General features: G+C 35.2%; 2 protein-coding genes across 2 annotated transcripts; both read right to left on the reverse strand.

Annotated features, from left to right (window-relative positions):
* Window positions 1-13,924: 13,924 nt before the first annotated feature.
* LOC127127413 (kinetochore protein SPC24 homolog) lies at window positions 13,925-17,550 on the reverse strand. The gene is made up of 5 exons (XM_051056594.1): window positions 17,180-17,550; window positions 14,875-15,017; window positions 14,674-14,774; window positions 14,398-14,471; window positions 13,925-14,277 (listed from the first exon to the last, which is right to left on the reverse strand). Exons 1-5 carry the CDS (start codon window positions 17,364-17,366, stop codon window positions 14,171-14,173), a joined length of 612 nt encoding a protein of 203 aa, XP_050912551.1. The 5' UTR covers window positions 17,367-17,550; the 3' UTR covers window positions 13,925-14,170.
* A 21,854-nt stretch (window positions 17,551-39,404) lies between these two features.
* On the reverse strand, window positions 39,405-41,521 carry LOC127127414 (protein NODULATION SIGNALING PATHWAY 2). Its single transcript, XM_051056595.1, has one exon. It carries the CDS (start codon window positions 41,332-41,334, stop codon window positions 39,565-39,567), a length of 1,770 nt encoding a protein of 589 aa, XP_050912552.1. The 5' UTR covers window positions 41,335-41,521; the 3' UTR covers window positions 39,405-39,564.
* Window positions 41,522-72,089: the final 30,568 nt, after the last annotated feature.

Below are 72,089 nucleotides of genomic sequence, written 5' to 3' on the forward strand. Positions count from 1 at the left end.
GTCCGTCCGATGGAAACCTGTTGATTCTAACGCTTCTTCGTAAAGGATGTTATAAGAACTTATGTCATTGATTAGGAATTTCATTACTGCCAGATGATTGATAACGAACGCGATAAGCAAAGGTAGATCAGAGTTCGAGATTCCGTCAATCTTTTCCAAATCCAAGAGACCTAACTTTGATCGGTTGTTTTTCTGAAACTATGAACTGGTGCTAAGTAAAAAGAAATCGACAGGTAATAGAGAGTCCGATGCGGTGATACTCCGAATGATGTCGATCGATGATGAGACATGAGGAACTGTATCTGGATCTATATTCTTGAACATATATCTAAAGTTTTTCGCTTATGCTCACTCATTTTTGATGGATACGCGAGAATCAGAAGTCGAATTTCCATGTACGGCACCATTGTTCCGTTCAGGAACCAGAAATATGTGGAGTTACGGAAGTTAGATGGGGGAGAGCTTCCGATGTGACGGAACAGAGGTGTACCTGCAAGGTTAGCACTATAATGCTCAAGTCAGTATAGGAATGTTGAGCGAGTATTCAAATTGTATTTGAAATTTGTTACTTGAAATGATGTCATCCACATATATAAGTGAGCATAATGACTAACTTGCTATCTTTCCAGCATAGAATGCGGAGGATCATTGAATGTGTTGGAGGGATGCATCTCCTACTTCTATGCTATTGAAGGTTCAGTGGTCAGGAGAATATTCCAGAAATTTTAGTGTACATTTGAGTTGGATTTGAGATGTCATGTCTTGTGGTGATCGGCTCAGAAAAAGAACATGTCAGGATCAGATCAATCCGAATAATTCTTTCATTATGGTAGTCTGATCTCTGAATGTGGAACCGGATCATCGAGGATATGACTGTCCCAGAATGCGAAATAAAAAAAATTATATTGACGGTATATAATATTTAATTTCTATAAATATTTCTTCGCTAAATAAAATTAACAGAATTTTCTTTACTTTTAATCAAAATTAAATTACTTAAAATTAATTTTTATCATGACATAATCGAAAACACATTAAAATTAGGATGAGATAGGCATTTCTTGTGTTATAAAGAAGGGAGCAAAGAACATTAACTTGGAAAGCGGTCGCTTCAAATGGAGTTTTAAAAGATGACAAAAACAGTTGTTATCATTTAATGAAGTACTTGAGGAAATCTCTTGTGTCTTCCGTCTTTCGGTTGGTTGTTGAGGAGGGTGGGAGAAGTAATAGAAACTCAAATAACACGCGCATAACTTGACTGGTTTCACTATTCATTTCAAATTATTTTAAAGTGTAAGTTAGTTAATTTTATTGGCAAAAAAATTGAAAGAAAGGATCCAAGGCTATTTAAATTATTGTATTTATAGTTTTATTATTTTTATAATATTATTTAATTAAAAAATAAATAAAATTTTATTACAATAATAAAAGGTTAATGTTAGCATGATGAAGTTGTTTACCGTTGTTTTTAGTAAATCACATCACAGGTTTTAATTTCTTTACAAGATTAATTCAAAAAAATCCTAAGAATATATTGTACAAAAATGTTAAGAAAGTGTGTTCATGCTTGATAACTTCAAATTTGAAAGTAGAACAGTCGGATAAAATCATAAGAAATAAAATGCAGAATTGTTACAAAAGATAAAGTAAATGAAGAAAATCATAAAAGGAAATTGATTAAAATGCTTATATTAAAAGATGAAGCACATATTCAACAGTTCTCATAAATCCTATGATCTTTGTAATTTGGATGTTTGAATTCTATAGAGAACAATAATAAAAAATGTGAACCCTTCTTATAGAGATTAAATCGACTTAAATACAGGTACATTAGTAATCGTCGACAACTGTCAAATCCCTAACACTCGACACGTACACTTTTATGTGGCCCTTCATCCTCCGCATTGCTTCCACGTGTCTTCAACCCTTGAACTGCTGCAAAACTGCTATTGTTGTTGAAAGAACATCTTCAGGTCTCCTAATTGCCTTTGTCGAGAAAATTCCCTATCAAAACTTGTGACTTTGGTGTCGAAAACCTTATTTAGCTATTTATACTTAACCTGAATTTTTATCTCACCAACACTTTTTCCGAACATAATGGGTCAAAAATCTCAGGCTAATAGATGCCCTCCAAAAATGCTACTTTCGATCATGTTTGCAATATGGAAGAAATGTGGCATTTTTAGTACATTATCGACATTGTTCAAAGTTGTCTACATATGTCACCCTCATCATGATCTCTACCACTTAGTCGTCATATCAGCTTACATATGTGTAACCACCACCATGATTACAACTTCCAAGGCTATCGTAGGCGACAAAATTAAATGCTTTAAAAGAAAATCATTTAATTAATTTTAATCCAAAAATTAAAAATGTTAGTGAATTTGTAGAGTGAAACTGAAGAGTATGCTTCTACAACTACACACACACACACACACACACACACACACACACATACACTCATTTTATCATTTTCCCTTTTTGCAAATTCTTATTCTCCAAACCCTAAGAGTTTCCATTTTTATTTGTATTTCCTGCAACTTTTATCACTATTTCTTCTCAAGTTCAAAACAATGACCTTTACTTAAGGCGCTACCAATTAGTCTCAGGTCCCTTCTGATACTGATCTACAAGGACATACCCTCATTAAAAGTTGTACCTATGTTCCATAACCTCAAATGGAGAAAGAGAAAACTGTTATTTAAGCTTCCCAAGTACTAATCCTCTTTTCTCTTACAGGTATTGTTCATGCGTTTCTCGGCCCTTTACCCATATCATCCATGAAACCAAACAAAATGGAAACTTTTTCCCTTTCTCACCATCGACCAAACCTCATGCGTTTGAAGATGAAAGCGTTGAGTTGGGGTTCATGGAACATCCCAATTGTGTGTTTTGATCTTCTCCTTCCACCAACAATGACACTTATCTTATTTGGTCGCATATGGTAGAAAAGAAGAAAGCACAGACCTGGAAAGATCAAGATATTTTTTACTTAATTCAACTATTGAAGACTGGACCCAAGTATAACCCTTACATGCTTATAGCCGCTATCTATTTTTTGGGAGTCTTCAACCAACATTTTCCACTTATCATGTGGAATGGTCACTCCTACTCTTTTCGACATTGCTGCTATTACTGATCTTCGACCAACTGGGAAAATTTTCAACCCCGCTCTTAAACACCAAATCAAACCCAATTTACTTTTGACCATCCTAGCTTCAGCAACTACATAAAATACCATCCTAACAAAACTGAGAAAGTCTATGACTATGAGCACATTGTCTTCCTTACTCTATGGCTATCCTGTTTAATTTTATGTTCTAGCTCCCTCCATATAGCCAAAAAGTTTATACCTCTTGCAACCCAAATTCATGAGAACAAAGATGTTTGTCTTAATAAATTGATCTTAGATTGCCTTTATGAATCTTTAGGCATTACTTCTCGTGACCTCAAGGCACTAACTAGCCTTGAGGAGAACTTCCTAGTCTCTGACCCTATCTGGCTTTCGCATCTTTAGCTTAATGCCACTTTTGAGCCCTCTCTAAAAACGGGTGTTTCCTCTAATATGTAAAGATGATTCGAAGGTATAAGGCTCAATATGTTATCCCCAATTGACACTAATCTTTCTCCTAAAAAGGCTTTTGAAAAGTATTTTTTCATATTCCAAAACTGTAATGAATTTTTCTCCCTATGGCACCATTTTCCAGACAAAACTTTGGGCCAAAGTGGTTCAGAAGACCATTATGAGCCTCTCAACCTGGAAGATAAATTGAAACTTTCGACATTTGGGTAGAATTCTTTAAACCTATTGTCTTGTCGACCAGAATTTCAACTGCAAAAACTGGCTTTGGGCTTGTCGCATACGAAACAAATTTGGTAGCTCGACAATTTGGCTTTAGTCAATTCCTGCCAAAATCTGTTTTCACAAAAGAAGACGAAGTCTGTCTGGCTACTGATACGCCAATTGAGTAATTTTATAAGGAGTGTTTAGACTTTCATGCTAAAAAAGTCATTACTTTGAATCCCTTTAAATTCAAAACCTCTTTCCGTTGCACCAAAGAATTTGAAGATTGGTGGTCTGCCTACCACAATTGTCTTGTTGTGGACACTTCGACTCTACTTTAACATCTAATAGGTGTTTTTTCCTGTTTGCAGAACAAAAAGAAAAAAATTCGAGGTATGCACATCAAAGAGATTTGAACTTTTCAATGTTACTTCAAAACTGTGTATAATCCTTGTCAACTTAGTCGAACTATTTATGATGCAGCTTCTACTTTAAAACAAAAAAATTGTTGAAAAAAATGATCAACTTCATTTTCCTCCTTATATAAAAGACAAATATGATTTTTCTTTAGAATTTCATCTTCCCAAATTCCAACCATTGCCAACTTGTGAATCTGGCTTGGCTTTTCGACCTCCATTTCCAGATTGGTTGCCTTGTGTCATATCCCAATTTTGTCTGGGCATTTTAAAATTTCATAAATTCGATTTTAATTTCAGTTTGCATCATTTACATGCATTTCATCATGAATAACACCTAAAATATCATTCATAACAAATTCTTGAATATACATACAAATTGGTTAAATCATTTCTCAAGTACGTGCAAAATCAGCAGGTAAAAAGTTTTGAAATTAAACTTACAAACATCAGTTTTATTAGCCTACAGTCCGCGTAGCTTAATCTGGTATGCTCGTTATATTTTTCGACGACTTCTTCAGCTTCATTTTAATCCGTTTGAGCCTTTTAACCGGTGAAAATTTATTTCAGAATTAAAAGAAACGCTGTATTTTTTTCAATAAGTATATTTCGTGCTGATAATTTTAGTGCATCCAATTTAATTTTTCGACCAAATTTTCGCTCGACTTTTATTCATTTCTAGTCGTTTTAATTTTATTCTTTCGCCAAAATATTCAGAAAAAATAAATAGAATTTTCCATGTCTTTAGTTTATTTTTAACACATTAATTTAAGGAGTTGTCAATTTTATTTGATTTAGTTAGTTTAAATGGTTTAAATCAATTAAATCATCTAGAAAGGGCATTTTAGATATTTTTAAAGTTAGTTACAATTTGTGTTTCTTTCATTTGATCCCAACCATTAAATCGGAAACAATCAATGGCTCATGCTAGTTATCCACACTTTTCCCTTTTATCCAATCAAAATAATTATTTAAAACGAATAAATAAAAATAAGAAAAAAATGTAAAATCTCTCTCTTCCTCCAAACCTTTCCAACAACTCACCTCTAACGGTAATGAAAAGAAAAGCTGGCAAAGAGGATACGTTCCACTACATATTCTCTCTCTCCAAAAATAACAAAGAGAAGAAAAAAGAAATAAAGAGGGGAGACGGACGGACTCTCCCAGGAAGACACTCACATGCTCTCTGCTACAGAAAAATAAAAAAAGAACAAAAGAAAAAGAAAAGATCTCAAAAAGGAAGAAGGAAATCGGTCTTCTTCTTGAGACCCATTCCAAAACCACATTCCCTCACGCACCGTTCCTCTTCTTCCCTCACACCGGCGACCAAACTCCACAACACCCCGCACCCTCCTCCTTCGAGCTTCCTCCATTACCGACGAAACCCAACCTCTGCGTCCACGCCAACAAACATCGTTCTTCCTCTTCAACTCCGCGACAACTCCGGCCGCCGCCAGAAACCTCCATCATCAACAACACGAAATCACCATATCTCCTTCACTCTCAACACTTTGCGACGCCGCGCAAACCATACATCTCTAACTCATTTCGCAGTTTCACTCCGACGAAATACCGCCACCATCTTCGTCGCGGAACCTCATCGCTTCTCCATACCGCTCTCCTCTTCCAACAACCGTTGCGCTAGCCACCGCTAACAACACCTTCATCCAACCACAACCACCATGCCTCACTACCACGCATATTCGATTTCCACAAACAAACGTTCAATAATAATTTGAACGAAAAAGTGAGTAGAAGGCGTTCATCTTGTTATCCCTCGAAAGAATTGAACGATTGGTGTGCACCACATTGCTCAATCTTTTGTCGTTCTTCTAAAAAATATACCAAACATTTTAAACCCAATTTCTCGCCCCCGTGCGATCAACAACTTAAATCTTTTTAGAAAGAACATTGTTTAATCCTTTCTAACGCGCACAACAAACTAGTGCTTAAGCCTCCGCCGAGAGTAGACAAGCCAACATTTAGCCTTTAGAATGCAATCTAAACAATCGTTCATAAAAGACACCAATGAATTGTAGTCCCCAAACTACGAATGCTTTGATTTCCTTATTGCACTATAAGGATATGTAGGCACAAGATTGCGAGATCTTGGCGAGCACACTAATAAAAAATCTCCCATTTTCCCCCTTCTGAGGTTTCCATCCATCTCTCTTTTCAATATTTTTATCACTCGAAGAAAACAAACAACATTAGCTATCATTCAAATTTCAAATTAAACTAAAAGGTTCCCGTTGAGTACAACGAACGTGAGGGGTGCTAATACCTTCCCCTTACGTAAGTGACTCCCGAACCCGAATATGGTTGCGACGACCATTATTCTATTTTCTAAAGGTTTTATCGATATTTTCCTATTCCTTCATTGGGATAAATAAAGTTCGGTAGCGACTCTGTTCGAACATTTTTTCCCCGCGACCATCGCGAGGAATCATATTCCTTCATTGTGACTGTTTGGAAAACGGTCACTCTAATTGTCATTACTATTTACGACAGTTCATGAACTGTCTTAAAAAGTTATTTGCGACAGCTTTAAACTGTCGTGAATTTTATTTGGTGTTTCTATTTTAACATTATTTGCAGAAGTTTATAATCCATACTAAATTAAATAAAAATAAATAATGTAACTATAAAATTAATTAATAAAAGAGAAATTAAAGCATGGTATATCACTCACCAAGTCATTCACTTCCTAATTTTTCCCATGAAGCCTCATATGTTAACTTAATAACATCATTCTTTATTAAGATGAACGATTGGTAGCAATTGTCACCTCAAAGGCATAAAATTATAGCAACCTTTAATATTTTACTAATAAAATAATATTGTATAAAGCAACTCCAATGGTAACAAGTATATAAGAATAGGAAAAAGTGATGAAATCACAACTTTGAAGTTTGTGAGACACAAGTATATAAGGAAATGAATGAAAATTTTGCATTTATTGTCTCACATTAGTGATTTTTTTACCCAAATACCCCTAATTTAAAAATAAAAAAAACCCTGATTTCAAAAAAAATCTCAATCTACCCCACTTTTAAGAGGAGGCGCCAGACCAATTGGTGCCAGCTCCTAAAGTTAGAGAGGAGGCACCAATGAATTGGCTACATCACATGGTGCTGCCAATCCAATTGGCGCCCATGTGTTATTTTGTAGAGGAGGCGCCAATTGGTCTGGCGCCTCAATGTAAAGTGTAATTTTTTGTGTTATAAATAGAGGTGTTGTGTGAATAATTTTTTCACATCTCATTTCATCATTTTGCAAACATGTTTGGTGTTCGTCGCCGCTATGGAAAGGTGGTTTATTCGAGAGACAAATCTCCGATGTTGATACTCTTCTGGAACATCAGTAGTTTTGATCAACTGAAGAGGGAGCTGGTTTGTTAGTTAGATGGAAAATTAGAAGTATTGAAAGACTCGATAGTATATTTGGTTGGATGCGAGTCAAAACTGATAAGGATGCTAGGAAAATGATGTTTGGACGAGATGACATCAGTTTGATTGTTGTAATCAGTTAGAAATATTCTGTTTTAAGTTTGCTTATGTTGTAGTGATGTTTGTTGTGAACCTTGTTGTAACAAAAAGATGATGATATATAAAAATCCAAGGTTACAAAAATTAAAAGGAGATATTATCTTATGATGCAGATGTTTCTCCTTGATTGGGACAGTTGTTCTTATTATGTCCTGTTCTAATACATGTGATGTTTGGCCGTCCTTTTTTCTTTCTTCGCATCTCGTCGTTGTGCTAAACTATGTCACCTTCATATGGAGGCCAATATTCCCACATTGGTAGCACTGAGAAGCTTTTGTTATACACATTCATGACGGTAATGGCCTTGTAAACATCAGATAGATGGTTGTAAATGTCCTAGCGAGTATGTGCACATGCCGTAATAACATGGTAACAAGGAATACGAAAGGCCTGAAACTTTCCACAGTCGCACCAACTTCTGTTTAGTTTGACGGCATATGATAAATTTGACCTCCCCTCATTGTGGTCCATTGTTTCCTGTACACTGAAATTTTGCCTATGACGGTCAAAGATTGTAACCACGTGTGTGCTAGCTTTGATACTCTCCTTTTTAATCACTTTCATACAACATTCACTGAATATTTGACCCGACATTAACACTGCACTCCATCTTTCACCTCTGGTTGTGAAGGTAGAAGCCGACCTATAATAGGTTCTTCTAACCAAAGTTGTTATTGGTAGATCTCTAATGCCTTTGAATACGCCGTTCATGCATTCCACAAGGTTTATTGTCATGTGGCCCCATCGACAGCCTTTGTCAAATGCCCTTGTCCACTGCTCTATTGGTATGTTATCCATCCATCTTCCTACATCTGCATTAGACAATCTAATTTCAGCACAGTAATATTGAAATGACGATTGAGTTAGAGCATACCCAGTATTTACCACTTTTTTGCAAAGGTTCTTATCTTTGATTGCATGCATGGAGTTTTATGTGATATGTCTAATGCAATAGACATGGGTAGAAGGAGGATCATGCCATTCGTTATCATGGTTATCGTAAGCACTCTCAATGGTGTCATGTCTATCTGAAATCAAACAGAGATGAGCTTGTGGAGCGACATGTGTTCTGAGATGTCGAAGAAAGAAACCCCAACCACCAGTGGTTCCACCTTCAACCAGAGCAAAGGCAATGGGAAAGGCATTGTTGTTGGCGTCTTGTGCAACAGCCATAAGCAAAGTACCCTTGTATTTGTCGTATAATCATGTTCCATCAATTTGAATAATAGATTTACATAATGCAAAATCTTTGATGCACGGTTCAAACGCCAAAAAGAGGCGGTGAAAGATTCTATTTCCAGCAACGTAGGTTCCGTCTGGCGTAACTGCTGGCAACGCCTCCATAATTGCAACAGTTCCTGGTACGTATGTTTTATGAAGCAAGCTTTGGATGAGCACATGGAAGAGTGAAGATACCATAGAAAATTAGTATTAGGATAAGGGATTTAGTTTAGATAACTTTGGTCAATTGTTGACCAAAAAGTCAACACTTGACTAAAAAGTCAACCTTACCAAAATCTTTATTTATTTTTTGTAAATTTTGTATGGATATTTGTAAACTTGGAATTGTATGAACGTAATGGACCTTTGTACGAGAATGGTTCTTTTGATTTGAAATGAAAAGATAACTTTGAATTTCAAATAACATTCTCCACACCAAACCATGTTTGAAATGCCTTGTATGAAACATGCTTTATGAATTTGAATGAAACATGGAGCTTGAATAAATGGGCTAGAAATTCCATTAATGAATTAAGAATGGAAATAATCATGGATGTGAATGAAGTCATGACCTATGAATGCCATAATGGACCAAGAACCAACGGATCATAGGTGTATCATGAACCAATGAATCCACCATAAGTAAATGAATAAATGCATTATGAATTTGAGCCCAAGGGTGTACCATGAGCAATGAATCAAGAAATTTTTTGTATGAACAAAGTCCAATAACCATGTAATCCAAAATGATTGATGGAAAATGATATGATGCAAGACAAAATGATCCCACACTTCTTCTTAAAAAATTAGGGTTCCCATCACCAAATCAATGCATATGACACATGGACACAATTAGGGTTTCATGCACAAGCAATGGTCAATAGGCAAGCCTCAATGAGGAACCTCTTAGACTAGGGTTTCATGCTCAAATAAAGATCAAGAGATGAATGACCATGATGAGCATCCCCAATTAGGTTTTCATAAACAAATCAAACTCATTGGACAAAACACAAGGTCAAAAGATGATCAGACAATCAAAATATGGATCAAGGAACTAGGGTTGCAAGCCACATGATCCTAAGATGACAAAATGAGCAGCAATGCTTCACACAAATGACCCACAAACAGGATGGTAATGACAAATTATAAAGTATTCTCAATCACACTCATAACACAATCACATAAATAATAATGCAAATACAATGCAATGCCACCATCTCCTTCTCAAATGCATGTGATACCAAAATCACTGGGATAAGAGGTATGTTACTGATATTCCCACGTCTTTGGTTCCTCTCTAAACCGTGTCCCTCTCTGGATGTGAGATCGTCATAGTTCCTCTCTGTACCAGACCATCACTGGACTGGAGTCCTACCTATCTTCGAAATAAATAAATGAATGATTATGAACAATACAAACATGTAACATCATCACCATCTCAAAGTCATAATAAAACACAAGTCTCAAAACATTCCAAAAAAGGTTCCACTCTTGAACCAATAATTCACAATTCACAACTCATCACTGTAATCCCTCTTTGGATTACTATACTCAAATCGTCAATAAGGCCTCATTGTAATCCCTCTCTGGATTACTATTCTCAAAAGTATGTTTTCAACTCATCAAAATACTCATTTAACTCACAAATCTCAAAACTCATAATTTTCAAGATATCTCAAAAACTCATAATTTCCCAAAAACTCATATTTTCTCAAAAATTCTCAAAACCCCATAATTACTCAAAATTCTCAAAAACTTAAAAGGGTTTAAAAGTTCCAAATGATAACTCTACTAAGATAATGACAAGCAATCTCCTCAATTTACTCAAAAGTGACTCTAAGGTAACCAAAAGAACTCTTACTCCCGAACTTGAAAAACTCCAAGAAATGGAAATTTGGAAAACACAGAAATGCCCGAAATGCCAAATAAAGTCAAAATCGAGAATCACGCCGAAAACGGTCAATTGCCGCCGCCAAAGCGCGATACGACCCACTTGTGATCCCAGAAAATCGCGTACGAATCGATTTTCCCGACTTTCCTTAAAAATCTGATTTTTTTCAAAAAAAAGGTTTTCCAATTCTGAAGTTTATGTGAAAAAAACGATTTTTCGTAAAATAAGTTTCTCAATAATTTGGGGAAAATGTCAAAACTGATCGATTCAGAAATTTTGGAAAAAAATAACAGAGGTCTCAATATACTCATATGGGAAATCAAACGACCCTAACTGAGTCGTTCAAATCCTGGGGACAGTAATTTCAACTCAACAGAAATCAAAACAACAAAGAAAAACACATAACTCATAATATATTCATCACAGATAGAGATCTTGTGGGTTTTATCCATAATCTCCCAATTAGGATCTCATAGCAACATGTATCAACATTCATAATCATATCATTACAAAAAAGGAAAAATAAGGGAAAACTCATATCATCCCCTAAGACGCTGATAGGAGGGTAAGGAACTCTCATTATTCTGCAAGCCTAAAATCACCCAAGAGTAGAACCTCCCTTCTCCCCCTTACATTAGAATTGCAGTAAGAATGGTTATTCCAACAACTTTTGAGTTTTCTTCTCTAAGACTCTACCCCCCCCCCCCCCCCCCCCCCCTTCCTAGAATTCTCCAAGATCTTTCTGCCTCTTTACAGGTATGCTAGAAAATTCTAAAAATCTAGTTTCTCTCTAACTTTTAGTATTTATATGAGCCTAAATTCACAAATTCATATTTTTTTTACCCAATTAAATCTAAATCTCTCTCGTTCCACCTCATGCTCTCCATTATTCACAAAGATGACTCATTCTCATATTTATTTAATTAAATTATCATTTAGATCAAATAAGTATTTAAATTAAATAAATATTTAACTTAAATAATCATTTAACCATTATTATATATAATTCCTATTATTTTATCTTATTACAAAATATTTAATATGCCTAATTATTTGTAATAATCTCAATAATACAAATTTATTTGTTCTCACATCTCCCCCGGTAATTAATAAATTACCAAAATACTCATACACTCCGCAAACATCAAAATTCAAAAAAAAAAATCAAGCAAACAATTAAATAAAATGCTCAAATAATAAGTTGGGGTGTTACAACACATGTGCTAGAAACATAGATAGATATAAACAGCGTGTTAGAACAAATTCACAAATTTCACAAAATCAACTAATTTTTTGCCCGAGTCTAATATGAAGATATGTCTTCAAAAATAATCCAGACAAAATCCAGAGATTCATCTCCGGACAAACCTGCGATTGTCTCATGGCAGATACGTCATTTCTATCATAACAACCCAAAAATACCTCAACGCATGTTCTTCTATCCTAGCAAAATCACTTACACTACTATCTAATGTACCTAAAATAACTAATGTAGCTTAAACAACAAATTGTAAATAAAAATTAAAAAGGAGATAATTTTTAAAAAAAAACTTATCAAATCAAATTGAATGTATGAGTTATGAGATGCTGGAAAGGATGAGTTAGAACTCCAACAGTAGAAGTTTGCTACAAAGAGAAACATGAATGAGATAGAGAGCTCAAAAGCTTGAGAGGAGAAAGATAATTGTTTTTTGCAGAAAATGGACAAGGAAGTGGAAAAGATAGTCTAGTGCGGGATATGAAACATAAGCGTCCGAAGATGTATCTCCGGACCATCCATTAACTTTTGAATATAAAATGTTTACGGAAATGAATTTCGGACACACTTTTTACGCATACGGAGATGCATCTCTAGATTAATTTTTTATACAAAGAGAGTGTCACTTCAATTTGGTCTAAAAAATAGTTAAAATAGATGTGTTTAAAAATACATCTTCGAATTCTAAAGATAGGCTAGACTTTTCATAGTGGTGTGGGAGCACACATAAGATTGCACTGAAATATTTTTTAATACTAATAAACCGCTGAATATGAACATACATGAATAGGTACCTAAGTTAAGTATCCAAATAAAAAAAATATGGATGTGTAATACTTGAGACTAAATGAAAATTAACTGATTTTTATTGTCTACCATGGTCATTCTTTTGAACATCCTTTGATTGGCCAAGTAATTGTATTCCTTTTTGGAAATTTGTACATCTTTATCTTGTGAAATAGGATTAAAAGTTTGAGATTTTGAATTATTATCAGAATTATTGTTCTTATTTTATATTTGAATCTTGGATCTATATCCTTATTTTATATTTGAATCTTGGATCTATATCCATAAGGTTTTGTTTGGGACTGAGGGGAAGGGAAAACTTCAAAAAGTAATTTTTTTTAAAATATAGAATTTTTTTGAATATTTCAAAAAAAATTGTATAGAATAATAAAATAATATTAACATATTTTTAATTTTTAAAATACTATAATAAAAATTATATTTGAAGAATTTGTCTAAACCGTCCGGAACCCTCAAAATCCTTCCGATACAATTTTTTAATTCCTCCAAATCAAAGGAATTGTGGCTTTTGAATAAAAATAAATTCTCCAAAACTTTCTCCACCTAATTTCTTCTATTCTTTTCATTTGATCCTTTCTTTTTTTTTCAAAATCCTCCCCTTCTTTACTCTAAATTCAGACAATGCATAAAGGAATTTGAGCTTGAAGTGGTAAATTTCCATAGTGTGATTGGTTTTACTGCAACCAAAGATGAGCAAATATTACCCACTAATGTAGCATCCCTAGTTCTCTTAACCTCCTTGTTCATTTATGAAAAACCTGAAGCCTTAATTTTATTGTTTTTTTCTTTTGGAAGTAAAAAATATATATGCACAAGTGTATTAGAAACTATAGATATATAAAATTTAAATTTAATGGATTGGATGATTCATATACACAAGGGTGAAGTACATCATATCATCAAAAGTTTATAAATTCATATCACAAGAATTCAAACTCCAAGCCTTGACAATATTTACTTAGCTAGAATTCAAAACTCTATTGAACAAGCATGGCATTACCATTCAAAACTACAGTCTCTTATATAACAGGTGGAGCCAACTATGAGAAGATTCATAGTACTTAAATTTTCACATGAAATACACACCAACGAAACTTGGTAGTTTACCACTCAATATCAACACTAAGATTTAAATCATCATTCATAAATAAATGAATTGTTGGATTCCTAACATGGCGGCACTCAGAATGAGAAATTACTAATATTGCAAATATCATCCAACAGAGGCATTTTTTACATGCATCAATCACTTATTGTTTTCCAGATGTCGTTGCATACTTCAAGGATCGTCATCTGTGACGTGTCGTATTCAAATTTCTCCACTGCTTTTTTTCCCTTTTCAATAATTACTGTTATTAAGGTTAAGGAACAAGCAATTCTAGTAATTTTCAACGGACTGATGATATCATTTACAGAATACCATAAAAGAAACATAGGGTAATTAAATGGTAAACTCAACAAAAGGATACAGCCTGAAACCTTTGATTGATTATCCGAGTTTGGAACAATACCGGTGACAGAAGCATACATTGAAAGCAGCATCCTGAAACAAAACTGAAGATTACATGTATGTTGTAATTTATATAGGAAATGTTAAAAATCAAGAACTATCTTCAGTTTAAAACAGTTAATTGACTTCACCATTGGAATTGAGAAGGTAGATACGTGATTGAGATATCGAAGCAAAGCAATACATATGTCAGACCAGTTTATAATCACACATTCAATTTTTGCAATGCACATACCCTTCCTTCTGCTTTTCTTGCTCGAGTTTCAGTAACTTCTTTTTCTGCTCTTTGATAGAAATCTGTTGCTGTTCTAGATCATTGAACTCATTGCTAATGGCTGTGTTGATGTAACATAAATGTTAAGATACATCTTTTCAAGAAGATTAGAATCTAAACAGAACATGCAGTTGAAAAACATAAAACAAATCAAGAGACTTATCTAAACTCTTCTTTAAACAAGCGTTCTTTTTCAAGTTCTTCATCCAATTCTCTCTGCAGAAGCTCTAGTTCTGCATCAGCAACAGTCTTGGATCTAGCATCCTCTATTTTCTGCTTGTGGGAATCTATTTTGTTCTGATAACCTGATTCATAAAAGCTTAAGTCAAGTGCAAAATATACAATCAAGAAGACTTACTCATAGTAGATTGCATTAATATGAGCTGCTAGATGAGTTAGAAGGAACTACTTTAGATCAGTGTGATTAACAGCAGATCACGGAAAATAGCATAAAGAAAAAAATATGATATGTGAGATGATAGAGGAAGCCACGTCAGTTGAAATAAATCAATTATAGAAGTAAAAAGTGTGATGTATACAAATAAAAATAAGCTGCATACAGACATGAGTTCTATTTGTTCTGACCCCCATTCTCTAATATAATCATTATTCTCATTGTCAGATAGGAGACATATCTTTCAACTTCTACTTCAGAATCCTCAATAAATTTCTTATAATTCTCATTAGTGTTGGCTTTGCCCACCCTTATAAACAACTTTCCAATTAAGGGCATCATCATAATAAGAAACTTATCGGAGAAACCCTGGAGACTCAAAAGAGATGCCGGTGGACATCTTGAAAGGGAATAGTGGAAGAACTAAAACCACTTGAAAGGTTACAATTTTATTATACATGACTGGAGGGGTTTGCAGCACACAGGTGGTTTGGTTACTCTTCCTTATTACTAAGAAAATTCAAAAATTATCTATTTTCCACTATGTTTGATGTGATCGAAATTGCTAAAGCATTCGCCGTTGTCCTTTTTTTTAAAGGAAAAACTTTTTAATACAAGTCCAAACTGTGTTGATATAACAAACACCAAATGAAAAGTTCAGATTAGAAAGAAAATGGTACAGACTGTACACTGATCCAATATAAAATGCACACCACATTGATATACAACCCAATATCCCTTTACTCTGTTGAAGCTTCTTCCCACTTCCAAGCATTGTTAGACTACAGCATAGTTGCAGCAATCCTTCTAGCGGCCTCATACAATAAAATCTTAATGTTATATTATATGTTCTCCATGTGCAGATCAATACGAATCAAGTTGCTGACATGACAGCATATTGTCCACAAAAGTTCAAATAGTCCACTCTGGCTTAAGATCCGTACACATAGCCACGCCATAATCCGCACCTTCAATTCCTCCATGTTGGCAACAATAAGCTTTCCTCCACAAACCTCTTACATGCTTCACCATCAGCAACCTGTTTTAAACAGGACATAAAACAGGACACCAGTCTGCAATGAAATACACCTTCAATAATGATTCGGTAATTCCATCAGACTACTCCTGCTATTCCACCAAATAACATAGTTCTCACAAAACACAACGCCACCATCTGACTATTGCAAATAACTTTCAAGAAATAGATGTTTTATATCTTCCCCTCCACAACCACTCACACAAACTGTTGCATCCCTCACTATGACCCCTCTCAGTAACAAATCATCCTTTCTAGGAATCTTCTTTAGGAATAGTCTCCAAACAAACACCTAAATCTAGAGGGGTGCATCTTTATGCCATGCTTTCATGTTACTATCACTTGGAGGCTGGAACCTCCATTGTATCATTTCTTACCCCTTTTATAAGCTGATCAACCCTCTCATCTCCAACTCCATTCTCATGTTCCTTCAACAACATTACAAACTTCATTCACCTTAACCTCCTTGTTATTTGCTAATCGCTATGCTATACAATCTCAGAAATCTATTTTTCAAGGTACCATCTCTAAATCATTCGTCCAACCAAAAGAACATATCACTGCCACTTCCCACTACCTTTCTCTTTCTATCTGAACACCAATTATTTTGGAATCCCCATAAGCCCTTCTTTGTTACTTTGATGACCCACTATCAATTAGATTAAATACCGATCTCACGCACTCCATCTTGCTTCCGTATGTAGCCACAAACAGTTTTCCTCACACTTGTTGTCTCTCTACTGAGTCTCCACACCATTTTTCAAGAAGTGCTAAATTAAAAGCTCTCAAAACTTTTTATCCCCAAACCCACTCTAACTCAATGAATCTTTCTACTTATTGCAGAAATGGGATAATGTTACAGTTTTCATAGCAAATTCATCAAGATTGGAAATCAGTGACACAAGAATTGTAAAAAACATGAAAACTTTAGCCCTCATTTTTTCTTACTATCATTCTTTGTGAATTTCAACTATTAATATTCAAAAAACAAGCACAAATCCAAACTGAAAATTGAAAAGGGAAGAAGAGTAGACGACCTTGGAAAGAGGAGGCAGTCTCGTTGAGATCGGAATCGCAGGTTGAAGAAATGGGGAATGTGCGTTGGAGACATTCGGAGAAGACGTTGAGATCACGATCGTTAGGGTCCTCCAAAACCCTAACGACGTCTTTGCTTAAGGAAATTAGTTGATTGGGGTCCATGTTTTCTGGGAAATTAGGAGCCATCAGCAACCCTAACGAAGCCCCGCCTTTTGCTTTTTTGAAAAAAAGTTCCGCTCATTCATGATGTTCACTTGTTTTCCTCATAAGGTGAAAATTTTGAATATTGTAAAATTGAATGTTTAGAAATTATGATTAGAAAAGTGACATGTGTAAAGAAATTACTTTTAAAAATTGGGAGTGTGTGCATATTAGGATGAGTAATGCTAATTTTTTCTCTATTAGATTGATTAATTTCGTGAAGGGTCACTTATAACATTAAATAGTTTTAACTCCCTATAACTTGCATTGGATTTTTCTTTTTAAAATAATCATTTTTTTTATTTTTTTTTAAAATAATCAATTATTCAAAAAAAACTACCAAAATAACTAAGTTTGATAGAGGATGCGCCAAATGAAATAGCGCATCCCCAATGCTTAAAGAGGAGGCGTCAATAGCATTGACGCATGCATTTGACTCCTCATGAGGAGGCGCCAATGCTAGTGGTGCCTACATTGAGCCTCATGAGGAGGCGCCAATATTGGCGCATGCATTTGATTCCTCATGAGGAGGCGCCAATGCTAGTGGCGCCTACATTGAGCCTCATGAGGAGGCGTCAATGCTAGTGGCGCCTAGGTGCACGTGGTTGGTGTATGCGTCAATTCATCTGACGCATACACCCCCTCCTATTTTTATTTTTTTTTTAATTTTTAAAATTTTTCTAATTATTAATATTTAATTTTTATTATTTAATAATTAAGAAATAGTAATGAAAAAATAAATTCATTGAAGATTAATAATTGGTTACATTGGACTGACAATAAACTAATGACCAACCCGATTATAACGTCCCCCGGTTCCATATCCTGGTGCGTTAGTTTGTCTCTGAGGTCTCCCACGATTTTCTTGAAGTGTTTGTGGTCTTTGGGTGCTGACCTGATCGAGCGATGGCTGGTTGGAAGGTCCGGCGGAAGTTCCAGCGGTATTTGACAGATGTGTCATCATTTGCTCTCAATATCTGGAGGGGCTCTGGCTAACGACGCTTCCGTAATGGAGTTCGGTGCCCATGTCATCGTAGTTAGGGCGTTGGGGTTGGGTGAATTAGGGACGGTATAGTTGCCCAAATTGGACCATTGAGTCATTTTGGAAACGAAACAATGGTTCCTGGGGCGTACTATATTTAAATAATGGTTGGGTGTTCATTGGTGGGGGGCTACGATGAAGTGACCCATATGAATTATCTGGGCTGTAGATGGTTATGGTTGCGGGGTTTGGTTCTTGGTTTTGTGTTTGGGTGGGTGGTATGAACGGGGTGCGACGTTGGATGGTTGGTTGTTGGGTGGTTGGCATGAATGGGTTGCGATGTTGGGTGTTTGGTTGTTGTGCGTATGTGGTCAGTTGATGTTGTGTGGTTGGTTGTTGGGTTTGGGTGGGTTCACATTGGTGTTGGGTGGTGAATTATTGTGGGGCATACAATGATGAAGCAAGTTGGCGTGGATTCATCAAATATCGCGGCTCAGATACAAATTGTTGAGTTGTTACCGACCTAAACCATGCCATGTATTGTTGAGTGGGTCTTGCACCTTGGATGACTGGTTCGTTCAAGATGTGTTGTCGTCGATTCCTCCATTGACGACACATGTCTTTTGCAAAGTCTCTCCAGTCAGAATAATCCCAATGTGCATCAACCCTTTTTTTATGCCAATTCCCCAAACACGTGGAAGATTTTGGAATCTATTGTCTCATTCCGAACTGCAGTTTGACCCGGTCACTCTGGTGCATTTCCACCGTAATGAATCGGATAATCGATGTCTTTGTTGTCTAAACTGCAGCATCATCATGGTTCACATCATGATCCAGACCCAGATATGGCCTCCAAATAAACTGTAAAATAATACGAAACAGTTAGATGGAAAATAATTTGAGAAGTATTTTTAAATTAAAATATAGTTGGGTAGGATTATTACATCGTCATGTCCAATGTGGTCCAATAGATTTCGATAGACTACAATAGCATGTTTCGGACACCTGTTGTAGTTCATTCCCCCTACTGACCATCTAAGATAAAAAAGAAGTGAAAAATATTATTTACTGTTAATTATAATAATAAATATAATTAACTAAATGGTGAATGGTAAAGTGTTAGACTTACTTGGTTGCAAACGGAAACACGAATGGGCGCTCATTTATCGGGGCGAGCGACGACATTCTTGACCACCCCCAAGCTTGAAGCAAATACACATATGAAAAAAAGTACAGGTATTCTTTTTTGCAGTTCTACACATTGCATTATATAGATGGGCCAACACAGTTGAACCCCAACTATAAGTGTTTACCTTATTAGTGTTGCGTAATAAAGGTAAACACATTATATTTACAGAATTACCTGTACTTTCTGGAAACAAAAAATTACCAAATAAAATCATAATATAACACCGAGCTTTTATTATTTTCTCATACTCGGTTGAATCGCCGGACAATACTATACTGGCATAATATTGTTTTAGGTATTTTAAATTTATACCTTGCCCCCTTGCTTGACCGGATGTGTCTCCCTCAGTTTCGTCGTCTAACAAAAGGGCATCCAATAATTCATTGCAGATATTGTTGTCTTGGTTAACTCGACCATTCACTGCCTTTCCGTCTATACGAAGACCCAAAAACATGTACATGTCCTCAAGTGTGACGGTACACCACCAATCGGAAGGTGAAATGTGTGGGTCTCGGGTCTCCACCTCTCCAATAAAGCCAGAATGAACTTGTAGTCCACCGAGTACGAAACAATGTTTAGTAGATTTCAAAAATCCACATCCTCTAATATATGGTTCTATTAAAGTATCGTGGGGTACATATTCAAGTACACGACATCTAAACCGCTTTGGATCCTAATAAAAAAAAGGTAAGAAAATACCATTAGAAGAAGAAATACATACTGAATAAACAAACATCTATAAGAAGTAAGAAAAACATAGAAAGTAAAAAGAGAGAGATAACAAAGGTATAAGACTAAAAACATAAAAAGTAAAAAGAGAGAGATAACATACAAATGCCGAGATATTCTCGAGTGTGCCTCCGTGTTCGTCGCCCATAGTCAACAAAGACATGATTTGATTTTGCAAAGCTTGAGTGTGGTAGATGAAAGAAGTGTGGTAGAAGAATATAATTGAGTATTTATGAAGATGATTTGATATTGTTGATATGAGAGGCTACTTATAGATGAATGAGTGAGTAGGTTTGCAACCTTGCTTGAATGTGATTGGTTGCATGGAATGGCAAAAGGAGACAAGGAAATGACAAACTTCAGAAAGCATGTGAGAGAAAGCATGTGAGGAATCTCTTCTAGGCACGTGTGAAGAAACCACATGCAAGGGAAGAGGCGCCCTTCCTCTTGGCGCCTTAGTGTAGGGAAATGGGAAAGGGCATTCTTCCTAGTGGCGTCTAAGACCATTTTTTGTGAAGAGGCGCCCAACCCTTTGGCGTCCCAATTACTTTATGGCGCCTAGGTGGGAATCTTAGGGCTCGGGGTTCAGAGATTCTTTGATTCCCTGGCGCATGTGTGTTCTTGTCACTCTTTTCTCTGCATGGTTGATTCTTTCTACTGCATGCATGGTCAAGTCTGTACAGACAATGACCAAGTTATCAATGCAACGACCAAGTTAGCAATGACCAAAATATTTATGTTGTACAGATGAACAATGTAACACCCTTCTACCCCAAACGACATAATTAAATAGATTATCAGAGTACAACATGTAGAAGAGTTTACATTTCTTACAACATAACACTTTTATCATATCACAACATAAAACATATTATTTATTAAAATAAAAACTTCGCAGCGGACAACAACACAATTATAATCTTTCAACATATAACAATTCATAATAATGTTTCATTATCGTCTCAGCAAACATCTCAACATGATAGTCATCATAAACAACGTAATAATAATCAATTCTCTATCGAATCCCATAACCCCGGTGTCACATGACCAGAGCATTTGACTCGACTCTGTAGAATAACTCTACACTTATTCTTCAAACCTCAACAATAGCTACTCCTCTTTATCTGCACATTGCTCATCATAGATGAACATAAACACATGCAGAAGGGGTGAGAATTACATTATTAAATAATAATATAACGACAGAAATATAAACATAATATAATTCCCCTATGCCAACACAGCTCATCATAATCATCATAATCAACATACTCATGAACATCAGCAAAACAACATATCAAATGCAATGCACACACCCATGCATGACTCAACACGACTCGGTATACCCATTTTGTGACCACTACAGGATCACCACTCCCAGATTCACCACCATAGAATCTGAGTTCCCCGCAAGGAACCAAGCCTCTCAACAAGCCCGGAGTCAACATCATCATTGGAACTCAGTCCGTTCATCACTAGGCATCGGCCTTTCATAAATGCATGCACACCAAACATGCATCATCATCAACATAGCAACAACAGCATCATATAGTCATGTTATCATCATCATTAATAGCATGACATACAACTCAACAAAACAACAACAACATTACAACAATATCATATCGTTACATAACACATTTATAACTAAACACGAAAATTCAACATCTCATCATCATAAACACCTCATACACCATCATATAATCACTATTAATTGTTATAATACAATTACAGCGACTTACTAAGAGTCTCGCAACTCAACGCACTCAAAAACTCACCAACATCAACTTCTGCACAGCACAGTTCGCGCCGCGCAGCAGGGTTCGCGCCGCGAACGGTGCGTTACAGAACTCCTCTGGATTCTGCCCAGTTCGCGCCGCGAACTGGGCTTCGCGCCGCGAATCGCGCGCGAACAGAAGCCCTCTGCTACAGAACCCAACGCAGCTTTGCTTCTCTACTCGCTATAATTCATACCCCACGGCTAACAACCCAATATCAACATTTAACAGTCATATATACACAACATACTTCGATTATAATGCCTATAACTCAACCAGACTCACAGATCGGAGAATTTCCATCAAAACCCCAACTTTCCCAATCTCCCTAAAATCCCCAAATTCATCAACAATCCAACATATATCATGAATTTGCTCGCATATTATCATTTAATAAGGTTCAGACCCCTTACCTCTTTGGATTGAAGGAAGCTCTGAGCAATCTTTGGCCTTTTCCTCTTCCTTCTCTTTCTCTTCAGCGGTTCCTCTCTTTCTCTGACTCTGAGGCAAAATACGTGACAAAACTTCTGAGTTCTCACTTTGGCCTCTTATATCCAATTCCACTTTTACCCTTCCACTCTTCATATTCCATTTATTTTATTTATTTAATTAATATTAAAATAAATAACATCAATAATAATATTTCCCAATATTATTTAATAATTCCTTTTTCCTTCCAATAATCTTATTAAAATAATATTTAAATTAATCCAAAATATTCGGGGTGTTACAACTCTCCCCCACTTTAGAAGTTTTCGTCCTCGAAAACATACCTCAAGCAAATAGAGCCGGATACGACTCCTTCATCTGATCTTCACGCTCCCAAGTCAAGCTCTCACCAGCTGGACCTTCCCAAACAACTTTCACTAGAGCAATCTTCTTACCTCTCAGGGTCTTCTCTTCTCGGTCATCTATCCGAATTGGCAACACCTCAACGGTCAAATTATCTCTCACCTGGATATCATCCAACTGAACAACATGCGAAGGATCCGCAATATATTTTCTCAACTGAGATACATGAAACACATCATGCAGATTAGAAAGCGACGGCGGTAAAGCTATCCGATACGCCACTTCCCCAACCCTCTTCAAAATCTGATACGGACCCACGAACCTCGGAGTAAGCTTTCTAGACTTTAAAGCTCTACCCACACCTGTCGTCGGAGTAACTCTCAAGAACACATGATCTCCCTCTTGGAACTCAAGTGCCTTTCTCCTCTTATCATGATAACTCTTCTGACGACTCTGAGAAATCTTCATCTTCTCCTGAATCATCTTAACCCTTTCAGTCGTCTGTTGCACAATCTCAGGTCCGAGTACAACACTCTCACCTGACTCATACCAACACAATGGAGTTCTACACCTCCTACCATACAATGCTTCATATGGAGCCATACCGATACTAGCATGAAAACTATTATTATAAGTAAACTCCACCAACGGCAAATAACTATCCCAAGAACCACTCTGCTCCAACACACAAGCTCTCAACAAATCCTCCAAGGATTGGATAGTTCTTTCAGTCTGACCGTCAGTCTGAGGATGATAAGCTGAACTCAACCTCAACTTAGTCCCCAACGCTTTCTGCAAACTTTCCCAAAATCTAGAAGTAAATCTGGGATCTCTATCAGACACAATACTGGATGGAATACCATGCAGCCTCACTATCTCCTCAATATACAACTCTGCCAACTTCTCTAAAGAGTGATTAATCTTCATCGGCAAGAAATGCGCCGACTTAGTCAATCGATCCACAATCACCCAATTAGAATCATTACCTTTCACCGTCCTCGGCAGTCCCGTCACAAAATCCATGGAAATGCTATCCCACTTCCATTCAGGAATCTTCAAAGGTTGCATCATACCTGTCGGTTTCTGATGTTCAATCTTTGACTTCTGACAAGTCAAACAGGCATACACAAACTTAGCAACATCTCTTTTCATACCAGCCCACCAAAACAATTTCTTCAAATCTTGATACATTTTAGTTGCACCTGGATGGATACTCAATCCACTCCTATGGCCCTCTTCAAGAATACTCTTTTTCAATTCCGACACCTCAGGAACACAAACTCTACCTTTAAATCGTAGGATGCCATTCTCATCAATCTCAAAATTACCACCATTACCCTGGTTAACCATAGTAATATGATCAACTAGAGCGACATCAACTTGCTGACCATTCCGAATATCTTCAAAAATTCCACTAGTCAACTTCAGCATACCCAACTTTACGCTATCAGCGGAAACTTCACAACCCAAACTCATATCACGGAACTGTTCAATTAACTCAAGCTCCCGAACCATCATCATAGACATATGTAGAGACTTTCTACTCAGTGCATCTGCAACTACATTAGCCTTACCGGGATGATAACTCAATTCAAAGTCAAAATCCTTCAGTAATTCTAACCACCTTCTCTGCCTCATATTTAACTCTTTCTGATCAAACAGATACTTCAGACTCTTGTGATCACTGAACACTTCGAATCTGGAACCAAACAGATAATGCCTCCACATTTTCAACACAAATACAACAGCTGCAAGTTCTAGGTCATGCGTAGGATAATTCCTCTCATGAACTTTCAACTGTCTAGAAGCATAAGCTACAACTTTACCATTCTGCATCAAAACACCACCAAGACCCATCAAAGAAGCATCACAATAAACAACGAAGGACTCACCAGGATTAGGCAAGATCAACACTGGAGCACTGGTCAACCGCCTCTTCAACTCAACAAAACTCGCTTCACAAGCTGCATCCCACACATACACTTGACCCTTCTTAGTCAACTGCGTCAACGGCAATGCCAACTTAGAGAAGCCCTCAATAAATCTGCGATAATAACCAGCTAACCCCAGAAAACTACGTATCTCAGTAGCAGACTTCGGAGTCTCCCACTGTGATACAGCATCAACTTTAGCAGGATCAACAGAAATCCCACCACCCGAAATCACATGGCCAAGGAAACTCACTTCCTTCAACCAGAACTCACATTTAGATAACTTTGCATATAATTTCTTTTCTCTTAACACCTGCAGAACAATTCTCAGATGTCCTGCATGCTCTTCTTCCGTCTTAGAATATATCAATATATCATCTATGAACACCACAACAAAATTATCAAGGTACGGATGAAATATACGATTCATATATTCCATAAACACACCTGGAGCATTAGACACACCGAACGGCATCACAGTGTATTCATAATGACCATACCTCGTACGGAAAGCAGTCTTCGCAATATCCCCTGACTTCACTCGGATCTGATGATAACCCGACCGCAAATCAATCTTACTGAAAACATGAGCTCCAACCAACTGGTCCATCAAATCATCAATCCTCGGCAATGGATACCGATTCTTGATAGTCACCTTATTCAACTGCCGATAATCGACACACAACCTCATCGTACCTTCTTTCTTCTTCACTAACAATACTGGTGCACCCCAAGGAGAAACACTTGGACGCACAAACTTCTTCTCCAGCAATTCCTCAAGTTGCTTCTTCAGTTCAACTAATTCAGTTGCCGACATTCTATAAGGAGACATCGACACTGGACTCGTACCTGGTACTAAGTCAATGGCAAATTCGACTTCACGTTCTGGAGGTAAATCACTTACATCCTCCGGAAACACATCCTGAAATTCACAGACAACAGGCAAATCTACACTCACTACTTTCTTATCCGCTTGCAGAGACGCAAATAAAGCGAATACCTGAGCTTCATCTTTCACAAAATCCCCCACCTGCCTAGCAGATAGAAATCTTGCCTCATCATTCTCACCAACTTCAGAAAACCGCACCGTCTTCCTATAGCAGTTGATAAACACGCCATAGAATTCTAGCCAATTCATTCCCAGAATAATGTCAATTTGGTGCAAGGGTAAGCACACCAAATCAACCACGAACTCTCTCTCAAAGATCGTCAAATGACAACCTCGACAGACAACAGAAGTCTTCACAGAACCATTAGCAGGAGTATCTATCACCATACTTCCGCCTAGGGACGACATAATCACACCAATCCTGGTCGCACACTCATACGAAATGAACGAATGAGTAGCACCAGTGTCAACAATAGCAAGCAATTCAACATTATTAATCAAGCAAGTACCTTTAATCAGATTATCTTCTTTAGGAGTTTCAGCCCCACTCAGAGCAAACACCCTACCAGTAGTATGAGCTGCAGTAGCCGCCTTCTTCGGTTTCGAGCACTGCGAACTGATATGGCCTTTCTCGCCACAATTAAAACACGTCGGACCAGCATCCTTACATTCAGTAACTCTATGACCAGCCTGACCGCATCGGAAACATCTCAGCACTCTCTTGGTACAGCTATCAGCACGGTGGCCTGGCTCGCCACACTTGAAACATTTACCAGCTATGGAAGATCCTCCCCCACTTGGCTTCTTCTCATCTACCACTTTCTGCTTACCTTTACCATTCGGAGATGCATAAGGACTACCACGATCCTTATTCTTCTTCTCACTAAGACTCTTGTAATGAGCAGTCCTAGCCTTGCTATCTTCATCAAATATCCTGCACTTATTAACCAGTGTAGGAAACCTACGAATCTCCTGGTAACCAATGCCTTGTTTGATCTCGGGACGCAACCCGTTCTCAAACTTGACACACTTGGATCCCTCAGCACCAGCATCATTATAATGAGGACAATACTGCACCAGCTCCTCAAACTTCGAAGCGTAATCAGCAACAGACATGTTACCCTGTTTCAGTTCTAGAAATTCCATCTCCTTCTTACATCGCACATCAGCAGGAAAATATTTCTCCAGAAAGACCGTCTTGAACCTTTCCCAAGTCATCTCAGCACCTGGTACTGAAATTCTCTGGCGAGTGTTATCCCACCAGTTTTCAGCCTCTTCAGATAACATATGCGTACCAAACTGCACTTTCTGTGCTTCAGTACACGTCATCACCCGGAAGATCTTCTCAATTTCCCTCAGCCAAATCTGAGCACCATCTGGATCATAGCGCCCTTTGAATGTAGGAGGGTTATTCTTCAGAAACCTTCCCAAATTCTTAAACTCGTCGACCGGCGGATTCTGCTGCGCCTGCATAGCCTGCGCTATAGCAGCCAAAGCCTCAGCAATCGCACAGTCATTTTCTCCAGCCATACTCTTCACAACACAACCACAACCGTTAAATATCGACAGTGTCATTTACACTAATCGACCAACAGGGAAAACATCACATTATGACTCGACTGGACTGACCATGCTCTGATACCACTAATGTAACACCCTTCTACCCCAAACGACATAATTAAATAGATTATCAGAGTACAACATGTAGAAGAGTTTACATTTCTTACAACATAACACTTTTATCATATCACAACATAAAACATATTATTTATTAAAATAAAAACTTCGCAGCGGACAACAACACAATTATAATCTTTCAACATATAACAATTCATAATAATGTTTCATTATCGTCTCAGCAAACATCTCAACATGATAGTCATCATAAACAACGTAATAATAATCAATTCTCTATCGAATCCCATAACCCCGGTGTCACATGACCAGAGCATTTGACTCGACTCTGTAGAATAACTCTACACTTATTCTTCAAACCTCAACAATAGCTACTCCTCTTTATCTGCACATTGCTCATCATAGATGAACATAAACACATGCAGAAGGGGTGAGAATTACATTATTAAATAATAATATAACGACAGAAATATAAACATAATATAATTCCCCTATGCCAACACAGCTCATCATAATCATCATAATCAACATACTCATGAACATCAGCAAAACAACATATCAAATGCAATGCACACACCCATGCATGACTCAACACGACTCGGTATACCCATTTTGTGACCACTACAGGATCACCACTCCCAGATTCACCACCATAGAATCTGAGTTCCCCGCAAGGAACCAAGCCTCTCAACAAGCCCGGAGTCAACATCATCATTGGAACTCAGTCCGTTCATCACTAGGCATCGGCCTTTCATAAATGCATGCACACCAAACATGCATCATCATCAACATAGCAACAACAGCATCATATAGTCATGTTATCATCATCATTAATAGCATGACATACAACTCAACAAAACAACAACAACATTACAACAATATCATATCGTTACATAACACATTTATAACTAAACACGAAAATTCAACATCTCATCATCATAAACACCTCATACACCATCATATAATCACTATTAATTGTTATAATACAATTACAGCGACTTACTAAGAGTCTCGCAACTCAACGCACTCAAAAACTCACCAACATCAACTTCTGCACAGCACAGTTCGCGCCGCGCAGCAGGGTTCGCGCCGCGAACGGTGCGTTACAGAACTCCTCTGGATTCTGCCCAGTTCGCGCCGCGAACTGGGCTTCGCGCCGCGAATCGCGCGCGAACAGAAGCCCTCTGCTACAGAACCCAACGCAGCTTTGCTTCTCTACTCGCTATAATTCATACCCCACGGCTAACAACCCAATATCAACATTTAACAGTCATATATACACAACATACTTCGATTATAATGCCTATAACTCAACCAGACTCACAGATCGGAGAATTTCCATCAAAACCCCAACTTTCCCAATCTCCCTAAAATCCCCAAATTCATCAACAATCCAACATATATCATGAATTTGCTCGCATATTATCATTTAATAAGGTTCAGACCCCTTACCTCTTTGGATTGAAGGAAGCTCTGAGCAATCTTTGGCCTTTTCCTCTTCCTTCTCTTTCTCTTCAGCGGTTCCTCTCTTTCTCTGACTCTGAGGCAAAATACGTGACAAAACTTCTGAGTTCTCACTTTGGCCTCTTATATCCAATTCCACTTTTACCCTTCCACTCTTCATATTCCATTTATTTTATTTATTTAATTAATATTAAAATAAATAACATCAATAATAATATTTCCCAATATTATTTAATAATTCATTTTTCCTTCCAATAATCTTATTAAAATAATATTTAAATTAATCCAAAATATTCGGGGTGTTACAAACAACTTAGCAATGCATTCATTTCCATTCAAGCTAACTATATATTTAATATTTCAACAAAATATCTTCCACACAACATTACATGATCAGTGCCCATGTCGAATGTGAAATATTTGATCATCAGTTGTTCGGTTTTTGTTTTCGAAACACAGAGGTAACTCGGTTTACAATAAATCGACGATCAAATTTTTCACATATGAAACAAAGAATAGAAAAGAAATTACAGTGCAGTAATGTGGGTCAAATCATCTATAAAAATCCGGTTTGGTTTGCAGAAAACCAGGTAAAATTTTATCAGAAGAAGATTTGAGATGATGATGATGTTCAACATATGTTTGTCAGTCACGAACAATCTGGTTACAACGATATAGAGTTGTATATAGTACCACATCAACAACAGGTGTCTCAGTACATTGATCAGTCACAAGTGTTTTGTGAGACTGATGACGAACAAGCTGAGGTGAATGTTCCAGACGACGAAGAAGAAGAAGCTGAGATCATGGTTGATTCGATGGTTAACGCTGAAGAGGAAGAGGAGCCAATACCAGCAAGTCATGTATACTGCCCACCCCAACACATGACAAGGTTAAATTTGGGTTCAGATGAACCTTTGGCAGATGTATGATACAATCCTTACGTGCAAATGCAAGGATCTTTGAAACAAGGAGACACATTTCGCACAAAAGAGGAATGTGTAAAAGCCATTAAGAAATTCCACATGCAACTATCAGTTGATTTCAGAGTTGACAGAACTGACGCATCGAGGTATAAAGTTTATTGTCCGAATAAGCACTGCCTTTTTAGGTTGTCAGCTTCGTACCGGAAGAGGAGCGAGTCTTGGGAGATTGGATCAATGGGTCCAGATCACACATGCATGCTGACAAACCCAATGCATGATCATCGTAAATTAAGCTCTTAGCTAATATGCGATGAAATATTATCTATCATTGGCGACAATCCGTCGTTAAAGGTGAGTACAATAATCTCGCATATTAGGGCAGAGTACGAGTACACTCCATCATATAGGAAGGCATGGATAGCTAGAACAAAAGTTATTGAAAAAGTGTTTGGCAATTGAGAGGAGTCTTACAAACAACTTCCAAAATACCTGTTGGCTCTAAAACAATATGCTCCCGGGACAATTGTCAAGATGGAAACATTACCCGCCTATACACCAGATGGTACGTGTGTTGTTGGAAATAGAATATTTCACCGTCTATTCTGGGCGTATCAACCATGTATCATAGGTTTTTCTTTTTGTAAACCAATTATACATATTGATGGTACATGGTTGTACGGAAAATACAAAGGAACGTTACTGATGGCAGTGGCACAAGATGGGAACAACAATATTTTTCCAATCACCTTTGCCCTAGTTAAAGGGGAGACTGCTGAGGGATGGAGTTTTTTCCTAAGAAATCTCCGATTGCATGTTGCACCTCAGCCTAACTTGTGTTTGATCTCCGACAGACACCACTAAATCATCAGTGCATATAATAACATTGACAACAACTGGCAAAATCCTCTTTCGATGCATGTGTTATGTATTAGACATATTGCTCATAATTTCACGCGGGAAATTAAAGATAAGACGTTGCGGAAGAAGGTTGTCAATGCAGGTTACGCATTATCAGAACCTTCTTTCAAACATTACCACGAGGAAATAAGATTATCAAACGAAGATGCGGTACGGTGGATCGATAGTATTCCGTTGGAGAAGTGGACTAGGGCATACGACAACGGCCAACGTTGGGGCCACATGACAACAAATCTTGTGGAATCAATGAACTCTGTCTTCAAAGGCATCCGTAACCTACCAATAACCGCTTTGATGCAGGCTACATATTTCAGGCTAGGAGCGTTGTTTGAAACCAGACGCTCAAAATGGAGTTCAGTGTTGCAATCTGGACAATTATTTAGTGATGCTTCAATGAAATTCATCAGACATGAAGCTGCCAAAGCAAACACACATGTGGTTACGGTATTTGACCGAATTAAAGGTTGGTTTAGTGTTGCCGAGTCCATGGATCACAATGAGGGCATGCCGATGGGATAGTACAGAGTTGAACTAGATAGAGGTTGGTGCAACTGCGGAAAGTTCCAAGCCTTTCGTACCCCCTGCTCCCATGTCATTGCGGCATGCTCAAAGGTTCGAAGGGATCCATCCTACTTGCTATCTGAAGTTTACAAAGTCGTCAGCCTCTCAAATGTTTATAAAATTAGTTTTTCGGTAGTGGCAAAAGAGGATTATTGGTCAGAATATCAAGGGGACATCGTCTGACACAATGAAGTTATATGAAGGAAGAAAAAGGGTTGCCCTAACAGCACCCGAAATCAAACTGAAATGGATACGGCGTACAAAATGGTTAGACTATGTAGTTCATGCCGTCAACCAGATCACAATCGTAATAATTGTCCTAGTGTTGGAACGAGCACAACCAGATAAATTTACATGTACCTCTATTGCAATATATGAAAAACTAAATTTATTTCATATTAGACGTCTGTGACGAAAGTACCATTACATAAACAGTAACACATATAATTATAACAAATACAATACATGAACTATGCAATTACAACCATCAAAACAATTTTGAACATGTAATGCATCATCCTACGAGCGTCTTGGTCGGTCTTAATATCCACCCATTCGCGCACTTCCCCGTGTTGGTTGAACATGGACACAAGCCATTGTATTCTTCTAATCCGTTCACCCTCTCCAATTTCTCCCTCTAACCAACTGTACAACGTCCGATTAAGACGTTCAAACGTATTTGTGTTCCAAAGTCGAACCTGTATCGGAGCCGCAACGACAGAAAATATTACATCAGCATTTCGTTTTTGAATGTATGCCGACATTGTTGAAATAGAGAGAATTGAAATTGATGGTTGAACTAGACAAATTATGGTATTAGGAGATGAGTTTGAGTGAAAAATATTGTATCCAAGGCGTGGTATTTATAGAGGCGGAACATCAATTGTACAAAACACGTGGTATTGGCGCCCACAATGAAATGCAAGCAGGCGCCAGATGAATTGGCGCCCACACAACCAAACACACACAAGCGCCACTAGCATTGACGCCTCCTCATGAGGCCCAATGTAGGCGCCACTAGCATTGGCGCCTCCTCATGAGGAGCCCAATATATGCGTCAATGCTATTGTCGCCTCCTCTTTAGGCATTGGTGATGCGCCAATTCATCTGGCGCATCCTCTACCAAACTTGGTTATTTTGGTAATTTTTTTTGAGTAATTGGTTATTTTGGGAAAAAAATTTGAAAAAAATTGGTTATTTACTGCCTCTAAATTGCATCATTACCAAATACAATATTAATCACCATTAAACCAATAATATTATTTATTAGAATGAGTAATGCTATTTATTAAGATGTGGATTGATATTTATTATTCTACCTGTCTTATTAAAACGGTCTCATTTATATTATTTTTATGTCTCAAAATAAATGTTTTTTTAGAATTTATTACAATATTTATAATTATTTTCTACTACTATATTCTTATTTATTAGCTTTCTCTCTTTTCAATAATTCCGCTGAGTATAATAAATAAAAGTATTTTTGTAAATGATATTAATTTTATCATTAAAATCAACATATTTAATTATTTTTTTAAGAATCATGTAGTGTTCAAATAAGACACTTATAATCAGACCGAGGGAATAAGAAACAAGAAGAAATAACGTAAGAAGAAATACAACAACGTACACATGTCATAATTTAAAGGATAGTTTTAATTTATTATAAATTTAATTTCCTATTTAATATAAATTATGGGATATTCCCAGTGTGGTTTGAATTGATTTTAAGATAAAAAATTGTTTGAATCAAAGATAAATTTAGTTGTGGTTTGATTCGATTTTGAATGATTATTTAAAAAAATCAAATTCAATCCGATCTAATTTTATGTAGTTTAATTTAGATTGATTTTTTGATATTCAAATTATTAATTAAATTTTTTATTATGATTATAAAAATACATAAAATAATATATTTTATATAATATATAACATATATAACATATTAAAAAATAATATTATAAAATAAGAATTATTGATTATTGTTGAAAGAAATTAAATAATAAAAATAAGTAGATTAAATTAAACTAATATTAAAAAAATTAGTATCATCGATAATATATCATATTAATAAAATAATAATAAAAAATAAATAAGTATAAAAATGTATACACGCGGTTCGGTTCGATTCATATTGGTTTGAAAAATCGGTCTGAATCGAACAGTTTTTAAAAAATAGCATCCAAACACATTCAATAATACTAGTTTTTTTGCGATTTTTGATTTTTTGGACCGATTTGTGATTTTTATTTGAATCAGTTTGGATTTGAACACCCTTAATAGTGGTGATAATGAATGATTAAGATTTATTCTTGTCTTTCTTATTTTTATTTTTTCTTACAAATAAGCATTTTCCTATTAGGATCAAAGGATTCACATAAAATTTGTAATCAATACTACGGTATTCAACAAATAATGTGTGTTGTAATGTCTAATTGAAATCCAAAGCATTTTCCTCAACATATCTAGTTGATCTTTCGACACCATGTCAAAGTTGAAACGTTCGATAAACGTCAAGGACTTAGATTATTTCGGAATCCAAAGACTTGAAAGAAGTTGTTTCAACACTAGATATTTTTCACAAACTACCTTTGACAAGAAGACAATTATATGCTTGGAGAAGTTACGAACTTGGGGTAATGATTTTTAGCAGTTTTCAAGTTCTGACAACATGAAGGTGTTTTACAAGATTGAATTGCATATTCTTGATATGTGTCAACTTTCTAGGAACAAACTATCAAATGCAATTATCTTTAAATTAGTATAAATAGTAGTCTCATGGATTGTAATCAAGTTCATAAAATTCATATATTTCTCTATAGAACTGGAGCACCTGAGTCACAAGTGAACTAAACTCATATTTTTTTTTCTCTAAATACACCTATGAACATAAATATACTTCTCACAAGATTTAGAAACAAATTCGAAGAAGTCAAAGTTCCACGCAGGGCAAGGAATGCCATAGAAACGTAGCCACAAGACTCTTTCGTTGTCCACATCCGATGTTCCTGCCTACGAATCTTCGAGAACCATTATCCAAGCCAATCTCTCTCAGATTCCACCAAGTCCTCGATCTCCCCCTCTTTTCTTTCTTCTAGCAAACAAAGGTTTGGCCATAAAGGCATCATTTTAACTCCAAAGTAACCTTCAGTATTGAAAATCTCTTGGATATTATAGGTCATTCCAAGGTTTTCCACAACACCCACAAAAGCTTTACTGAACCTACAACGGAGCTCCTTATCCTCCGTGTTAAAGACTACACTATTACAAATAATATATTTTATGACAAAACTTTCACCTCACCCAACAAAAAGTCGAGGTGTAAATCATAGACGCGTCACATTTTTTTTTAAATATCATATATTCCCTCGGTTTAGCTGAAAACTGAGGGGTAAAGTATTTAGAGGGCACACATTCGAATCTCAACATCTATATTTTAGCATATTTTAATTTTTTTATGACATATTATCTCGGTTTTGCTAAAAACCGAGGGATAAAGTATTTAGAGGACACGTCTTCGAATTCCAACAACTATAATTTATCACCTTTTAATTTTTTTATGACCTATTACCTCTTTTTTGCTAAAAATCGAGGGGTAAAGTAGCACATTTTTTTTATTTATGACCAATTTAATGAAAAAATTAAGTAGTGAATCTTTGATGTTCATTTATAAAGTAACAATGATCAAGACATTGTCAAATCATCAATTCACATGAAGCATTAGTGATATGTGTGAAACTCTCACTAGCCAATCAAAATGTGAATGCCACAACTATCTTGGATGCAAAATATTGAAATTTAGACTTAACCTATTGAAAACAATGATAATGAAAGTAAAAGCAGAAAATTATTTCATGGTCAATTTCTTAACGTAATCTTTTCTCTAGTAATTCTTATGAAAAATATTTAATGTTAGGTAGGAAAACATGAAAGTAACTTATTAATGTTAGTTGTAGTTGTATCATGTAAAATATTTAATATTCTTGTTGAAATTTAGTATTTAAGGATTCTATTGATTTTGTTTGTTTGTTGTTGTTATTATTATTGTCGTTGTTGTTGGTGTTGTTGTTGTTGTTGAGATTTAATGTTTAAAGATTCCATGAATTTTGTTGTTGTTATTACTGTTATTGTTGTTGTTGAGATTTAATGTTTAAAGATTCTATTGATTTTTTTTATTATGGTGTTGTTGTTGATGATGATGATAATGAAGATTTAGATTTTGTCAACAAATTTGATACTTTGCAGATTAAAACGAAAAGAACAAGTTAAAAATAAAATTTTGTAAACACAACTTTACCCATCGGTTATTGTTAAAAATTGACGTAAAAAGTAGCGCAGATTTGAAAATCCAAAAAATGCAGTTGTTGGGGATCGAATCCATTACCAGTGCCACTTTTCCCCTCGGTAATTCAAAAACTGAGGGGTAAAGTGATAGGTTTTCATATTTTCATGTCGACCTTCGTTACCTCACCTGTGTAATTGAGGTTATCTCCTTCGCGTTCGAGGTGGAATGGAGTTATTTATAGTAGTGCTAACTTGGCAATCAAAGGTTCTTTGGCATACTCCACTCAAAATCCTCAGAAGATTTATCATAGTGGATTACGGATTTCAAAATATTGGCATAAGATCTACCCTCACTATTCTCCTTACTCTTTCAGAACCAGTTCTTGTAGAGTTAAAATAATGATCTTCTTTAGGTCTGGTCCTCAAAGACTCCTAAGCCTTTTTATTAGATCGATCACTCATTCGAATTCTGGATAACAAATTCCTTTGAAATATTAGAAGTTTAACAAAGATCTTTTTGTCTCCAATGAAAATATTGTCTAATATTTCCGCTAAGAGTCTTGCATCTTTAACTTTAAAAAACCGCACAAAGCCATATTTCCCCCTCTTATATCCCGTATAACAACTTCATTTATATCCCTAAAGCCTTTTAATTCTCCGAACATATCTTTTGCATTGAGTTCATCAGGAAAGGAAGTGAAAAAGAAAGATGTTGAATCATCTTGATTTCCTCCCCTACCTTGAACGCCTATCCCTACATTATCCCACCATGTTGATTTGCAACTTTTTCTTACCACTTTCCTCCATCCTTAGTCTTCTCCCTCGATTATGAAATGCATGATTACTTGAAGTTGAAGGCTCCTTAGTGAATGTATTTAGAGAGAAGTTATAGCATCTCTCTCATCCTCTCTTATAACGTGCCTTTTAATAAACATATTTGATTGATTGTATTTGAAATATAGTGAATTAAAGAGTTGTTCTCTCCTTTAAAGTAGACAAATTCAATCAAATTGCATCAACAAATTCTTCTTATTCTTCTCTTTCTTCTTCTCGTGGTTTGTTTTCACTATTTGACCAATTAATTTTGTTTGAAGTTATTTATTTTAATTGTCACTATTCTTTGTCTCACACATCAAAAATCTTAACGTGATCAAATATGATTAAGAGTAATGCATTATTCTTCCTATTGCTGGGAGAACGTAACACCATATTTCACTTTGTTTTTGGCATGTGCAACCTTCTCTTGAAAATGTCTTTGCATAAATAATTGATTTGATTAATGACACTATAAATATTAAACACGAATAAAACATCAGTTGTCAAGTTTCACGTAATTTTACCTGATTCTGACATATTTGCCATTTGCAACCTTCGAGAAGTCCTTTAAACTTAAAAAAAACTTGTGTATCTCATATTCAACCGTATTTTATTCGTTTAATATTTTATTAAACTAACTCTAAATTTTGCTCTTACCGTTTTTTAAAAGTAAACAACTTTTAATAAACAATATCTGTCTATTGTTACTCTTCAATCCATTGAAAAAAGGAGCAAAATCATTTGCCAATTTCTCAACTTTTCTATGATAGGAATGGGAAGGCAACCAATCCCTTTCCTGCAGTTTGAGAGTTTTATTCCCACAAGTTTGCTCTTTTGGCATCTTCGATATATAGGTTCCCCCAAATTACCTAATGATTTCACTATTATTATATTATAATAACAATTTTGATTATTCAATACTTCATGTCTTTTCAACACCATTACGTACCACACTCATGAGAAGTACAAATGTGAATGACGAACAAATTTTCACTTCTTTTTCCTATAGTATGCGTAGAGGTCACATGAAATATTGTATAGCTACTAGTATTCTTCCACGTTGGAGAGTGACGCATTAGTTTATCATTTGAAAGATGCTTATGAAAGCAAGACAAAGTTAGAGCTTTCAATATGTTGGGAATAATTGAGTATTAATTCCCTCTCTCTCTCTCTCAATGAATGACAACAAATAAGTTAACTTAAAGATCACTATTGACTAGTATTATAAAATTTAGTTTGATTAACTAGTAGTTGTTCCAACATTATACAATATCAAACCCTTTTATTTTTTATTATATATAGTATCATCTCCTATACGTTTTCCATTCAACCATCATTCTACCTTAAATTTAATGATAAAAAAAATTAATTAGAAAAAAGAAATAAAATATAGATTCAACGATTATGATTAATGCCAACAAGAAGGCAGGAGAGAGTACACATGAGATGATCCAGATCTTTCTTATTTAAATATTTTAATTTCTTATATCTTTGTATTTTAAAAAAATATATTTTTGTTTAGGATTAACCACGTGACTACAGAAAAACGCTTTGTTATGAAATCGAATTTGCAGTATCTATTCATCGGATAAAAGAATATGTGAGACATTATCAAAAGTTGAATATTTAATCTCAATTGTTAGTGTATCATATGTCGTCGGATGTGATCGTCTACTTTCCGCATCTCACGTTGGATTAGACGGAAACCGTTTTAACCGTCTATCATATATAAGTTCAAGAACACATCGATTAAGATATTATCTCAATCTTATTCTTAAATTACATTTCTTTGATTTCACTGATGTTGGAGAGTTCGGGGAGCGCCAGAAATGTCAATGTGTTAAACGTTCAAGATCCAAGAGACCTTGAAACCCCATATCCACAAAAAATCATAAGGTAATAGGAGTATTGGTCACCTTATATACCCAACATTTCCACCATTTTAGTCGATGTGGGACTTAATCACTCACACTTGAATCTCAAGAATCTCCCCCACAAGTGTGATTCACCCACATCAATAACCTTGATCCATACTATGATCTCACTTTCGCTCCCCCACTGAATCTAACCAGACTCTGATACTACTTGGTGGGAGGAGTCTGATGAACGTCAAAAGTGTCAATGGGCTAAATACCCAAAAAGACTTTGACATCGCATATCCATAAAAATCCTTAAAATGGTGGGAGTATGAGTCCCCTCTCTTATATACTCAACATTTCTTCCATTTCTAGTTGATGTGTGACTTAATCACTCACACTTGAATACAAAAAAATGAATTAGGCGTTTGAGTGTTAACTTTGCTGGTCCTCCCCGCTCCGCCGCACCAAAAGAGCTTTTTCCTTCAACATAGTGTATTTAATGTTTCACCTTGAAACATTGGTGTTGCCTATGGGAACGACTTTATTGATTCTCTCAAATTCCCATGAAAACCAGCATCTCTTCACTAATATTCCTTCTATGTTATGATACCATGTTAAAGTATGTGAGTTAGACTTAACTCATCCATGTAAAACAGACTTGTAAGGTGAATTGGAAAAATTTCAAAGTTCCACATTGGTAAGACATATTGCTTGGAAAATATTTATATAGAGTGTCACCCCCACCTTATAAGGCTGATTTTGTAGGGATGAATTAGATTCAATCAACATACTTTAATATGGTATCAGAGCTTATAGTTGGAATGAATACAATCTAAATCTCTTAACGAGGATATATTGAAGGACAATTTGGTCTCAACATCCATGATAATTTTAGCTCTGATTGGGTCGATCAGTTTGCCTCTAGTGTGCACCGACTGGTTCATCCTTTATGTCAGTTGTGCGCTACTGACCTTGGACAAATCGTGCCTCCGATGCTATTATTTTAAAGAAATTAAAATGCTCAAAACAAACCTATACTTTAATACTATATTAAAATATTAAAGTATGTGACTTGGATTTAAGTCATTGCTACCAAAATCTTCTTTCTAAATTATATCTCTTATCAATTTAAGACTTTGAGATTTTTCTAATAGTATTAATCACACATGGATCACTTATACTAAGAGATCCAAATATTTTGTGGTAATATTTAATTTATACTATTTTGATCAGGTTAATAACTTGTAAGGTCTCTAATAACAAGAAGTCAATTTAATGTTATGATGTACATATATTATGGATAGATACAAAAGGAGCAAGAATCTTTATACAAATGAAGTTATAATAACTATACAACTATCAATTGAATAGTCATTTTAATTGGAACACTAAAAGAAAAATACTCTGCACTCATAACTTCCTAGCCTTTAATTTTTCCAAATTGAAAATCTTAATAATTGATTTCCTTTCCATTCTAAAACAAGTTCATTCTCATTTTGTCCTTCAATTCTTGCCTCATATGAACTTTCACTTCCTCTCAAAACTTCTCCTACTTCCATCAAAACATTTTTGCTCAATCTTCCACCTTCTAAGCTAAACCCAACCTCAAAATTACCATCACTTTTCATCTCTTCCCATGTTTGTAACCAATCAAGAGAAGATATACAAGGTGCAACAAACAACACCTCACATGCAATTCTTGCTTCTGAGAATCTTTCTGAAAATTGTGACTCAATTGATTCCAACAAGGCCTTATAATGCAACAAATTCCCTTCATAAAATGACTTAAAATTCATACTATTTTTTAGTTTTTCAAATGCTTCACCATCACCAAAAGTAATCATTCCCTTGCTACCATAGTTCTTGATCAAATCCTCAGCTACTTTTACAAACTCAAAAGCACTTTTCCTTCTGCTTCTTACCATTCCCATATGAGGAAGACCTATCATCAAATTAAAAGCCAAAAACTCTTTCTTCAAACCCTTTTTGCTCATTCTTTTGATCTCACAAACCAACACTTCCAATTCTTTTTCCTCTACCTTCAACTTCAAACCACATGATTTAGCATACTCATAAAGTTCCCTTTTGGTATCCTCAAAATTCCAAACACATTCAGAATTTTCATCACTCCATTTAACTGATGTCAATTTCAATCTTTTCTTCATCTTTGAAACAGCTTCTAACAAAAAAGGCCATTGAACACCATTTCCAATACAAAAGTCAATTATGTGAATTTCATCACAATCTTCTAACATAGCAGCAGCCTCAAGAATAGATGAAATAGCTGCAAAATGAGCAATTTTTCCGATTGGATTTCCTTGATAAATTACCTTAAAAGCTTCCTCAAAACTCTTGCGAGCTTCCCCTTTGAGATAATCTGCATGATTTGTCACTTCTTGTGACAAATAAAATGCAAGAGTCTCAAGAGAATCACCAAGTGGAGTCACTTTTTGGCTTATACACTTCAAATGAACTTCTGCTAGTGCTTTTTGTCCTTTCTCCAAGGCTTCTCCATGTGCTTCCATCAAGTGTGGAAGAATCACTTTGTTGTCAATTTCCATGTTTTCTTGTGGAACAATAAGTGATTGTTGAATTGAGGAAAAATCCGATTTCGTTGACTGTGTTGGACTCCATGCTTCACATGAAATTTTTGTTGAAGGGAAATCATCAAGGATTAAAGTAGAACTGGTGACCGTTTTACAACTGTCTCCGAGAAAATTCAAACTTTGTATCTGATTATCGAGGAGATTTTGTGAAGCGAAACTCGCTTCACTTTCTTCTCGATACTCATGATCTTGAACATCAACAATTTGGGGACACGAAATTGAATGAAAAGATTCAAATTCCATTAGTGATGGAAGTTCTAGGGTTTCTTGTTGAATTGGAAATTGGATATGATCATTGGTGAATATGGAGATTTCAGAGAGAGTACTATTCTCTGAGGTGCTTAATAGAGTATTGAAACCATAATCATCAACATGGTCATTCATGATGATGTCATATGGAATATAGTCATCATCAACATGGTCATCCATGATGATGCCATATGGAATATAGTCATCATCAACATGGCTTACCATGGTGAAGCTATAGGGATCAACAACAACTTGATGATGATGATGATTATCAAAAGTTGATGAGTCTATGTCTTCATAAACTAATGGCCATGGAGAGTGAAAATTTTCTTGTTGAATCATATTTTTGAAAAAAGTGAAGAAAAGGATAGGGTTGTGGAGAATATATTTTGGTGGAGGTATTTGATGTGTGGTTGTGTTTTACAATTTATAGAAGAAACAAGTGTTGGAGAAACAATGTCAAGACAAAATAGAAACCAAAAGAGAAAAAGCTTAAAAACATGATATTTTTTCTTTACATATTACGTTTTGATGTTATCTTTGGAAGTTTTTGATACATGCAAAATGAATGGTGTGATTAATTATTTTATCTTTATAAGAGTTTTAGGGGCTACTGCAACTAAATTCATCTCATATTATCCAAAATATATTTATGATATTTTAAGATTCTAAAATTATGGGATGCCTTATCCCTAATTTTTCATTAATAATATTATAATAGTGGAGGCAGCATGAAAGCTTCTGTTTGGGTGGAATGGATGAACGTAAAGCATACAAATTCAACTAGTCCATATGGACGAGTCCAAAGTGATAAAATATAGGATTTCAAATTTAAAATTAAAGAAATTCGGAGATCCATATTCTTTTTTTTTATATAATCTAATTCTTTTTAAAGAATGTATATCCGTATTCACTTAAATATTCTTTTTTAATATAATCTGATTCAGAAATGTATCTCTGTATTCACTTAAATTAATAAATCATTAGTACACAATGAAGTCAAAATAAAATAGAATCAAAAATAGTGTTCCTAATACAAATACTATATACCACTGCGTATGACGGACTCAGGCCCCCCTGTTCCTATGTTGCCTCCTGTATTGTAGTGCCTCCTCCATCACGGCATGTAGAACGTCCCTCACTTCAGAGTTATCCAGAAAGAGTTCTTTGTATATACTTGTCTGCCCAATCTCCATGATACGACGACATCTAGGAAGCACATCAACAACATGATCTTCCTTTATTTGTTCCTCCTCTAGGAACAATCTACATGTAGTTGAACTACCGAATGAGACACTCAGGCAGATGAGGATACATCAGACGTGAACCGCAAGTCAACTATCCAGAGTAAAAGGTTATGTCATCAAATGGACACGTCTCACGGTGATCGATGTATGCTTGGAAGTGTATATCCTTCATTACCATGTGGTCTAGATACACAATGTATGACTTTATCTCCTGATTCCCTTTAAGCGGGAAGAGCGCCGAATGATGTGGCATATCCTTAGTGTAGGTCGGAGCACACTACCAACCAAATATGTGTGGGAAATGATGGAGGATCCAAGCATGAAAATGGTACATATGAATCATTAGTAACGGCGTTGAAAAAGTGTTATGAAAATGACACACAAACACTAAAAGATGCATAAATATTATCGTCAACAGTGTGATGCTTCCTATCATCTGTTTGGTCTTCCACATAAAACCTTCAGCTAATTTGGAGTACAGGTAGGTCAAACAAGCACCCACCAGTTGTACTCATGGATCCACTCCAAGTCAGCGAAGTATCTCAAGTATGCTCTCAATGTGTATGCTATATGTTACACAACCTTATCATAATCACCAGTGGCCTGCTTTGTGTCATGCAACCGCTGTGTATACAATCTCTCTAGGAGTCAAAACCTAGCATGAGCCCATCAAATGGCTTCTAACTCCTTCAAGGAATCCCATAGGTCAACTCCTAGATAGTCTACTATTATCTCCATCATGTTATCTCTGTTAATGTTGTCATAGTCTAACAGTCTCCCCTTGATCGTAAGATACAACAAACACAAAATATCATTAGTGTGATAGACATTTCACCATGTGGAAGATGAAAAGATAAAGTATTCGAGTGTCATCTCTCTACAAACATAGACAACATGCCATGGTTAAGTGTAACATAACCGATCCTACACAAGTCTATCAACCTAGATAGCTACATCACATCCTAAAACCACTAGTTATTAGGCTGCGGCATACCAGTAATCTTCCGACCATGGTTGATGCATTTTAAAGCATCACGGTCCTATAGAAAAATATTTCATTGTCAGAAACTTTGAATGTTATAACAAGAATGTTTTTAAAGAATGAATACAATTGAATTTTACGTCTCTGTCCCAGACATGGATGATAGTATGGTCCGGTTATAGAGGCGACAATGATAAGTCGGACATGCCTCCTCCAAACCCATTGGTTGCCTCGAGTGTCTACTGTTCATGTTGTGCCTCAGTTTCTTGTGGATCCTCAAGTTCTAGAAGTTCCTCTAGTGCCTCAGTAGGTGACACTTGTCTCTCACGGGAAGACAAAGACACATATCTGTGAGCCCCATAAATTAACGCATCTACATCAACCATGTTAGAAACAATAGGTGCCTGTGAGGCTTGGGCTTCTTTCCTCCGAGTTGATGCCTGTTTCGCAACTCTGTTGTGCCTCAACCTATCTTACTTATCAGCCATAACCCCTATAAGTAAACCACACAAGCATTACATAGATGAAACATAATGACGTCAAGTCAAACAATGCAGACTGATAAGTTTCGAAGATGCATCTCCGCATTCTAGAATCAGAATGTTATAAAACTTTGGAGATGCATATCCATATGGTTCTGGAACTCATATGAACAACAATGGTGGAAATACAGTCCATTCCAACATTCAAAATAATGCACTACTCATTTAAATTACCTATTAAAACACATTTCTCATTTTAATAACATATCTAAGCTAAAAGTTATATAACTTAATGCTCAATTTTTACAAATGTATATAAAAATTAAAAAGTATAGAAAAATTAAAATTTTACCAAATGTGAGTTTAGCTTGACGTTGAGTTAGCTCTTTGATCGATTGAATGTTGATGACAGAAGTTTTGAAGTGAGTTGAATGAGTTTGAGAGAATGTGAGTTGAGAGAGTTTGAGACTTTAGAGGTTTTGAAGCTTTTGAGAGTTTTGTTTTGAGAGAGTATTTTGAGAAGTGAGGAAGGAGAAAGGTCTGATGCATTTTTTATTAAAACAACATCTGAAGATGCATCTACGTAATTTATATGGAGATGCATTTCCGCAATTGTTTTTTGCATAGCCTTAGGGCTTGATTAAGGGACAAATGTGTTTGAGGTGCGTCCAGAAATGCATTTTCGAAGTCTAGTGGTAGTTTTGGTTTTTCACGAGAGTGGAAAAGCAATCTTCGAGGTGCATTAAGTAATTCAAAAATTAAAGTTAGGATTTTATAAGCATCTTTTTAGCCCGAACATATAAAGTTCACTATCCATTAAGGCTAGTTCGTGTAGACCATGAGTAGTTTGTCTCACCTGTATGACTAAAAATTGTATTAATGTTTATGTTTGTTTCATTTAAAAATTATATGTCGAGTTGTCACAATAAATTTTATCTCTTATATTATACTTTAATTTTATATTTATCCATTAATATAATATAATTAATATTAATTATTTAACGCTTCACTTTTAAATTTTCTCGTATTCTATTAATATTTCTTATGTTGAATATTTATGTATTATTTTGAAAATTTTAAATTTGTATTTTATTTAAAAACATGTTAGATAATTGGTTCCGTAGTTTTATTTGGAGTGATGATATTCTTATTCGTAATATTTGTACTGTTGTCTGAAAAGATGTCTGCAAACGAAAAATGTTTGGATATCAGACCGGCTAAGAAAGAGGCATTGACTTTGAACCTGACCTAGAGGTTTATTTCATCTAATGAGGAATGAGCTACGATTTGTACCATTACTTGAAAAAATGTCTGCAGACTGGTGGATCAGGGCGGGTTAGATATCATACCGACTAAGCGGGAGGCATTGACTTTGAACCTGGCCTAAAGGTTTATTTCGTCTTAGTGAGATTATGAACATTCCGCTACAAATAAGACATAAGTTGGCTACTAGTTTTTGCAAGTTAATTGAGAAAGGTAGATAGATATATGATTATATATCAAATCATCATCAGAATATCACTCTCTGTATGACTCAAACTTTTGTACCTACGGAAATAATTTTCAGGATCTTAGTCTGGAAATACACAAGTGATGATATCTTGTCAGTGAAAGAGGCGCATGAATTCCTAGTGGAGCCACATGCTTCCCTGGACTGGGAAAACATGATTTAAAATACTTTATTCCCCCCTCGGTGTCTTTCACGTGGTGGATACATTTCCACAAAAATCTTCCACGTGATGTGAACTTGCAAAAGACGAGGTGTAATTTGGGCTCAATGTGCGACTTTCGTAATAAGCACACATAGGCTTCATCCCACTCGTTGTTTGAGTGTCAGTTCATGATGTTTATTTGGACCAAAATTATTGCTCAATTTGGGAGAAGGATTTACCAAAATATTTTGAGGATCTCCTGTAGATAACTAATCTAGGGTGGCATCCCAAACTCAAAGATACAACTTTGACGGATTGGTCACACACTGTCTATTAAATCTGGAGAGCCATGAACGAGAATCAATTCTACAACTCCACATCTAAGGTCCAATTGAATGTTGAAACCATTCAATCAAATATTAACATGAGTTTCACCCTCTCCAAGGGAAGATATAGAAGGTCCCCTAGAAATATAACGGTCATCTGGCCAAAATCAAAAATGGGATGGACGAAAATTAACACAAATGACTCAATTCAGAACAATTTAGCTACAGGTGGAGCTATTGTTATTGCTATGGATCACCAGGGTGAGTTCCTAAGTGAATTTTCGGTTAATTTAGGATCGAGTAAGGTTTTACATGCTGAGCTTCTTTCTGTTATGATAACATTGGAAAATGCGGCAAATAGAGTCTGATCCAAAATATGGATAAAGGTAGGTTCGCTATGAGCTCTCCATTATATTAGAAATGAATCTCAAATACCCTGGGAACTCTGGAACTTATGGAATAATTGCAAGAACTTCCGTCTTCTTAAAATTTTTCACTCATATATACTGAGAGGGTAACAAGTGTGCATATAGGCTCGCTAGCCAAGGTCATGGGTTGATGGACATTCAATGGTGGGACTCGGCGTCTCATTTCATTTTAGAAGAGTTCTTCGAGAATAAGTTGGAGCCGTCTAATTATTGTTTTGCTTGATTTTCTTGGAGGACTGAGAGTTGGATAATCATTTTGGTAAGTTGCTCAACTCTTGTCTGATTTAACTTTTATTACTTTTAGCTTTTTTTATTTTTATTTTGTTGTTGGTTCTTCTTGGGTCAAGCTTAACCCCTTAGATGTATATTTATCATATATATATATATATATATATATATATTAACATTTATTTATTTAAAAAATGTTAGATTATTTTCTTAAAATAATTTAATACATAAAAATATATTATATTTAAAATTAAATACTTTATTTAATAAATATTATAAAAAATTATTTTATTTTTTATAAAAAATATTAAATAAATAGTTCATTTAGGGTCGATAACTACAATTTATATATAATTGATGCTCTTATAATATATTTTAAACTCATACTATAACAAATTTTTTTTTATCCAATCCTAAAAAGCTCGAGCCTCGTGGTGCAAGTCCATTTAAAATCGGATAGACTATTTTGACAAATGAGAACTTTAAATGAAACCTACTTTAACTTTATTCCATATTTATATAAAGAAATGAAGAAATATATGTCTTTGATGCCATAATTTGCATTATTGCTTCATTTTATTTAACTTATATTATTTCTCATTGCTACCTAATTGAGGAGAAGAGAGTATTTTGGAATTTTGTAAAGAAAACAGAGGAAAATACAATGACTTCGCCTCTCTTCTCAAAACATCTCCAAGCAAGCATTATTATTATTTTTCCATTAAATATATACTTCTTTAAAGTCCCATATGAGACATATTTTCAATCAAATTCTAATAACGTACCCTTCCTCTTCATAAATTTGAAGACTTTCAACCACATCATCACGCGTTATTCTAAATAGATATAGAATCTATTATATTTAAAGGTATACCTATTCAATGAAACTCATGCATAAAATATTGAATTGTTAAATTAGATAGGAGGTCACATTGAATCTTGGGGATAAGTTCGTATAAAGAGACAAAATTTTCTTAATGTCTGTTTTTATTTATTTTATAAGATATAAAATCTGAGTCATAAGATTATTTAGACAAATAAATAAAAGTAGAAGAAATATGGTTGTCTAGATTTAAAGATTTTTATTTTATTTTAGAATTACTATTGAATATTATTAAATTTTAAAGTCTAAAGTTTATTTCAATTTGATGCATAATAAATTTGTTTTATAATAAGCAATGATACATTCAACTCAAACAAACTAATTGAAACAACATCCTAATGGAAAGAAACAACTCCGAACATGCTAATTAAAACAACAAAGAGAGACATTAAACCAATTAAAGAAACTACAAGAAGATTTAAAGTTAGAAGCTACCCTTAACCACTTCCAAGCTTTGGTTTTAATATTTAACTTACATTCCTCAAAATTCGGAATATCTCTATTAAGAATAACTGCATTACGCGTCAATCAAATGATCTAAAGAGTCGTCAACCAAATAACACTCATAATTCTACGAATCTTCTCATTCTTCATCTTCAAATGGTTGAACATAAACATACAAAACTCATCCGCCGATAAATCCGACTCTGCACCTAACCATTTAACCAAATCAGTCCATAATCTTTTACTGAAATCACATCTGCAAAACAAATGATTTCTCAATTCGTCTTCCTTAAAACAAAGAACGCAACACTTATCTTTATCATTAACAATAATCCTCCTTATTAGCAATTGATCTCGAGTGGAAAGTCTATCAAGATTCCATCGTCATTCGAACAACAACACATTCAATGGTGCCGGAACTTTCCACACAAAAATAACAACTTTCCTCACATCATCCGTAATTTTTGTTGCTGCAAAACTGCTAATTAACACATCATGATCCGATTTGACAGAAAAATCCGCGTGCTTCTCTGGTAACCACTCAACAGCATCAACTTCGTCCTTCACAATCGCGACATCCACAATGAGCTCCTGAATATCATCCCCTAACCAACTAACATTCTCGTTCCTCAACTCCCCGACACCATGCCAACTCCATTTCCAGACATCATCAACCCACTATCCTGCATCAACAACAATACAGGCCAGATCTGCAGCCAAGACAAAAAAACTCCATAAACATATCATTTAACGGTTGATTTCCAACCCACTTGGTGAACCAAAAGGATGTGTTCATACCTTCTTTAACCCTATAAAAAGTATTCACAAAAAAAAATTACGCTTGTCATCCTCTAACGAGTCAATCAATATCAAGTCTATCCACCAAATTGAATCGCCTCGATTTAACACACAAACATCACTAATAAACATCTTCACTTCCGGATTTATATATATATATATATATATATATATATATATATATATATATATATATATATATATATATATATATGCTTGATCAAACCTCTCAAAATAGCGCCACTATCGTGGACGACCCTCTACTTCCATTTCATAAGGAGTGCTTTGTTAAAAACCTCTAGATTAATTATACCAAGACCACCCGAATCCTTAGATTTGCAAACTTTCTCCCATCTGACCTAACATATTGGTCTCTTCTAATTTGTTTGTTAGATAATTTGCTTGAAATTTTTACTGTTAAGTTAGTTACACTTAGGCCTATATAATAAGATAATCACTAAACTAAAACTCAAGCATTTTATTATACAAATGTTTCAACTTCCATAATAATTTTTCTTTTGTGTTAGTCATTATACGTTTTTGTCAAGTGTTAATGTGGTATTAAATAGTGTAAAAAAACATGGTATTAAATAATAAAGATTACTATGCTCCTCATCTTTCATCAATCATTCTATGTGTCAATTCTTCACTGGATATATGAATATTCTTCTCTCTTTATCAATATTGACCTTATCATAATCTTAAGAATTTACTTTCATTTAACCCAATTTTTCTCTCTTTTCAAACTTATAATTCTTCTTCTCTCTTTATCAATATTGACCTTATCATAATCTTAAGAATTTACTTTCACTTTACCCTATTTTTCTCTTTTTTCAAACTTACAATTCTTCTTCTCCTTTACCTTTCATTCATATTCTCAAATGATGAACACCAATGATAGTATCATCGACACTGATCCACCCAAACCACCATTGCAACCAACAACCTCATCTTTTACCGATGAACAACTTACTTCCGTCGTTCAAAATCAAATCCCTAATTGAACCTACCAAACAAATATGCTAGATCTTTTTTCATGCTTCCTAATGACAATACTGACATCACCATCATTTCATCATCGTTGAAAAATACCAATTATCACACACGACCTCAATCCATCAAGGTACCAAAAAAATAGGCTTTCTTGACAAAACCATATTTGGTCATGAATGCTCAAACAAAATCTATCTTGCTTGGGATCACTGCAATGCAATGGTAATGACTTGGATTTCAAACTCCATTGAACTAGAGATAGCTGAAAGCGTTCTTTGAATAGACACATCGCATGAATGTTGGTAAGAGCTCTAATACATATACCACTAAGGCGATATCTTTCGAATCTCCAATCTTCAAGAGGATATTTGCTCACTGAAGAAAAGTGACAAAATTATCACCCAATTTTTTACCACACTCAAGAAGCCACAACATGAGCTTGATGAAACCAAACTTATTCCCACACGCAGTTTCACATTCAAATGTTCTTGCCTTCTGTTACCAACCATCAAGAGTTAAAGAGAAAATGATCATGTCATTCCCTTTCTTAAGGGATTAAACGAGAAATACTCTCTTGTCAACTCCCAAATCATGCTAATGCATCTCCTCCCATACATCAACAACATTTTATCCATTCTCAATCTACAAGAGAGACAACACATGCAATGCAAGAAATTTGACATATAACAACAAAAATCTGCATGAAAGGGCTAAAAACTTTTGGTATAGCCCAAATACCCTATTCAAAAAGGAAGTGTTTTCACGATATTTTTTATTTTTTATACCAAGGAAAATTACTATCACAATAGCCTATAACAATGGATTTTTTTTTGTTAGACAAAGTGATAGTATTATACCTATAATTATTTTTCGTTGGAATATAAATGATTTGAATTAATTAATTGGGGAATGATTCAAGCTATGACTATAGTAGAATCTCAAAATACTTTAAAATTTTGTATAAAAAGAGATTCTTCCAGTGTGATTTGAATAACACATTTTGTCTAACTCGAATAAGACTCATAGAAAGCTCAGGAACGCATTTCTAGTTTTCATTATTTGAATCACAAGAATGTATGATTTGATTCAGAACACTTTGATTTGAATTACAAGAATGCTTGATTCAAATCACATTGAATTGAGAATTCTCCTAGTTGCTCCCGACTATTTCCATAGGAATAGAAATTGTTGGAACCAAATAGTTATCTATAATTTATTAGTATTTTATTTTTTGATAAATTTATCAAAAATATCATAATTCTTTTAAAATTGATTTCTTAAATTAATACTTAAAATTAAATACAAAAATATAGATATGAAACAAAATTAAATGACCATTCAATCATATTTAAAAAGGCTTAACTGCACTTTTGATCCTCATAGTTTGATGTTTTCTAACTTTTAGTAATGAATTATTTATTATTTATTATTATTTTTACATAAATAATTAATAAATATTATTTCTTATTAATTAATAATTAATTTTTAAAAAAAATGTTAAATAATTAAACTTGTGAAATTAAAATTCCGGTCCTAAGTCCATTTCCTTGGACCAATAACTCAACACTTAATTCACAAGTTAATGTTGGTGTAGCTTATATAAACACTAAAACTAATTGCAATTAAAATAATGTGGGACTTGCAATTGAGTCTTTTACAACTAGCTTGCAATGGCGGCAGTCTCATCATTTCAATCACAACAACAATATTAACAACCACCACCCCTCCAATTTCACTCATGAACTGAGTCATTTCTTTCATCATAATCATCACCCTTATTGGCAACAATTTGAATTAGAGTCTGTGTTGGAAGAAGACACCAGAATATTGGTGAACAACGGTGGAGAAACTTTGAATGTGGAGAGTGAAAAAGGAGAATTGAGAGAGAGAGAGAGTGGTATATTGTTATTGCATTAACTTAGAATGAGTGTGCATCCTAAACACCTATATATAAGATACAATAGGGAACTGAAATGACCAAGTAAATAACAGAAATTACAAAATATTACGCTTATAACCGGTTAACTAAAGTGGTTAACCGGTTACACCTGACACTGAATTAAATTGGAAATTAGATCAGCTTCAGTTGTAACCGGTTAACCAAAATTGCTAACCAGTTACACCTGCGAAAGCACAATATTTCTACTACTGGAGTAAATCTTAGGCCTTGTTGTAATCGGTTACCTACCTGTGTTAACTGGTTACAACACTTGAACTACTTGAAAAACATCAAGACACCACCTTAATTCAAGTGTTACAAGTCTACCATGCTCATGCTAATCTTCAACCTCTTGAACACATCATTTGTGACTCCCTTAGTCAACAAATCAGTAACTTGATCCTTGTGAGTTCCTCTTCCATTTAAATATGTTTTTCATGATGTCAAAACTAGGAAATAACGTTTATGTATATTGGATGGTATCATCCAAGTCTAGCTGTGCATTTTAGCGTTCTTGCATTAGGAAGCATGTCAATATTGTTGGAAATGGTCTGAAAAATATTTGTGCATTAAAATAATGTGTTGAGCATGAGAAACTTAGTTTAAGTAAAAAATCCCCATTATAGGTTGACATATACGACTATAGGTCAACCTATATATGACTTTTTTAAACTTCAGGTCTACACATAGATGGTACAGGTCGACACGTATACTGTAATATTAAAGCCTACAACTTATGTCTTATGTGTCGAGCCTTCATGTTGACCTATAAGCAGCACATAACCTTACAGGTCGACACATGACTTGAATAGGTCGACACATGATTTCTATAGGTCGACCTATTGACTAAATTTTTTGAAAAGTTGCATTTATTTCCTTTCTTTTTGCATTCCTTTTGCCTCTTATGATTCTCACACATATAAATACTTGATACATGCATCATTCTCTAGTAAGGGGTCTAGAGTGATTAAAACCTATATGAATCCAAGATTTCAAAGAATCTCATCATCTTCAATTCAATCTATGCATACACACAATAAAACTACACATACTCATTTTTTGATTGGGTGCCATATAGATTAGGATTGATAATGTCCAATTAGGTTTGTTATATCGAGAATATTGGGTTGAAATCTTTGAGAGATTCAAATAAGAAAACTGAGGTACGGTTTTCCTTCAAGATCTTTAGGGTTTGAATGTTTTTGACAAGATTATGCAATTCATATTCGATCGAGTGAAAGCCTTGAGACTAGTTGTGTTAGCAAGGGAGTAGTGTGAAATGGTGGATCGTGTTGACAAATATTGGGTTCAACAAGTGTGCGCTTGGGATTAATTCATCCGAGTGAAAGCCTTGAGGCAAGGAGGTCGTGCAAGGAAGTAGCAATAACAGGTGAATTGAAGTGGCATTTTTGGTGACCTGGTCAATCTTTGATCAAAGTTTTTGGAGGTTCTAGAGTCAAGAACAAAATTAGGATTTGTGGGTGATTTCTCATCTCTTGTATTCATACATTTGCAAAGCAAAATTTATTATATTAATATCTAAATTCGAATTCGAATTAAGGGCAGACGTACCCATAGCGAGGTTGATTGGGGAACTGCCTAAACAAATCCTTGCATACTCTCTCTCTCTCTCTCTCTCTCTCTCTCTCTCTCTATATATATATATATATATATATATATATATATATTGTTTATTTTTCGGTTCATAAATTGTTGCCTACTTTGATCTCTTGATCAACATTGTTTGGATAATAACTTTTGAATTCCTTGTTAAATTATGTTGTTGTAGAAATCACATACCATTTGGTAATGATTGACTTTTAAGAACTACAAACACTATACTAATATCCAAACTTTGTTAATTGCACTTAAAGTGTTTGACAAATTGTGTCAACTAGTCTTTCGTGTATTGCTGTCATTTGAGATAGATCGTTACTATAGTAGAGTATTCAATTTAGTACTTGAAGTGTTGATAAATTAACTTGTGAATTATTATCATACCATTGGTACTCATATGCATATCTGGGCTTTTCAATAGAAGGTTCGGTTAGACGATTTTGGATCCGAGAAATATTTGAAACTTGCTTCCGTGCCATAAATTTTTCTAAATCAAATTTTCAAATAATTTTTTAACTTGGGATCTATTCACCCCCATCTAGATCTAGGCCTATCATCTAACAAGTGTTATCACGAGCTTCGGTTGTTTCCGGTATTAAGATTTGCTTATTAAATAATGGCTACCGAACCTAAAGGGGCTCATAATAGAACACCTATTTTCATCGGCGAAAATTATGGCTATTGGAAAGCTTGTATGCGTATCCATATCAACTCCGTTGATAAGGGTGTATGAGACGTCATCGCCAATGGTCATAATGAAATTATAATGACCAATGGTGAAGGCGTCATAGTACAAAAACCGGAAAATCAATGGAATGATAATGATAAGTAGACGTGGTCTCATGATTGGAAAGCACAAAATATTCTCATATCTGCATTAGGTGTTAATGAGTATTATCGTGTCTCTCATTGTGAAACCGCCAAAGCTATGTGGGACGCATTAGAAGTTGCCCATGAGGGAACTAATAAGGTCAAAAAAGCTAGGATCAACATATTGAACCAAGAGTTTGAACTCTTCCATATGAAGCATGGTGGAACCACTGCCGACATGCAAAAGAGATTCACATATCTTATCAGTATATTAAATGCTCTAGGTAATCCTATCTCCAATGCTATTACTACTAACAAGGTTTTAAGATGTCTTAACAGGGAATGACAACCCAAGGTCACCACTATCAAAGAAGCAAATGATCTTAAAGCACTTGATCTTACTACTTTGTTTGATAAATTGGAAGAACAACAACAAGAACTCAATTGCTTGCAAAAACATGAAAAAAAGTATGAAAAGAAGATTAATAAAGAGAAAGGTAAATACAATGTGGAAGAGAAGAAGTCCATTGCTCTAAAGACTTTTAGTTTAAAGTCCTCAAATAGTGAGCTTAGTGATCGTGAAACTAAAGATGACGAAGACTTTGATTAAGAAGACATGGGGTTGTTCCTCAAAAGGTACAATAGATATATGTGGGAATAAGCAAATAAGCACTCCAAAGAGAAGGATCATGGCAAATCCAGAAGGTTGTCAAATTCCTTAAAGGATGATGAGAAGAAAAAAGTAAGGGTAGAAGTACATGCTACTATTGTGGAAAAGAAGGTCATGCTAGGCCTAAGCATCCTTAAATCGAGAAAGAGAATGAAAAAGGTCATCACAAAAGATCAAATAAGCCTAGAAGGGCTTATGTCGCTTGGGAAAGCGAAAGTGGTTCTTCAAGTGGAGAAATTTCTAGCTCAAGCGACGAATCGACAAAGATGTGTTATATGGTCAACAAATGAAAGAAAAAGAATGTAAGTTACTATAAGTCTAAATCTACTCATGACTTATCTTATTCTCAATTGCAATAATATTTTGAAAATCTACAAAGGCAAGGCATAAAAGCTTTCAAAAGCTTGCTTCAAATAAAATAATTTTCTCTCATTTGTAAGCTAAAATGTTGGAAAATGAAAATAATATGGAAGCGCTAAGGAAATATATATTAGATATTTTAAAAAATGAATGTGATTATAATAGAACCTCATGGTTTGGGTGTGAGACTTGTCATATTCGGCAAAAAGAATCAAGAGATCTTAAAGCCAAGTTGAACAAGGCTTTGCAACCCAAAGTCACTTTTGCTATTGAAACTTCAAAATATGATATGTCTTCCCATAACCCTTATAGAAGGTATAGTTATGTTCAAAGAGTTCAAATAGAAAAAGAGCATCTTCTCACAATGTTTATTGTTATTATTGTTGCATCAAGGGTCATACCCTTGTAAAATGTAGCTTTAGAAGACTCTTGGTCCCCAAAGGCACTCATCAATGGTTGCCTAAGTGTAACCAAGGTTTCACTAATCATCAAGGACCCAATGAAGATTGGGTACCTGGCACTAGTCATTGATCTTGCAGGATAAATGTCTTGGCACTATGAAGAGAGTATGGGATCTCGTTCGTGGAAGCTCAAGACATAATACTTGTGATGCTTCTCTATTTCTTGACTTGGTGACAAGGAACATAGGATGTGTTACTAAAGAGGTCAATGTTTAGTGTTATTTTAATTGGTAATAGTGTATTGGTTATTACTAATATTTTCTATCCGAGAAGTTTCAGAAAAGGTATTGTTCTAATGTTTTATTTTCTTATTTTATTTCATTTAACTCCTTTTTATTTCAAAAATCATTTCAAATAGCTCCTTTATTATTTTTTGGTCCAAATTTTCCCCATAATTTCATAAAAATATTAGCTAGCACATATAAATTTTCCATATTTTTTAAAACTTATTTTGCATTTAATTCATATTGTCTCTTATTTTTCATTTAATTTTCATTTAACATATTTATTTTAATCATTTTAAAAAAAAATCCATCCCAACTTTTGAGGTCAAGTGATTTATAATTTTGTTGACCTTCTCCATTTTTATTGGACTTTTATTTTGTGTTTTGATACCTCTTTGACATTTTCTCTTTTATTTTCTTTTATTAATCATTATTAAATCATTTTTAATCATTTTTTTGTTTCTTTTTTATATTCACTTGATGTTTTGAATTGATTTGATTGCTTGGTTAATGAATTCTTTCACCTCTCAAATCATTGATAGATGGACTTCAGGTTGATTCAACCTTCTTTGATCCAAAACTGTTTATAGATGATCATGAATCATCTTCAATACTTTGCATCAATGATAGGTTAACCCTCGATGCGCCATATTTTGAGTCCTTTGATTTGTGGATAGAATGATCCCTATGTGATTTCCTTGACTCTCCTCTTCACTCCTTTCTATCTTTATCTTTTCTCTTCTTTAATCATTGTATGACATGTTGTAGGAGATTAACTTTGTGTTAATTCTCTAACATGTCTAATACATACATTGTTATTGACCGGCCTCAGATAGGTATGACTTCTACATACGCATACTTATGATTGCTTAACATAGCGCTAAATTGTCCTGACACAATTAATTGATCACTAACTCCTAACATTACTTTGTGATCTTTATATTATTTCCATTTAATTCTTTCCATTTAATTCAAGTCATTTAGTTTATGTCATTTACTTTATGTCATTTACTTAACGCTCTTTAGTTTTATGTCTCATTAATCATCATCTCACTTCATACTCTATTCATATTACCTTATTCATTTGTTGCTTCTTATCTTGTTTGATTGATCTACTTATTAATTTTAAGGAATCAAAACATGATAAAGTAACTTGGACTTAATCTTAAACCTATACTTGACTTGGAGTATTGAAGACCTTATGGACAAATGGACTTGGACTTAGGTTTAGACCATTTGCTTGACTTGGAGTGACCTTAGACCCTTGGGTCTTATGGACACTTTGACTTTCTTCGCTCCTGTTTATATTTTGAGTTTGTGGTCTTATTCATCTGTTTTGTTCATCTGTTTTATGCTTATTGCACTCATCTGCTTAGGCTTAGCATACACTTTGCACACACATGGATTTCTCTTGAGCTACCTAACAATGAGACATATGACAATACATTTTACACCCACATGACTTTCTCTTCGGCTACCTAACAATGAAACCTTAGGCTAGTGTTGTATGATCATGCATCTTGTTTGTTCATCAATCCACTCCTTGATTTGGTTTGCTCAAGTTCACTTTGATCAATTAAATCATTTTATCTGTTACACTTCCTATTTGTATTTGTTACGTGACCATAAGTCCCTTCGTCACTCGATAAGACTTGTCTCTGTTACTTTGGAGCTTCATCCTCTCTAAAAATACAAGACTCTCAGTGGACTACTGATCTCCTCAGTATATCATAATCATCTTACTCATCCTCACAAGCATCTTTAGGAACCTGTTTCAATCGCTTGTCAGTCATTGACTAGGCTTGCATGCCATGAGTCTTAAGCAATAGAGAGTGATGAGAGGGAATCTTTCCTAAATTTGTCTAGAGTGTCTATGTGCATAGGATGTAGAACCTAGTTGCTTAGAGTATTTGTTTTTATTCATAGATTTTAGTGCAATTCCAGTCAATTCACTGTCAAGTCTGCAACTAGTCATGTGGCTCCTTTTATCTTTCCTTTTGGTTTAAAAACTATTGCAATCATCTTTTTTTGGACACACCACTTTGGTTAACCACCTATCCTTTTTCTTTGGGACATACCTCTATGGTTAATCCTCGTTCCTTGGTTTTGACACCATAATTTAGGAACACACCTCTATGGTTAACCCCATATCCTCTCCTGGTTTAAACATCATTCCCTTACCATGTTAGTCTTCGTGCTTTGGTAAGACCTTTGTCACGTGAGTCCAAGTGCATTGACAAGTTTTGCACTGGTTTCCTTTCTTACCATGTTAGACCCAGTGCTTTGGTAAGATCCTTGTCATGTGAGTCCCAGTGCTTTGATAAGTTCCGGTTCTCTTTCCCTTGCCTTGTTAGCCTCTATTGCTTAGGCAAGCCTTTCCTTTTTTCTCTTGGTTTAAACACCGCAATTTGGGGTTGACACCGTCGTGGTTATACACCTTTCTCATTGGTTTAAACACCACCTTTTTCTCTTTTCCTGTTTAAACACCGACCTTTAGTTTAAACACCACTTTTTCCTTTTTCCGATTTAAACACCCACCTTTGGTTTAAACACCACCTTTTATTTCTCTTTGGTTTAAACACCACTTTTACTCCTTTTCCGGTTTAAACACCCCTTTTGTTTCTCTTTGGTTTAAACACCATTTCAGTATTTTACGGTTTAAACACCACCCCTAATCTTATCTTTTCTCAGTCTTTATCCTCTGAACTACGGAGCTCCAACTTTCTTATTGCACTATAAGGATACGTAGGCACAAGGATGTGAATCCTTGGCGAGCACCTTTCTTTTCTTTTTCCTCTCTGGTTCCACGAACTACGAGGCTCTGACTTTCTCATTGCACTATGAGAATATGTAGGCATAAGGGTCCAAATCCTCCTTGGGCATTATTTTCCTAACCTTTTTTATGTCTTGCAGGTACATGAAGAGAGCAACACCCATCCAAGCAATAACATTCAAAACGGTTCCTATGGAGTACCATGGATGTGATGAGTGTTAATACCTCCCCCGTGCATAACCGACTTCCTTACCCGTTTCTCTGTTTCCCTTGTGTTTTATCAATATTTTCCCTTCCCTCTTTTGGGATAAATAAAGTTCGATGGAGACTCTGTCATACCTTCGAGCATGCGATACGTTTGATGCATATACCATTTTGTCAGCTAGCTTCAATATCCTCTTGTTTTCTTCTTTACTTCAACAACTAAATCGATCTTTGACAATCTGATTGTATTTCAACTATGACAAAGCAAATGTCTCAAGAAATTTTCTTGGTGAATTGAAGGGAACAACCTTCCTCTACCAACATAGTGTTAAGGCATTGGGTTTTAGTTATCGCCACCGCCAAAACATGACTGTCTTTGTTGCAAGCCACCACCTGTACTCCCCATATACTTTCCATATTCAAGTAAGCATCACAATTTTGATTTTGATAAAACCATTATGGGGATTTTCCCATTTTGAATCTCTTGTTTGTTGTAATTAGTGAAGTTGTTTTGAGAATCCATGTTGTGTTAATTTTCAGATCGTTGATTCATGGTTGTAGTTCCTTCTTGATTCTCTTCTTGATTACAAGTTTGCTGATACTTCTCTTGGTCGAGGGGTTGATCTTGGTTGACTTGGTTGGTGTGGACCGTGTGGCTTCGGTTTAACGAATGAAGGTTTTTTTTTGCATTCTAAGATGTTCTGACTCTTGTTCTTACTTGTCCAGGTTATTTCTCATTCCCTTATAATCATGATTCTTGTGACTATGGTTGTTGTTGATTTGGTCTTTTCCTTTGTTGATTTATTTTTTCTCATTAATTTGTTTATTTGCATTGTTTTATTTTTGTAGATGGTTGATATTCAGAGATGGTATTATGAGATCGATGAACTAAAACAGACGTCAGTATGTCTCTATCTTCAAAGACCTTAACATTTATTTTAAACTCTATGCTTTCAAGTATGGAACATATTGATGTTGGCAAAGTAATTCAATTCAATTAAGTCTAAAAATTATTAAAGTAGAAAATGGATTCACTAGGTGTTGAACTTGTGATCAAATATATTTCTAAAATTAAGTTGTGGGAGAATGAAATTGCTCTCAAATTTCACTTTTAAGTTGAGCGGATAATAAAATTTTGGTGGGTATTTTTCAATCACAACATTTATTTATTCATAATATATAATAAATAATATTTAATAATAATAATAATCATAATAATAAATAATAATAATAATAATAATTTACTTTTATTTTTTCTTTATACCATTTCAATATTAGCAAAATTACTTTATTAACAAAATTTGTAACTATATTTTTTTTATGAATATAATTTTTTTGATAAAATATTTTAATTTTAATCTTAAAATATTCATTGATTGTGTTTTGGTAATTGTGTAGAAAATATTTATCCTTATTGATATTTTTATTGACAAAAAATATAATAACAATAAAATTTAATCTTATATTTTTTTAATTTATAGAAATCTATGTTTTACTATATAATGGTATATGACACCTGCACCAATATGACAAATTTCTTATAGTGACACCACATTGATTCAAGAAGACAGTTATTTCTCAACTATCAAAATCCTTCAACAAGAACCCCCCAATATAAATTATAGTGGAAGATCTCTTTCTTCGTATTATAGTAGAGGAAATAAGATTTACGCCTACTATCACAAACCACAACACATAATAGAAGTATGCTTCGAGAAGTCTATGTTTAATCTTATATTTTTTTTAATTTATAGAAATCTATGTTTTACTATATAATGCATATACCCATGGAACTAAGTATGTTACTATTGTAGTTAACGACAAATTTTGCGGGTTGATGGTATATGACACATGCACCAACGATCTTTTAAAGTTACATAAATATGTAGTATTATTTATACCTATAGTTTTATTTATTGTCACTATAAGCAGTAGTTGATATATGACAAATTTCTTATAGTGACACCATACAGATTGAAGAAGACAAAGTTATTTCTCAACTATCAAAACCCTTCAACAAGACACCCCCCCAATATAAATTATAGTGCAAGATCTCTTCCTTCGTGTTATAGTAGAGGAATTGAGATTTGCGCCTACTATCATAAACCACAACACACAATATAAGTATACTTCAAGAAACACGACATTTCCCCATATCTCAAAAAGATAAATATAACTCAATCTTCCACTCCTAAAGACATTAAAATAGAAGATCATCAAAACCATCTTAAAAACACACTAGAAGCTAGTCTAATTAGATTCATTGATGAACAACAACAGGCTTTACTTACCGTTCTTCAATAAACACCACATCAACAAGCATCCAACGTTCACCACCTTAACACCTCTTTCAAATCATCCTAGGTACTCCTATTTATATTCACTCCTTACATAATAGAAAATATGATAGATGGATATTAGACACTAGAGCCACAAACTATGTATTTCATTTCAATCATTTATATACCAATATAACAGAAATTAGGAGTATCCACACCACACTCTCTAATGGAGCCACCATCAACACCAATCTTTCTTGTATTTGTTACCTTCACCAACGATTTTATCTAAATTATATCCTTTATAAACTTTAATTTTATACCAACCTCATTTATATTCTTAATATTACTAGTTCCCTTAATTGTAACATCTTGTTTAACTTCACTAAATGTTTCGTACAAGAGAATCATATTATGAAGAAGATTGGTGCAACTAAGATGCAATATGGCTTATACTTGCTCACATTTCCTTCTATTACCAATTCTAATTAAAAACGTTTTAGCCCTAGTTCTATAAACCCTATTATAAATAATTGTAACCTGTGGTAAAATCATTTGGCCACTCATCTCAGGATAATATCATAAACATTAATAAAGATTTCATTTTATATAACATGTATAAATATATTTTATCTATGGTACTTATTTTTATGCAAAACATAAATGACCTCCCATTAAGGAAAACACATCTTCTTCTTTATATTGTTTTGAGCTCATACATATGGATAGATGGGATCCTTTTCTACTCCATCCATAACAATAGGCTTTACTGGATTTTATTCTTATCAATTTTTTTATATCTTATATGCAAACTCAATTTTAAATTGAGTCCAAATAATATTGTCTGATAATGGCCCTAAGTTTACACTTAAAATATTCTTACATTACTCATGGGACACACCCAATAAAATGACATTGTTGAAAGGAATCACCAACACCTCCTAAAGCTAATCTATGTTATCCTTTTTTAATTCAAACTGCCTAAACACTTTGAACTCATGCTCTTTCTTATGTTGTTCTTTATAAACAATAGACTTCCTTCAAAATTATTGCATTATCAATTCTCTTTGAAGTTGCATTTTCATATTAATCCCGATAATACCAGTTTGAGCATTTTTGAATGACTAGTTTATGCCTCTAGTTCCAAAAGAAATTAAAAAAAACTTAAATATGTGTACGGAAAATGCATCTACTTATTTGTTTTCTTAAAAATTATTCATATCTAAGGATACATATCTGTTTTCTTAAAACATATTCCTATTCTCCACCAACCAACCACGGACCATCATCACACCAAAACCATTATTTTACCTAACTAATGACCTACCCCTAAAGTACGTATTGTTGGTGTAAGCCCTAGAGGTCAATACTTTTGGTACTTGTATCAAATTATTTATTAATAATAAAAGGCTTTTTCTTTATTATGTTTGTTTAATAAAGTCCCTAAAATAGCTAGTCCGTTTAATGTATCAAGTTTGACTTAATCATGAGATCCCATTAAACATAAAGACACTATTCTTAAAGTATATGTAGTCGAGCTTTATTATGAAGTGGGATAACATTAAAGCACTAAGACTATTATGTATATAGACTGATGATCACATCTCATGAATCATGGATAAGGAATTATCAAGTCTTAAATATAAGTATGAATATTGAGAGTAATATTTATACTAGATTGACCCGCTATGAGAATACTATATAGAATGTTATGCTAAGTGTCATAAGTTATTCTCATGATGATAATGGTGTATACCACCCTTTAACCTGAAACCACTATGTACCCTAGATGTAGAGTCGAGTGCCTTATTGCTGATCAAACATTGTCTGTAACTGGATAACCATAAAAACAGTTGATGGGTACTCCACGAAGCATGCTGAGGAACATCAGTGACCTAGATGGAATTTTCCCATCCTGTGTAATAGGATAAATGTCTACGAGCCCAATATTGAACTGGACAAGGATGACACGGTCTATGCCTTATGTTCAATATAGACATAAGGGCAAAAGGGTAATTATACACATAAGTATTATCACAAAAGGATTTGTCAGATCATATGACATTTTTGTGTCTTGGGTAGTAGTGATGTGTTGCTAGATACCACTCACGGTTTATATGTTAAATACGTGATTTAATATAATTGCTAATGTCGCGAAAACCTACAGGGTCACACACAAAAGAACGGATTGATGAGAGATAGAGTAACTAAGGAACACCATAAGGTATGATGCACTTAAGTGAATTGTAGATCATCGTAATGTACGGTGTACTTAAGTAGAATACGAAATATGGTAAGGTACCACACGCTTAAGTGATTTTGGCATATCATAAGATATGGGCCACATACACTTAAATGGGCTTTTTAGCTTGCAGCCCACACAAGTGGTTCTATAAATAGAACACTTGTGCAGAAGCATTTGTGCAGTTGTAATTTTGTTTCTCTCTCTCCCTCTCTCTCTCTCTCTCACTCAAAGCCTTCATTCGTAGCAGCTAGCACTGAGATTGAAGAAATCCGTTCGTGTGGACTGAGTAGAGGCGTTGTCACCATTCAACATTCGTGATCGCTCCGTAAATCTGCATCAAAGGTTTCAATCGCCACAAGAGGTGACAATTCTATCACTGATCATGCCCATTCGTAAGGATCACTAAAGGAGAAAATTTTCAATTCTGTTGCATTTTGGATCGCTCTTCTCCTTCAGTGGTAGCAAAGCCACTTACGAAACCATGCATCTGATAGCTGTTTATTTTATGTATTTTTTGTATTAATATGATTAAAAGACAAAATGAATCAAAGAATAAATGAGTAATTAAATTTGGCATCATGTGTGTACGATTTGGATGATTGATGTTGACTATGCTTCGGAATCCGACATTAGTATGGTGAAGCAGCGATACATCGATCGTTCATAGGTTACGCAATTGAGATCAATCAAGTTATATATATGATATAAGTAATTCTGATGCAAAATACGGTATATATGATATATTGTTTCTGTTTCGTTCATTCAAACACTTAATGGTTGTTTTCCTTTGAGCGATCAATGGTCATTTGCTTCTTGATCCGACATTAGTATGGTGAAGCAATGACGTGTTGATCAATCATACTGAATTAACAATTGAGGTGTGTTTAACGGTCTGAAATTGGTGCATTAGGGTTCATGACGGTACAAGGGTTTTGTTGTCAAAGAGTTATGTGATTAGGGTTGTGACTGTGCAAGAGTTGTGCTTTAAAGTATCAAGTGTTGATGCGAAAATCAACGTCGATTTCAAATGAACCACCGTCCGCTGACCGGGCAGCGGAACCCTCGGCTAACTCTGCGTAATGTGATCAGTCGCCGAAATTTAATTTGATTTATTAAATTAATATAATTTAAATTAATAATAATAATATGTTTATTATTATTGTCTTGTGGTGATCGGTTATGGCCTTAGTTTTCCTTTATTTTGTTTTGGGAGTTTAAAATACGACATGTGTGTCGTGCCTCTCTTTTAATCTCTTAATGTAACGTCTTTTCTCATCTCACTCCCTCGTATGTAAAACGAGTTTCTTTTATGTAATGTAATGTTATGAAGAAAGATAAGAATACAATATCAAAGGAGGACAACCTTGAAGATCTTTCTTGGAGAAGCTTAGATCGTTATTAGGTTAGCTTAAGTTCTCTCATTGGCTTGGGAGAAGAATTACGCTAGGGGCCATAGCTGTTTCATTTTGTATGTATGTTGATGCATGTGAGAGACGATTTATATGATAAATAAGCTGGTGAGATCAGAACTATTGTAAATTCCCTCAAATTAAATATTAAGTTTATGCTTTCCAAGTTTTAGCACTCATCAAGACTAGTATTGAATAATATAGGTTCCGCCTATGCAAGATGCATGTTCTATATTAGTAAGGTGCGATGGGATAATTGTAATATCCAATTGCTAAAACAATGGGTCAAACTTAACTAAACAAATTATAATAAGATTATATATGTTTAGAAGCAAGAGTTGGAAATGATCCATGTGATGGATTGGAATAAGGAGTTATTCACCCAACTAAAATATTCGAGAGTTGTATTAGATACAATTGGAAGGAGTTCCTACCTAAATAACCTAGTTTTGTGTAATCCGCCTACGCGGACTTAAAACAAAGTGAAATGTGGATCTCGACCCACTAGAAAATATTCCAACGGGATTTTCTGAATCAAATGGTGAGGGTCATTTGGTTTGAGTAAAATAGTGGGAGCATATTTAATTAAAGGCCTAATTAAATATGTTATTGATACTTATATTTTCATTATTTTCATATAGATTACCATGACAACAAACACCTCTAACAACATTTTACGATCAATCCTTGATAAGGAAAAATTGTCTGGGACTAATTTTCTGGATTGACACCGAAATCTGAGGATTATCCTCAAACATGATAGAAAGTTGTATGTCTTGGAGAAACCTGTTCCTGAATAGGAACCTCCTAGTTCTGCACCTAAGGCAGAAAGAGATGCTTATAAGAAGCATGTCGATAATGCCAATGAAACTGCTTGCCTCATGCTAGCTACTATGAACTCAGAGTTGCAAAAGCAACATGAGAACATGGCAGCGTTCGATATGATTGAACACCTGAAGATGCTCTATCAAGAGAAGGCAAGGCATGAAAGGTTTGAAGTTTCAAAAGCCCTTTTTCAAGGCAAGTTAGCTGAGGGAGCCCCTGTAGGTCCCCATGTGCTCAAGATGATTGGGTATGTGGAGAACCTTGAGAGGTTGGGTTTTTCCCTCGGAAAGGAACTTGCGACTGATTTGATCTTGCAATCGTTGCCAGATAGATTTAGTCAATTTGTCCTTAATTTTAATATGAATGATATGGACAAATATCTTCCTGAACTGCTAGCCATGTTAAGAACTGCTTAGCAGAATCTAAAGTCAAAAGGGAAGTCTATTCTGATGATCGAAAATGGAAAGAGACAGAACAAAAGACCCACCAAGCAGGGTGATAAAGGGAAAGGCAAGGAAGTTGTCAAAACCAAACCCACTGTTGCTGCTTTGAAGCCTAGTGGAGGCATAGCAAAGGAAGGCACCTGCTTCCATTGCAGTGAGATCGGACACTGGAAGAGAAACTACCCAAAGTACCTGGAAGATAAGAAGAATGGAGTAGAGACTTCAACTTCAGGTATTTTTGTTATTGAAATTAATTTATCTACTTCTGCATCATGGGTATTAGATACTGGGTGCGGTTCTCACATTTGCACCAATGTGCAAGGGCTAAAAAGGAGTAGAGATTTGGCAAAATGTGAAGTTGACCTACGAGTTGGCAATGGAGCAAAGGTTGCTGCTTTAGCCGTAGGAACTTATGTATTGACTTTACCTAGTGGTTTAATAATTCAGTTAGAGAACTGCTATTATGTACCTGCAATTAGCAGGAATATTATTTTTGTTTCTTGTTTAGACAAGTTTGATTTTTCATTTATAATAAAGAACAATTGTTGCTCCATTTATTTGAATGATATATTCTATGCTACTACACAAATGAACAATGGACTATAAGTCATTGATCTTGAAATGCCTATTTATAACATTAATACTAAAATGATGAAACCTAATGAGTTAAATCCAACTTACCTTTGGCATTGTCGATTAGGCCACATAAATGAGAAACGCATTTCCAAACTCCATAAAGATGGGCTCTTGGACTCTTTTGATTATGAATCATATGAGACATGTAGATCTTGTTTAATTGGAAAGATGACAAAGTCTCCATTCACAGGAAAAGGTGAAAGAGCTAATGATCTTTTGGCCCTCATACATACTGATGTATGTGGACCATTGGACATACCAGCCAGAGGAGGTTTTCAGTACTTCGTCACATTTACTGATGATTTCAGTAGATATGGTTATGTGTATTTAATGAAACACAAATCATAGTCCTTTGAAAAGTTCAAGGAATTCAAGAATGAAGTACAAAACCAACTTGGTAAGATTATTAAAACTCTTAGATCAAATCGAGGTGGTGAGTATTTAAGCCTAGAGTTTGATGACCATCTGAAAGAGTGTGGGATCCTATCCCAACTTACTCCTCCTAGAACACCCCAATAGAATGGTGTATCTGAGAGAAGAAATCGAACCTTGTTAGACATGGTCTGATCCATGATGAGTCACACCTATCTTCCAAACTCCTTTTGGGGACATGCACTATTGACAGCAGCTTACACACTTAACCGTGTTCCATCCAAAAAGGTTGAGAAGACACCATATGAGATATGGAGTGGTAAGAACCCACATATGTCTTACATGAAGATTTGGGGTTGCGAAGTTTATGTGAAACGACAAATTTCAATTAAGCTTGAACCCAAATTTGACAAATGTTTATTTGTGGGGTATCCTAAATAAACAACAGGGTATTACTTCTACAATCCTTCTGAGGGCAAAGTGTTTGTCGCTCGAACTGGAGTTTTCCTAGAAAAAGATTTTATTTCTAAAGGAATCAGTGGGAGGAAAGTAGAACTTGAAGAAATTCAAGAATCACAAAGCATTGATACATCTATGGAGGAATTAAAGCAGGAAACACAAGTAGTTGTGGAAGAGAAACCTGCTCAAGTAGAACAAGACCAACGTAGGTCAAGCAGGATACGTCACCTACCTGAGAGATATGGATATTTCATAACTGATCAAGGTCATGTCTTACTCGTGGATCAAGATGAGCCTGTGACCTACCAAGAGGCCATAACTGGTCCCGAATTTGAGAAGTGGCTAGAAGCCATGAAATCTGAAATGGATTCCATGTACACAACCCAAGTTTGGACCTTGGTAGAGCCTCCTGTAGGAGTTAACCCTATAAGATGCAAGTGGGTCTTCAAAAAGAAGACTGGCATGGATGGTAAGGTACATACCTATAAGGCAAGACTGGTTGCAAAAGGATATAAACAAATTCATGGGGTTGACTATGATGAAACCTTTTCACCAATTGCAATGCTTAAATCTGTTCGGATTTTACTTGCTATCGCTGCATATCATGATTATGAAATATGGCAGATGGAATCTTCGTTTTGATGAAACAGTAAAACAATATGGATTCATCAAGAATGAAGATGAGTCTTGTGTCTACAAGAAGGTTAGTGGGAGCATGATCGTCTTCCTGGTATTATATATAGATGACATATTACTCATCGGAAACGATGTCCCTACCCTACAACAAGTAAAGTCTTGGTTGGGGAAATGCTTTTCTATGAAGGACATAGGTGAAGCAGCCTATATATTAGGAATCAAGATCTATAGAGATAGATCACAAAAACTTCTTGGCCTAAGTCAGAGTACATACATAGACAAAATACTGAGACATTTTAATATGCATGATTCCAAGAAAGGATTCATACCTATGCAACATGACATGTGTCTATCAAAAGCAAAATCCCCTTCAACTAAGGAAGAAAGGGATCTCATGAACAAGATTCCATATGCATCTGCAATAGGATCTATCATGTATGCCATGTTATGTACTCAACCGAATGTCTCGTATGCTTTAAGTGCAACGAGTAGGTACCAATCTGATCTCGGTGATACTCATTGGGTAGCTGTCAAGAATATCTTTAAGTATTTGAGAAGGACTAAGGACTCATTCTTGATATATGGAGGTCGGGAAGAGCTTTTTGTAATTGGATACACCGATGCTAGCTTCCAGACAGATAAGGGTGACTTTAGATCGCAATCTGGTTATGTGTTTTGCTTAAATGGTGGCGCTGTGAGCTGAAAAAGTTCAAAGCAAGATACAGTTGTTGATTCTACAACCGAGGCCGGGTATATTGATGCCTCAAGTGCAGCAAAGGAAGTTGTTTGGATCAAAAAGTTCATTAGTGAACTTGGCATAGTTCCTAGCATTATGGATCCCATTGATCTCTATTGTGATAACAATGGTGCTATCGCACAAGCTAAGGAGTCTAGATCTCACCAACGATCCAAACATATACTTAGGCGTTATCACCTCATTCGAGAGATAATAGATAGAGGAGATGTGAAAATATGCAGAGTACCTACACTTGACAATATTGATGACCCACTAACAAAGCCTCTTGCACAACTGAAGCATGATGGCCATACTAGATCTATGGGCATTAGGGGTATGCCTGATTGAATCTAGTGCTAGTGGGAGATTGTTAGTGTAAGCCCTAGAGGCCAATACTTTTGGTACTTGTATCGAATTATTTAGTAATAATAAAAGGCTTTTTCTTTATTATGTTTGTTTAATAAAGTCCCTAGAATAGCTAGTCCGTTTAATGTATCAAGTGTGACTTAATCATGAGATTCCATTAAACATAAGGAGACTATTCTTAAAGTATCCGTAGTCGAGCTTTGTTGTAAAGTGGGATAACATTAATGCATTAAGACTATTATGTTTATATATTGATGATCACATCTCATGGATCATGGATAAGGAGTTATCAAGTCTTAAACATAAGTATGAATATTGAGAGAAAAATTAAACTGGATTGACCCACTATGAGAATACTATGTAGAATGTTATGCTAAGTATCATAAGTTATTCTCATGGTGATAATGGTGTATACCACCCTTTGACTTGAAACCACTATGTAACCTAGATGTAAAGTCGAGTGCCTTATTGTTGATCACATATTATTCGTAAACATAGTTGACGGGTACTCCACGAAGCATGCTGAGGGACATGAGTGACCTAGATGGAATTTTCCCATCCTGTGTAACAGGATAAATGTCTACGGGCCGAATATGGAACTGGACAAGGATGACACGATCTATGCCTTGTGTTCAATATAGACATAAGGGCAAAAGGATAATTATACACATAAGTATTATCAGAAAATGATTTGTTAGATCACATGACATTTTTGTGTCTTGGGTAGTAGTGATGTGTTGTTAGATACCGCTCACTGTTTATTATGTTAAATACGTGATTTAATATAATTGCTAATGTCGCGAAAACCTACAGGGTCACACACAAAAGAACAGATTGATGAGAGATAGAGTAACTAAGGAACGCCGTAAGGTACGGTGCACTTAAGTGAATTGTAGAACATCATAATGTACGGTGTACTTAAGTAGAATACGAAATATGGTAAGGTACCACACGCTTAAGTGATTTTGGCATATCATAAGATATGGGCCACATACACTTAAATAGGCTTTTTAGCTTGCAGCCCACACAAGTGGTTCTATAAATAGAACCCTTGTGCAGAAGCATTTGTGCAGTTGTAATTTCTTTTTTCTCTCTCTCTCTCTCTCTCACACACACTCAAAGCCTTCATTCGTAGCAGTTATCACTAAGATTGAAGAAATCCGTTCGTGTGGACTGTGTAACACCCTTCTACCCGAACGACATATTTAATTAAATTATCAGAGTACAACATGTAGAAGAGTTTACATTCCTTACAACATAACACTTATTTCATTTCAACATAACATGTATTATTTAATATTTAAAACTTCGCAGCGGACAACAACACAATTATTATAATTCATCATATAACAATTCATAATAATGTTTCAACATTATCTCACCCAACATCTCAATATTAGTCATCATAAACAACGTAAATAATAATATATTATCTATCGAATCCCATAATCCCGGTGTCACATGACCAGAGCATTTGACTCGATTTTGTAGAATAACTCTACACTTATTCCTGGAACCTCAACAATATCTACTCCGCTTTATCTGCACATTGCTCATCATAGATGAACATAAACACATGCAGAAGGGGTGAGAATTACATTATTAAACAATAATATAACGACAGAAATATAAACATAAATATATTTCACCTATACCAACACAGCTCATCATAATCATCATAATCAACATCCTCATGAACATCAACAAAACAACATATCAATGCAATGCACACACCCATGCATGACTCAACACGACTCGGTATACCCATTTTGTGACCAACTACAGGATCACCACTCCCAGATTCATCACCATAGAATCCGAGTTCCCCGTAAGGAACCAAGCCTCTCAACAAGCCCGGAGTCAACAACATCATTGGAACTCAGTCCTTTCATCACTAGGCATCGGCCTTTCATGAATGCATGCACACCAAGCATTCATCATAATCAACATAGCAACAACAGCATCATATAGTCATGTTATCATCATCATTAACACATTCTATCATAAAAGCATATCACATCATGCCACATAATCAAACACAGTATTATCGCACTCTACTAATATCTATACCACTCAAAGCAACGGGAATTGATCCTTCGTATACTATGCATCAGCTAAGTTACCTCGCTCAGCCTAAACAACCGAAACTGCACAACAACAGCCAGGAAAGACCACAAGTCTGCCCATACGCGTATTGCCTATGCTCATACGCGTATTGCCCACGCCTGACCAAATCCATACGCGTATTGGCCATTCCCATACGCGTATGCTACGCGTATCACTTCCCCAATACGCGTACCACCAGAGACCATTTCACGTTCAAAACATCATCTTCCTCATCCATACGCGTATTGCCTAGTGCCATACGCGTACCAGGCCATCTCATACGCGTATTGCCTAGTGCCATACGCGTATGACCAGAGACCAGATCTCCAGATCTGCCATGGCTCCATCTGCAACGAGATCTATCCAAATTCATCCTTCCACAGTCCAAATTTCACACAAATTCACTCATTTCATCTAGTACAATTAGTCTCCTATTCGATTTCACAATCCTAACATCATTGCATATAATTTCTACGAATTCCTTCGACTAAAATCCCAATTTCGTTCACACAATATTTCACCATTTTCAGCATATTATTGTTTAATAAGGTTCAGACCCCTTACCTCTTTGGATTGAAGGAAACTCTGAGCAATCTTTGGCCTCCTCCTCTTCCTTCTCTTTCTCTTCAGCGTTTCTCCCCTTCCTCTGACTCTGAGACAAAACACGTGAAAAACTGAATTCTCACTTTGGCCTCTTTTATCCCATTTCCACTTTTACCCTTCCACTCTTCATATTCCAATTATTTTATTTATTTAATTATTATTAAAATAAATAATATCTATAATAATAATAATAATAATCCAATAATTCAACTTTATTTAATTAAATTAATAAAATAATATTAACTCAATTAAATAATTCTCTTATTTTAATCGGGGTGTTACAACTCTCCCCCACTAAAAGAGTTTTCGTCCTCGAAAACATACCTCAAGCAAATAGAGCCGGATACGACTCCTTCATCTGATCTTCACGCTCCCAAGTCAAGCTCTCACCAGCTGGACCTCCCCAAACAACTTTCACTAGAGCAATCTTCTTACCTCTCAGGGTCTTCTCTCCTCGGTCA

This window comes from Lathyrus oleraceus, chromosome 3 (assembly GCF_024323335.1).
Source record: "Lathyrus oleraceus cultivar Zhongwan6 chromosome 3, CAAS_Psat_ZW6_1.0, whole genome shotgun sequence".
Taxonomy (NCBI): domain Eukaryota; kingdom Viridiplantae; phylum Streptophyta; class Magnoliopsida; order Fabales; family Fabaceae; genus Lathyrus; species Lathyrus oleraceus.

Coding starts and splice junctions, on each gene's coding strand:
- LOC127127414 (XM_051056595.1), bottom strand. CDS start 41,334: ATGATTCAACAAGAAAATTTTCACTCTCCATGGCCATTAGTTTATGAA.
- LOC127127413 (XM_051056594.1), bottom strand. CDS start 17,366: ATGGCTCCTAATTTCCCAGAAAACATGGACCCCAATCAACTAATTTCC. Junction 15,018..17,179: donor GACTGCCTCCTCTTTCCAAG/GTCGTCTACTCT, acceptor TTTATGAATCAG/GTTATCAGAACAAAATAGAT. Junction 14,472..14,673: donor CAAGAAAAGCAGAAGGAAGG/GTATGTGCATTG, acceptor GTTTTGTTTCAG/GATGCTGCTTTCAATGTATG.